Source organism: Rutidosis leptorrhynchoides, chromosome 1, assembly GCF_046630445.1.
Source record: "Rutidosis leptorrhynchoides isolate AG116_Rl617_1_P2 chromosome 1, CSIRO_AGI_Rlap_v1, whole genome shotgun sequence".
Taxonomy (NCBI): Eukaryota; Viridiplantae; Streptophyta; class Magnoliopsida; order Asterales; family Asteraceae; genus Rutidosis; species Rutidosis leptorrhynchoides.
The window spans coordinates 533,549,915-533,622,003 of record NC_092333.1 but is presented as its reverse complement, the minus strand read 5'-3'; the positions used below and the strand labels follow the sequence as shown (position 1 = coordinate 533,622,003).

Here is a 72,089-nt window from a genome sequence, read left to right as displayed (position 1 = left end):
AACCCCGATGAACTTTATATGTATCGTCAACCCCCGAAGTCCTTAAGTTGTAACAATGACCCGGGAACCTCTAAACCGCCAGGTTTTTCTAAACCAATGTGGAAAACGACGGCTCGTATTAGGAGAACATCATATATCCCTAGAAACTTGGCAAAACGAACCAAAACCGAAGAAGAAGAAACAAGAGAGTCGGAATAAGATAGTTGTATTAGTGTGGTGTAATATATGTAATATAGTGTGCTTATGCTTTATGATATATGTAAAAATTGCTTGTATTAATAAGTATTTTTTTTTATGAATCTAACTCTTGTCTATTTTACAGTATAAAAACACAAAATGGATAGACAACCCAATATTTTAAGAGACCTACCCGGAGACATGATTGATGAAATCTTGTCTAGAGTCGGTCAGAATTCTTCGGCACAACTATTTAAGGCGAGATCAGTTTGTAAGACATTCGAAGAACGTTCCAAGAATGCCTTGGTTTATAAAAGGCTTTCGTTCGAAAGATGGGGGATATCACATTGGGAAATCCATAAGTTACGATGTGTTTACTTTGACCCATATATTGCGGGGAACCCAAATGCTATTTTACGCAATGGGTTAAGAAATTATTTTGACTCAATATATCAGAAAATATTGGACTTCGTGATTTAGAAAAAGCGGCTAACATGCAACATAAAGAAGCATGTTATGCTTACGGATTAGTAATGTTCGCTTCTCACCAAAGTGAGAACAAGAACATCGGGCTACAACTATTAAACAAAACGTTCCCACAAGTGACGGAGTCGGTAATTGGGGTAAGAAATGAGGTTTTTAGATTGTTACGGGACTGTTGGACATTACGTAACCCTCGTCCCTTTGACTACGTTACAACACGCTGTCTTATCAATGGCCATAACGGTTATGTTCCACAAGACCAAGGATGGGAAGTAGTCCTAGTAAAACCAGAATGCATGACTTGTTTCTGGACGTATGAATTACGTGTCTTTATTGCCTTTGCTGAACGACTTGTGTACTAGCTAGAATTATCTTCACAACTATCTTGTATCAAAGTTATTGTGTGCTATATTTCATGCTTTATGTAAAATAAACGGTATTGTAAGTTTGTAAACTATTGTATAAAAGTTTGAACGCGAAATATTATTATAATCAGTTTTTCATATAGAATTGTAGTAGTTGAATTGTATATTAGCTACTAAGTATGAACTTAACGGGTAGGTACTACCCGAATTTAAACTTATAAAACGCTAATATGAAGAAAAAGCTTTTATAAATGAGTTCATATTATGCTACGAAATACTATTAACTACTCTTAATATTCTGTATGATTAACTTGTTCCATTTGACTATTTTGAAGGAAATGGCACCGACTACTCGACACACCGTGAATATGAATGAAGAGGAATTCCGTACTTTTCTAGCTTGAAACATAGCCGCAGTGCAGGCTGCGCTACATACCAACAATAACCTTGGATCTAGCAGTACAGGAAATCGTGTAGGATGCACCTACAAAGAATTCACTGCCTGCAAACCTTTGGAATTTGATGGAACCGAAGGACCGATCGGATTGAAACGGTGGACCGAGAAGGTCGAATCGGTGTTTGCCATAAGTAAGTGTACTGAAGAGGACAAAGTGAAGTACGCTACGCATACCTTCACAGGTTCTGCGTTAACATGGTGGAATACCTATCTAGAGCAAGTGGGACAACACGATGCGTACGCACTACCGTGGTCAGCATTCAAGCACTTGATGAACGAGAAGTACCGTCCCAGAACTGAGGTCAATAAGCTCAAGACAGAACTTAGAGGGTTACGAACCCAAGGATTTGATATTACCACGTACGAAAGACGATTCACAGAATTGTGCCTATTGTGTCCGGGAGCATTCGAAGATGAGGAAGAGAAGATCGACGCGTTTGTGAAAGGATTACCGGAAAGAATCCAAGAAGATATAAGTTCACACGAGCCCGCCTCCATACAACAGGCATGTAGAATGGCTCACAAACTAGTGAACCAGATTGAAGAAAGAATTAAAGAACAGACTGCTGAAGAGGCCAATGTGAAGCAAGTCAAAATAAAGTGGGAGGAAAACGGTGATAAGAATCACCAATACAACAACAACAGCAATTACAACAATAATCGCAACAATTATCCCAACAATCGCAACATCAATCGCAACTACAACAAACGGCCCAACAACAACAACAACAACAACAGCAACTACAACAATCATCCCAACAACAATAATAACCGCAACAACAACAACAATCAGAAGCAGCTATGCCAAAGGTGTGAAAAGTATCACTCGGGGTTCTGCACCAAATTTTGTAACAAGTGTAAAAGAAATGGTCATAGCGCGGTGAAGTGTGTGGTCTACGGACCAGGGGTTAATAGAACGAAAGGAACAAATGGTGTCGGAACGAGTAATGGCGGAGCAAGTAGTGTTGGAGCAAGTTATGCCAATGTAGTTTGTTATAAATGTGGAAAACCGGGCCACATTATTAGAAATTGCCCGAACCAGGAGAACACGAATGGACAAGGCCGCGGAAGAGTTTTCAATATTAATATGGCAGAGGCACAGGAAGACCCGGAGCTTGTTACGGGTACGTTTCTTATTGACAATAAATCTGCTTACGTTTTATTTGATTCGGGTGCGGATAGAAGCTATATGAGTAGAGATTTTTGTGCTAAATTAAGTTGTCCATTGACGCCTTTGGATAGTAAATTTTTACTCGAATTAGCAAATGGTAAATTAATTTCAGCAGATAATATATGTCGGAATCGAGAAATTAAACTGGTTAGCGAAACATTTAAGATTGATTTGATACCAGTAGAGTTAGGGAGTTTTGATGTGATAATCGGTATGGACTGGTTGAAAGAAGTGAAAGCAGAGATCGTTTGTTACAAAAATGCAATTCGCATTATACGAGAAAAAGGAAAACCCTTAATGGTGTACGGAGAAAAGGGCAACACGAAGCTACATCTTATTAGTAATTTGAAGGCACAAAAACTAATAAGAAAAGGTTGCTATGCTGTTCTAGCACACGTCGAGAAAGTACAAACTGAAGAAAAGAGCATCAATGATGTTCCCATTGCAAAAGAATTTCCCGATGTATTTTCAAAAGAATTACCGGGATTACCCCCACATCGATCCGTTGAATTTCAAATAGATCTTGCACCAGGAGCTGCACCAATAGCTCGTGCTCCTTACAGACTCGCACCCAGCGAGATGAAAGAACTGCAAAGCCAATTACAAGAACTTTTAGAGCGTGGTTTCATTCGACCAAGCACATCACCGTGGGGAGCTCCTGTTTTGTTTGTCAAGAAGAAAGATGGTACATTCAGGTTGTGTATCGACTACCGAGAGTTGAACAAACTTACCATCAAGAACCGCTACCCACTACTGAGAATCGACGACTTATTTGATCAACTACAAGGCTCGTCTGTTTATTCAAAGATTGACTTACGTTCCGGGTATCATCAAATGCGGGTGAAAGAAGATGATATTCCAAAGACTGCTTTCAGAACACGTTACGGTCATTACGAGTTTATGGTCATGCCGTTTGGTTTAACTAATGCACCAGCTGTGTTCATGGACCTTATGAACCGAGTGTGTGGACCATACCTTGACAAGTTTGTCATTGTTTTCATTGATGACATACTTATTTACTCAAAGAATGACCAAGAACACGGTGAACATTTGAGAAAGGTGTTAGAAGTATTGAGGAAGGAAGAATTGTACGCTAAGTTTTCAAAGTGTGCATTTTGGTTGGAAGAAGTTCAATTCCTCGGTCACATAGTGAACAAAGAAGGTATTAAGGTGGATCCGGCAAAGATAGAAACTGTTGAAAAGTGGGAAACCCCGAAAACTCCGAAACACATACGCCAGTTTTTAGGACTAGCTGGTTACTACAGAAGGTTCATCCAAGACTTTTCCAGAATAGCAAAACCCTTGACTGCATTAACGCATAAAGGGAAAAAATTTGAATGGAATGATGAACAAGAGAAAGCGTTTCAGTTATTGAAGAAAAAGCTAACTACGGCACCTATATTGTCATTGCCTGAAGGGAATGATGATTTTGTGATTTATTGTGACGCATCAAAGCAAGGTCTCGGTTGTGTATTAATGCAACGAACGAAGGTGATTGCTTATGCGTCTAGACAATTGAAGATTCACGAACAAAATTATACGACGCATGATTTGGAATTAGGCGCGGTTGTTTTTGCATTAAAGACTTGGAGGCACTACTTATATGGGGTTAAAAGTATTATATATACCGACCACAAAAGTCTTCAACACATATTTAATCAGAAACAACTGAATATGAGGCAGCGTAGGTGGATTGAATTATTGAATGATTACGACTTTGAGATTCGTTACCACCCTGGGAAGGCAAATGTGGTAGCCGATGCCTTGAGCAGGAAGGACAGAGAACCCATTCGAGTAAAATCTATGAATATAATGATTCATAATAACCTTACTACTCAAATAAAGGAGGCGCAACAAGGAGTTTTAAAAGAGGGAAATTTAAAGGTTGAAATACCCAAAGGATCGGAGAAGCATCTTAATATTCAGGAAGACGGAACCCGGTATAGGGCTGAAAGGATTTGAGTACCAAAATTTGGAGATATGAGAGAAATGGTACTTAGAGAAGCTCATAAAACCAGATACTCAATACATCCTAGAACGGGGAAGATGTACAAGGATCTCAAGAAACATTTTTGGTGGCCGGGTATGAAAGGCGATGTTGCTAAATACGTAGGAGAATGTTTGATGTGTTCTAAGGTCAAAGCTGAGCATCAGAAACCATCAGGTCTACTTCAACAACCTGAAATCCCGGAATGGAAATGGGAAAACATTACCATGGATTTCATCACTAAATTGCCAAGGACTGCAAGTGGTTTTGATACTATTTGGGTAATAGTTGATCGTCTCACCAAATCAACACACTTCCTGCCAATAAGAGAAGATGACAAGATGGAGAAGTTAGCACGACTGTATTTGAAGGAAGTCGTCTCCAGACATGGAATACCAATCTCTATTATCTCTGATAGGGATGGCAGATTTATTTCAAGATTCTGGCAGACATTACAGCAAGCATTATGAACTCGTCTAGACATGAGTACTGCCTATCATCCACAAACTGATGGGCAGAGCGAAAGGATGATACAAACGCTTGAAGATATGCTACGAGCATGTGTTATTGATTTCGGAAACAGTTGGGATCGACATCTACCTTTAGCAGAATTTTCCTACAACAACAGCTACCATTCAAGCATTGAGATGACGCCATTTGAAGCACTTTATGGTAGAAAGTGCAGGTCTCCGATTTGTTGGAGTGAAGTGGGGGATACACAGATTACGGGTCCAGAGATTATACAAGAAACTACCGAGAAGATCATCCAAATTCAACAACGGTTGAAAACTGCCCAAAGTCGACAAAAGAGCTACGCTGACATTAAAAGAAAAGATATAGAATTTGAAATTGGAGAGATGGTCATGCTTAAAGTTGCACCTTGGAAAGGCGTTGTTCGATTTGGTAAACGAGGGAAATTAAATCCAAGGTATATTGGACCATTCAAGATTATTGATCGTGTCGGACCAGTAGCTTACCGACTTGAGTTACCTCAACAACTCGCGGCTGTACATAACACTTTCCACGTCTCGAATTTGAAGAAATGTTTTTCTAAAGAAGATCTCACTATTCCGTTAGATGAAATCCAAATCAACGAAAAACTTCAATTCATCGAAGAACCCGTCGAAATAATGGATCGTGAGGTTAAAAAACTTAAGCAAAACAAGATACCAATTGTTAAGGTTCTATGGAATGCTCGTAGAGGACCCGAGTTCACCTGGGAGCGTGAAGATCAGATGAAGAAGAAATACCCGCATCTATTTCCAGAAGATTTGTCAACACCTTCAACAGCTTAAAATTTCGGGACGAAATTTATTTAACGGGTAGGTACTGTAGTGACCCGAACTTTTCCATGTTTATATATATTAATTGAGATTGATATTTACATGATTAAATGTTTCCAACATGTTAAGCAATCAAACTTGTTAAGACTTGATTAATTGAAATATGTTTCATATAGACAATTGACCACCCAAGTTGACCGGTGATTCACGAACGTTAAAACATGTAAAAACTATATGATGACATATATATGGATATATATATAGTTAACATGATACTATGATAAGTAAACATATCATTAAGTATATTAACAATGAACTACATATGTAAAAACAAGACTACTAACTTAATGATTTTTAAACGAGACATATATGTAACGATTATCGTTGTAAAGAAATTTAATGTATATATATATCATATTAAGAGATATTCATACATGATAATATCATGATAATATAATAATTTAAAATCTCATTTGATATTATAAACATTGGGTTAACAACATTTAACAAGATCGTTAACCTAAAGGTTTCAAAACAACACTTACATGTAACGACTAACGATGACTTAACGACTCAGTTAAAATGTATATACATGTAGTGTTTTAATATGTATTTATACACTTTTGAAAGACTTCAATACACTTATCAAAATACTTCTACTTAACAAAAATGCTTACAATTACATCCTCGTTCAGTTTCATCAACAATTCTACTCGTATGCACCCGTATTCGTACTCGTACAATACACAGCTTTTAGATGTATGTACTATTGGTATATACACTCCAATGATCAGCTCTTAGCAGCCCATGTGAGTCACCTAACACATGTGGGAACCATCATTTGGCAACTAGCATGAAATATCTCATAAAATTACAAAAATATGAGTAATCATTCATGACTTATTTACATGAAAACAAAATTACATATCCTTTATATCTAATCCATACACCAACGACCAAAAACACCTACAAACACTTTCATTCTTCAATTTTATTCATCTAATTGATCTCTCTCAAGTTCTATCTTCAAGTTCTAAGTGTTCTTCATATATTCTACAAGTTCTAGTTACATAAAATCAAGAATACTTTCAAGTTTGCTAGCTCACTTCCAATCTTGTAAGGTGATCATCCAACCTCAAGAAATCTTTGTTTCTTACAGTAGGTTATCATTCTAATACAAGGTAATAATCATATTCAAACTTTTGTTCAATTTCTATAACTATAACAATCTTATTTCAAGTGATGATCTTACTTGAACTTGTTTTCGTGTCATGATTCTGCTTCAAGAACTTCGAGCCATCCAAGGATCCGTTGAAGCTAGATCCATTTTTCTCTTTTCCAGTAGGTTTATCCAAGGAACTTAAGGTAGTAATGATGTTCATAACATCATTCGATTCATACATATAAAGCTATCTTATTCGAAGGTTTAAACTTGTAATCACTAGAACATAGTTTAGTTAATTCAAAACTTGTTCGCAAACAAAAGTTAATCCTTCTAACTTGACTTTTAAAATCAACTAAACACATGTTCTATATCTATATGATATGCTAACTTAATGATTTAAAACATGGAAACACGAAAAACACCGTAAAACCGGATTTACGCCGTCGTAGTAACACTGCGGGCTGTTTTGGGTTAGTTAATTAAAAACTATGATAAAATTTGATTTAAAAGTTGTTATTCTGAGAGCATGATTTTTATTATGAACATGAAACTATATCCAAAAATTATGGTTAAACTCCAAGTGGAAGTATGTTTTCTAAAATGGTCATCTAGACGTCGTTCTTTCGACTGAAATGACTACCTTTACAAAAACGACTTGTAACTTATTTTTCCGACTATAAACCTAAACTTTTTCTATTTATATTCATAAAATAGAGTTCAATATGAAACCATAGCAATTTGATTCACTCAAAACGGATTTAAAATGAAGAAGTTATGGGTAAAACAAGATTGGATAATTTTTCTCATTTTAGCTACGTGAAAATTGGTAACAAATCTATTCCAACCATAACTTAATCAACTTGTATTGTATATTATGTAATCTTGAGATACCATAGACACGTATACAATGTTTCGACCTATCATGTCGACACATCTATATATATTTCGGAACAACCATAGACACTCTATATATGAATGTTGGAGTTAGCTATACAGGGTTGAGGTTGATTTCAAAATATATATAGTTTGAGTTGTGATCAATACTGAGATACGTATACACTGGGTTGTGGATTGATTCAAGATAATATTTATCGATTTATTTCTGTACATCTAACTGTGGACAACTAGTTGTAGGTTACTAACGAGGACAGCTGACTTAATAAACTTAAAACATCAAAATATATTAAAAGTGTTGTAAATATATTTTGAACATACTTTGATATATATGTATATATTGTTATAGGTTCGTGAATCAACCAGTGGCCAAGTCTTACTTCCCGACGAAGTAAAAATCTGTGAAAGTGAGTTATAGTCCCACTTTTAAAATCTAATATTTTTGGGATGAGAATACATGCAGGTTTTATAAATGATTTACAAAATAGACACAAGTACGTGAAACTACATTCAATGGTTGAATTATCGAAATCGAATATGCCCCTTTTTATTAAGTCTGGTAATCTAAGAATTAGGGAACAGACACCCTAATTGACGCGAATCCTAAAGATAGATCTATTGGGCCTAACAAACCCCATCCAAAGTACCGGATGCTTTAGTACTTCGAAATTTATATCATATCCGAAAGGTGTCCCGGAATGATGGGGATATTTTTATATATGCATCTTGTTAATGTCGGTTACCAGGTGTTCACCATATGAATGATTTTTATCTCTATGTATGGGATATGTATTGAAATATGAAATCTTGTGGTCTATTATTATGATTTGATATATATAGGTTAAACCTATAACTCACCAACATTTTTGTTGACGTTTTAAGCATGTTTATTCTCAGGTGATTATTAAGAGCTTCCGCTGTCGCATACTTAAATAAGGATGAGATTTGGAGTCCATGCTTGTATGATATTGTGTAAAAACTGCATTCAAGAAACTTATTTTGTTGTAACATATTTGTATTGTAAACCATTATGTAATGGTCGTGTGTAAACAGGATATTTTAGATTATCATTATTTGATAATCTACGTAAAGCTTTTTAAAACCTTTATCTATGAAATAAAGGTTATGGTTTGTTTTAAAAATGAATGCAGTCTTTGAAAAACGTCTCATATAGAGGTCAAAACCTCGTAACGAAATCAATTAATATTGAACGTTTTTAATCAATAAGAACGGGACATTTCACCTTGGAACTCAGTTTTAAAGAAATCAACGAAATTACATAATCAATGAAACAGAAGATGTAGGAAACCATAATCGAACCTTTGTGTTTTAAAGAAATCAGCGAAATTACATGAATCAATGAATCAATTAATTGGGTTTTAAGTTTCTAATGCTCTGTTCTTAGTGAAATTTTTCAAAAGTTGAAGTTTTTTGAATTAATACATAAAATCGATTGGAACATATTCCTTATGCAGCGATTAGGATATTTTGTGAAGATTACGATCCAAAAGCATCAACAAAATTGGAAATCAAATGATGAATCTGCTAGCGGTTGTTCTTCATGAACCTATGAATCAAAATCGAAATCCGTTGCTTTTTAGATGATTTCTTCTTAATGAAAAACGTTGTAAATCACATCCATATGCTTCTTCGATCTTTAACAGAACCTGAATCGAAACATCTCTTTCGAATTTAAAGGAAGAAGAATCTGTTGACTTTTTAATACGAATTTTGACCTTCAGATTCATGCTCGATTCATCGATTTAGGATGTGAAAATTTGCATAAACAATCAAGATGAGATTTAGAACATAACTGCATTTTTACTTTTTGAAAATTCGTTCCAAATCAAAATCATAGATAAACAAGTTTATTGTTTCTTTATTTAAGTGTTAAACTAAGATAAAAAAGAATATAGGTGAAAAAAAGAAGTACAGGTGGTAAATACATGTGGAATTTTTTTAAATAAAAATTGTCCACATTGACAAAAATTACCTCAATTTTAAAAAATTAGAACACGCAATCCTTTTACTGCGCAAAAATTAAAATTGATTCCTTTTTAGGCTTAGTGAAATTGGGGGTTACCTTGATTGTCAAATTTGACAATATAGGTTACCCTTTCGGGCCATTTGCCCTTTTAAATGACGTGAATCTTATAATCATAGGTTTTTACTTCATCATCTGTACCTATGTAGTACATTATCACAACTCGATTTGTTTGTATGGAGGGTAATGTTAGTTGGAGTTTTCGGTGGTTTTGGTCGTGGTATTGACCCGTTTCCATACTTCCTATCCGGTGGTATTGACCCGTTTCCATACTTCCTATCCGGTGATTGCCCTTACGTGATAATGTATTATATTGGGTTTAGATGATGAGTTAACTTTTGATTGTTGGATTTCATAATTGTCTTTGAACAATGAGTAGACTTTAAACTTTGAGGTATTTTTTGCACATTGAACCTGCTTGTTTTTCTAAGAGTACATGGAGTCGACAGTGTTTTTCGCCGTCGTCCCAATCCGACGTCGGGCACGTCGACACCTCCCACTCCCTTCCGACGTTAAATCGCCGCCGCCGTTAACCATTTTCTTCCACCGTTGCCCAGGCGACGTTGAATATGCAACGAATTTTTTTTTTTTCAGGTACGTATTTGGGGGTGGTGATAGGAGGAAGAAGATAGGTTAAAAGTTGGGCCACATAGTTGGGCCAAAAAGTTTGGCCATTTTTTAAAAAAAAAATATGTGCCATTTTTTTACATGTTGGATCAAATATATTTTATATAACTTTTTTATTAAATAAATTAAATAATAATAGATAAAATGATTTGTATGGAATGAAATAATAATAATTAAATTTTTTATTAAAAGTATTAAAAATAATTAAATAATAAGTTGAATATTGAACGATTTTTTCTGTTTTGACTTCAGTGTTAAATCTCACTATTATCTGAATTGAACACCGAGTTCGGTGTTAAAAATTTATTTCTCATGCTCTAATAATATATGATCGCCTATTTTCTTCCGGTGTTTAATAAATTGGTGAGTCAATTAAGTTATTGAGTGGTGGGCCTTAAACTCGATGCCCACAGAAATAAAGATTCACTCCTCCTAAATTTCCACGAAGTGTGCATTTCTTATTTGGTTATAACGAGTGGAAAAATAGCCCGCGCATCGCTACGGAAATTAATTTTGCTCTATATCTTTGTAATTACAATTCGTAAATCGGCGGTTGATACTAACAAATAAAAAAAAATAAAAGAAATAATACATATAAACTTCTTTAAAGCTTATAAAAATAAAGTTGAAACAAAATGTATATAAAAACGAAAACGTTTTAAAGAGACTACGATAAATAGTTTCCGTCTATATCATGTCGACGATTAGTACAACTAATAATAATAATAATAATAATAATAATAATAATAATAATAATAATAATAATAATAATAATAATAATAATAATAATGTTATTATTATTATTATTATTATTTATATTTATATTTATATTTATTATTATTACTATTACTATTTATACTATATATTATTATTATATTATTAGATTGATCTTGATAGAGCAGCATGACATAGTTTTGACCATATATTTTGTGTAGAAATATTTGACTATGACATGTTAGTTTGTGAACGGTTAACTCGGGCGATTTAACTCATGGAAAAAATGATATATAGGGTAACTGAACGTTAAGCATACGCCTGCACTCTCTTTATATATAAGGAACATCGCACCTCCAAAAATAATCAAATAAAAATATCATCTCTTCATGGCTTTCAACTCAATGCCTATTATGAGTTCATTTGTATACTTGTTATTATTAGTCCTCCTGATCACACCCACTGCATCATCTTCATCGTTGATAAGCCATGATGGAGAGTGTTTAGCTTTGTTTCAATTTAAGCAAACCATTCTTCATCAAAATTACACTGCTTCTTTTAACGGTGGCCTTCAAAAGTTAGATTCTTGGCGAAGACCCACAATTAGCAATAACGGTTCTTCTGATTGTTGTTTGTGGGATGGTGTGGTGTGTAGCAATAATATTGGTCGCCGTGTGATCGAGCTTGACTTGAGCCAAAGCTCAATTCGTGGACCCATCAGGTCAAATAGTACTCTGTTTAACCTTGTTCATCTTCGAAAGCTCAACCTCTCGATGAACAATTTCGCTGAATCTCAAATCCCATCTGAAATTGCTCGTCTAAAGCAGTTAAGAAGCCTTGATCTTTCTCATTCGGGATTCAGTGGCGAAATCCCTAATGAAATCTCACATTTAATCCAATTGTCTGTTTTGGATTTGTCATTTAATTCACTAAAGCTTCAAAGTACTAGCATGTTGCAAGACTTGACTAGACTTGACAAACTCCATCTCAGGCATGTGAGCATCGGTTCTTCCGTACCAGAATTTTTGGCCAATTTTTCTTCCTTGACGTCAATCAATTTCAGAGATTGTCAGCTTCAAGGTAAATTTCCAGCAGAAATACTTCACTTGCCGAAGCTGAAATATGTTAGATTGGCAGAGAATCCCGACCTATCCGGTTCCTTGTCTGAGTTTCGTAACGACACCTTACTCGAGCTTCTGGATCTGACGAATACAGGTTTTTATGGGATAATACCAGAATCCATAAGTAACCTAAATCACTTGGTGTTGCTGTTACTTGGTGATTCCTTTTTCTCGGGGAGCATTCCAGGTTCACTCTCTAACTTGACACAACTCACTTTGTTGAGTCTTCGACGAAACAAATTCACAGGTCAAGTTCCTTCATTGGCAAGTCTGTCGAAACTCACGACTTTAGAGCTTACTGGCAACAATTTCGAGAAGGGATGTGATTACCATTGGATTGGCAAACTGACCAGCCTTGAAAAGCTCTATCTAGTGTCTATGAATATACACCAAGAGCTCCTACCGTCTCTTGCAAACTTAACCAAACTTAGTCTTGTCACAATGGCACAAAATTTTATTTTTGGCGGTATCCCATCTTCGTTTACGAACCTCACCCAACTAACCACTTTAGATCTTCATGATAATCAGCTCAACGGTACAATACCCAGAGCGCTTTCCAAGTTGAAAAACCTACAATTAGTTGACCTAAGTGATAACAATTTTATCGGCAGTGTAGACCTAGACATGTTCGTTGGACTAGGAACACTAGAAAGTTTGAATTTAAATGGAATATCATTTGTCATCACCGATAACTACACCGACGACCCCTTACCAGCACTTACAGACTTACAACTGGAATCTTGCAACTTAAAAGAATTCCCCGCCTTCCTCCGCTTCCACAAGAACTTGGTAGGGTTAAATCTTTGCAACAACATCATTGATGGTCTCATACCTGAGTGGATTTCAGATAACAGTCCAGAAACAATGTCTTATGTTGATCTTTCATACAACTTCATCACTGGATTTCATCAACATCCTCATTTTCTCCCTTGGGTTCGTTTAGAAGAATTTCGAATTAATAATAATTACATTAGTGGGCCACTCCCAATTCCTCCAGAGACAACACTCTTTTATGATGTCTCATACAATAACATGATAGGAGAGATACCTCCATTGATTTGTCAAGCGGAATCCCTTATATTGCTAGAGTTGTCTTCTAACAGCTTGACTGGAACCCTTCCTACATGTTTAGGGAGCAACTTTAGCAAGTCACTGATTTATTTGGGTCTGCAACAGAATAAATTTCATGGTAGTATGACGAGTATATTTACACATGAAAGCCAGTTGAAGATGATTGATTTGAGTGAAAATCAATTTACTGGTCCATTACCAAAATCATTAGCTAATTGTACTAACTTGCAGGTTCTCAACATTGGAGATAACTCTTTTGATGGTGTATTCCCGTTTTGGTTAGGAACTCTTACTGAGCTTCAAGTGCTTATCTTAAGATCCAACAAATTTTTCGGAGTAATCCAAAATCCATCTATTTTGAGGTCGGAGTTCCCCAAGTTACGGATCTTGGACCTTTCGAATAATGGCTTCAGTGGTCGACTGCCTGACAACTATTTCAAGATTTGGAAGGCAATGAAATCTGTTTATGCTGGAAAATCATCTAATATGGGATTCGAGATCTCTATATTAGCATTTATGCCAGATGAATTTCCATACTCGATGACGTTAATCTACAAAGGTGTAAAAAGAGAGTACCCAAGGATCTTAACAATATTTACAGCAGTTGACCTCTCTTGTAACAGTTTTGAAGGAGAGATCCCACAATCAATCACAGATCTTCAAGGCCTTCAGTCGCTTAATCTTTCCAACAACCATCTTACGGGTTACGTTTTACCGTCATTGGGGAACCTAAAAAATCTTGAATCTTTAGATCTCTCCCATAATGAGCTATCTGGAGTAATTCCTCGAGAATTATTGCAACTTGGCTTCCTTGCCATGTTCAACGTGTCATTCAACCATCTCGAAGGGCGCGTACCAGACGGAGAACAATTCAATACATTTGAAAACTACTCTTACGTGGGTAACCCTCTACTGTGTGGAAAACCATTATCCAATGATTGTCAAGGTTCAACGTCATCAACACTTCCACAAACAAGCGACGAGTACGAGTCTCTCCTCCCAAGTGACATAATCGATGGGTTGTCGTATTCACAGGCTGTGGAAGTGGGTTGGTAATAGGAACTCTTTTGGGGAACTTTGTATATGGAAGGTATCACGATTGGTTCGTTGAGCGATTTGGGATGAGGAAGGACAGATGGGTAAGGCCACTCGGTTACCGAAGGAGAAACTAAGTCATTCTATGGTAAATGTATCCAAGATGAATAAAAGCATTGTATTTACTTCTCTGTAAGTTTCATTTTGTAATCATGTAGTTATTATTCCTATAAGTTTCCAGATACGTGACGCCTATCAGTGATCAAGCATAGAAATGATCCTTAGCGTCAGCTTTGTAAGCGCGCTTGTTTCCAGTGTGCTACAATGGTTTGTCATAGGTAACGCACTCACGTTTTAACTTAGCAATCTGTTGATTATGCAATGTTAGTCGCGTGTTGGCCAAGTGTGACGCATGTATATGAAACATGCGAGTATGCGCATCATTAAGTCCTCCAATTCGATATTATGCATAAGTATGGCGCGTGATGTCGAACTCAACTGTAGTAGAACTTGTCCCTTCTTAAATATGAAGTGACATTTATTTCTGACATTTCAATAATTACAGCAAATAGCTGTCACTTCGACTGTCATTTTCTTGCCTTTCCTTTTTATTGCTTTTAGGCTACTTACACGTGTACATCCCGCAATGATTCAACCTATTTCTCTTTCTTCCTTCCCTTGTCTTATAAATACTTCTTTTTTCTTTGGGTACTTTTAAATAAACCAGGAGAGAGAAACGGTATGTATAAAAAAAATAAGGGTAAGTTAATTTTTTTGGAATTTTTACTTTGAAATTGGTATCAATTCTTACACATTTCCCAACAACCACTCATTTTACTCTAATTATACTTTACTGTAATGTAAATGTAGTACTCCCTCCGTCTCATTCCAATAGTCCACAGACAAAAAATACGCAGTTTTAGGAAATTCTACTAACTTTATTTCTCCACCAATGAAATATCTTCTCTCTCCAGATCCACCAATGAAATATCTTTTTTCCTTTCTATTTATAGAAGTGGACTATCAGAATGGGACAGCCCAAAATGGAATACTACCCTATTGGAATGAGACGGAGGTAGTAACAAAATACTCCGTAATGTGTACTGTAGTAATGTAGTAACAAAATACTTCGTAATGCATACTGTAGTAATCATTACATTAACATTTATATTTTGCTTAAATAAATAATTAAATTAAAAATCAATTTTATGAGTTGGAGGCAAAAGTTTGTTCCTTAGACCATTTGTAGTTGTAGTTGGTATTGTGAGTTCGTGTTGTGCACTTTTTGGACTTTTTTGATGACTAAAACGCGTTATGTTGTTGAGTGGAGTAGTGGTGGTGTTGTGAGTTTTAGTGAAATGCTGATGTGACATTTAATTTTGTATTTTTTTATTTTATTTATTTGTTTTATTTTATTTTTATTATTAAATAGTTTTATTTTATTTTATTTTTTTTTCAAACGGCTATATTTTTCCCAATATAAACACTCACCCATCACAAACTATAACACACACTTCATTTCTCCTTAAAATCTATATAATTTCTCTCAAATTTCAAAATGGGTCCGTTGAATGTTTGCGTAAAAGTTCATTACGGAGGTGAATTTGATCAAGGATTGATGAATTATACACCGGACTCAACACGTGATTATTATATTAATGTACGTGAGTATCGTTATTTTTTTAGTTTGCTTGCAGTTCTCCATCAAGACATACCATACCCAGTCAGACAAGTATGGTATTTCAAAAGACCCGGAGTTCCCGCCACGCTACTTGAAGATGACCATGATTATTATGCTTTGATTGGAAAAGCTTTGGTACGTAGGAAAGCAATTACGATTTATACCGAATTTAGGGATGAAATCTACGCTCTTTCTGATTAGCCAAGAGAAGTTGCTTCATCTTCGAGTAGCGATGACGGATTTCAGCAATATGATATCCGCGATTACTTATCTGATTGATTAAATAGAGTATGTATATATATAGATAAATATAAAAATATTTTACATTTTTTTTACCAACGGCTGTTAGACCCAACGGCTAGATTTTTTTGACCAACTGCAAAACGCCACGTGGCCTCAACGGCCGTTGGACCTCATGTTGGATCGACGAAAACGCCTCGAAAATTTGGGCCGACAACGCCGCGATACGGCTAGGCTCCGGTGTTTTGGGGGTGACAAATCGGATTCAACGGGGTTGTTTAACCCCCGATACAAATGGTCTTATCAGTATTCAGTATTTTATAATTCAAAAGAACTTTTATAATTCGTCAACACCACGAGCTCTTAAACTCAAAAGGATTTTTTTAAAATTTATCAATACCACCAGCTTTTAAACTTAAAAGAATAATTGTTTGAAAAAATCAATTAATTTTCCTCGATTATTTTACCCATCGTTCAACGCATAATTTTTAAAATTTGTCAACAACACGGGCTCTTAAATAATTCTTATACTTTTCATATTTTTTTAGTATCTATATATACATACCAATATGAACTGCAATTTATATTTTTTGCACGAATTTTTACACACCCGTGCAACGCATGGGCTCAAAAACCTAGTATATATATATATATATATATATATATATATATATATATATATATATATATATATATATATATATATATATATATATATATATATATATATATATATATATATATATATATAGTGGACCAATCCATGGATAAGCACTAAATGGGGCAAAAACTGGATAAGTAAAATTTCAAAATTTTTTTTTTTTTAAAAAAACGATCCTTTAATATGCAAATAGAAGAAAACGAAAAAATTTTAAAAAGTTTTTTAACAAGATCGTTCGAAAATCGATGATGAATGGTAAACATCGATGATGAATGGTAAACATCGATGATGAATGGTAAAATTAACCATTCATCTGGTTAATTATCATTCATTTTTGTTCGCGATGAATGATAAAATTAATCAATGCCAAAAAAGCAGATGAATGGTTAATTTAACCATTCATCTGTTTATGATGAATGATAAAAAAACAGATGAATGGTTAATTTAACCATTCATCTGGTTTTTTTAGCATTGATTAATTTTATCATTCATCGTAAACAAGATGAATGATAAATTAACCCGATGGATGGTTAATTTTACCATTCATCATCGATTTTTGAAAGATTTTGAACTTTTTTTTTATGAAAAAATTGATTAGAGGTGCATTTTAATGCAGATTTATGAATGTAAAAAAAATTCAAATTTTTTTTTTTTTATTTTGCTTATCCCGTTTGTACTCCTTTTAAGCTTATCCATGGATCGTGCCCCTATATATATATATATATATATATATATATATATATATATATATATATATATATATATATATATATCAAAAAGCTTTTTGCTTATGTGTACGGATATGTTTTTCGTTTAGGTTTTAAGGTTACGTTTCTAGTTTACTTTTTCAGGTTTATATCTTAGGTTTGCCGTTTTCTTTTTAAAATTGCATTTTTTTTCTTTTTACTTTTTACGATTTAAAATATATGTTTTTCAATTACGTTTTACGTTGGTTTGGCTTCAGCTATGACTGAGTTTTAAGTTGAGGTTATTTTATTTATTTATTTATTTAAAATGGAACGTAAAAAGTGATGTAGGGAATGGGACATGGGAGAATTATTTTCATATATTTATGTTTAAAATTTTTAAATATGGATTGGATATGATTAGAGAGTAATATGAAAGAGATATTGAGTATTTGTTGAAGATTTAATATAGAGTATTGTAATACTCAGTTTTATTATGTAGAAAAAATGATTTAAAAATGAAAGATATAATCATTATCGTAATTATCATGTAATCATTATATTTGACCTGGTTTTTTAATCTAACTATCATGGTTTATTTATCTAAACCCTTTTTCTTTTCTCATTCTTCTCTCTTTTTTCTTCTAGTTCTATCTGTCTATTCGTTTTTCTATATATTTTAAATCAAGATATTTTATCTTCAAAGTATGTTTTCTCAAGCCACAAGTACTAACCAGCGTAACGTTAAGTCTGTTCCGTCAGACATTACTCCTAAATTTATACATGATTACATGGTATCCCCCTATCAAGGCGCTGACACCAGTGGTGTCATCACTCGAGACCACGCCAACTATCCTCCCGTGAGCAAAGTTGCCATATACGACCAAGTGATGGAGCGGCGAAATATGCGCCTTCCTCCGGCCAACTTTTACATGGTTGTTCTTGCACATTTCAATATTGGGATTGGGCAGCTGGAGCTGGATATCGCTTGTCATCTATCCTTGTTTTATATATGGTGCAATGCACATGGTTTTTTTTTTTTTTTTTTTTTTTTTTTTTTTTTTTTTTTTTTGAAAGGCAATGCACATGGTTTTACGCCTACGTTAAACCTTTTCAGGAATATTTTCAGTTATGAGTTAGTATGACGAAGGTTGGTTTTGTTTTAAGAATAACCAAGGTTTTACCCAAGTGCCAACGGTAAATTTTAAACTACCTTGGAAGAGTAGCTTCTTCTTCATTGATAGGACTTTATCCCTTGAAGTTGTGCTAACATTAGCATACAACATTATAGTCTGGACGAGCGATTAAACCGAATTCTAGCACTGAGCTCTGACTTTCTTTGACTTTTTGGTGGGTTTTGATTCCGAAGTGTTTTAATAAAATCTGAAAAGGTAGAAAGATCCATCATCATCTTGTGATCATTTCCTCAAATTTCAGGATCTAATTCTCATTTTAAATCGAGATCTCGGAAATTTTCTGTCCGGAAATATCATACAAAAAAATTGATTTTTTCTTCGATTTTGGGTTTAATTTTGGAAAATATAAAAATGGAGATGTGTTTGAATGTTTTAAGTGCAACTATCTGTAGATTTTCATAAATTTTCGTTGAGTTTTGAGCTCGTTTCCATAACCGTCTCCATGAGCCACCATCGACCAGCACCTCTGGCTGCCGGATTCTACAAAATTGAAGAACACATCGACCACCACCACATTCCACCTCCACCGTCATTTTATTACTGACCGGATCCGACCTCGCTTCTTGCCCCAACTCCGCTTTAGTAATTTATTTGACATTTGTTTATGTCCAGTCTCGTAAATATCAGTTGAAAAGGTGTATCAAAACTGGAGTTTGCGAAAGTATTGTGATTAACTTTTTACTAAAGCAATGTCGCTATTAATTGCGTGTTTTGGATTATGAATCAAATTAAATCAGTTCATAAAAATATTTAATACTAAGTAATTTAACAAAAAAACGTAAGTTAAAGAAGTTGAGGTTTTTAAAAATTGTTTTTTAATTATTTTGACATTGATTATTTTATTGGTTGCTTCAAGTTTGAAAAGTGTGATAGTGGTGGTGGTGGGAATGAAGATGATTAAGAGGATGATGGGTACAATTTTTAAGAAACTTTAGGGATCGATCGTGTATTTTTGACTAACGATCGTCAATTAATTTGACGAAGATTACTCCAATTTAACACTTTTTTAAATCGTAATCTTTTTCTTGAATAAAAATAAAATTGAAATCGTTTTCGAGCTTAGGCAAATTGGTAGTTACCTTGATTGTCAAATTGGGTAACTTAGGTTATCATTGCGGGTCATTTGCCCTTTTTTTTATTTCAACGGGTCAAAAGTTTGAGTCAAGCTTCTCAAAAATGCTAAATTAGACTCTAGCTATTAATTACTAATGTTATGTAATATCTTGAAGGTCATGCCATATTTTGTTTTGTACATATTTGGAACACCATCATGCATTGTAACCATGCTTAATACACTAATCAGAGACAAATGTTCTAAACAAGATTGAGGGGTGCGCGCTACGCTGCTGACAATTGTATGCGATTATAATGGTTATTTACTACACATCGAATGATAATTCTATGCGATTACGATAGTTATTTACCGCACATCGTATTTACATGACAAAGCAGTGCAGGGATAGAGGGGCTCGCGTTGCTGCTCAAAATTTCCTGCGACTTTAACGCTGGCTATTCATTACACACCTGATTTACATGGCATAACATGACATAGTACTTATTACACCCAAAAGTTAGCTGAGAATTGCCAACGATTAAGCATAGTTATGTACTACGGAGTAAATGTATTAAATAATTCCTTGACCCAACATGGTTGTCATGACATTTATACCCATATTTTAACACCCATATTCCAACTTTACATTATATCGTGTTATACACCACCTCTTCCGTTTTAACCTACTTTGAAACCCATTTGCTCACAATTCTTTTTGAACCTCCACATAAAAATCATTCAAATTAAGAAAGAAACAAAGAGCATGTGATTAATATTAATACCTGCATAATTTAAGACAAATAATACCACTTATAATTATTTAAGGCGAAATAATCTTACACATAAAGATTACTTAGCACCTTATGAAGCAAATCTATTTCCATTTGACTAAGCGTTATATTCTTCACCACTATCTAAAATACATCGTCCCTGTTTCTACCTCTCGCTTAAAAAGTGTAGGTCACCAAAGAGTGGTCAAATGCTTAAACCTTCTCAATCAGTTTTTCAAAAGGAATTATATTATCTTTTGATAGTATCAAATTTTGTAAGCATAACTAATACTAAAATTATTCATAGGATTCGAAAACAAAGATACTAAAAGTGTTAGCGGATCCGTATGAGCCGACTCATTCTATCATGTACAATACAGTTACCTGTTTTGAACTATTATTCAATATGGACATGTAGTCATCTCTAAAAGCTCCTATCCTTTCAATAACACTTGATTGAAATAAGTATTCACGTAGTTGTTGAGATAAGGTGGTAGAAGGTGGAGTACGGTGGTAGAAGGTGGAGTACGATGGTGAGGCGAAGAGGTAAAAAAGATGATAACTCCACTTTTTAAGCGAGAGGTAGAAACAGGGATGTGTTTTTGTGGTTTTTTTACCAATTCGCCGAATTCGCTAATAAATTAGGTGAGGCGAAAACATAATTGTATACGTGGCGGGATTTGATTGGTGTAGACTTTACGCCATATTCGCCTAAACTTTTTTCGCCTGAATCGCCTAAAAGTGGTAGGTTAGGCGAAATTTTTTTAAATTTTGAAAAAAAAAGTAGGCGGAAGTATTTTGATGACTTGGAGGGTTTTTATTGGATGTTAATGTTTTCGCCTAATGTTTAGGCGAAATGCATGCTTATATTTGTGAAAAAGTTGTCTGACACTGGTTATTTATGAGAGAAGGTGAAAAGTGCTTATTTTAGTAAATTTCTCTTTATATAAATATACAACACTAATACTAGACATTATGTTATACTCCGTATTAAACATAAGCCGACCTGAGTTCACATGTACTTAAATTGCAAAATTTAAAACCGAAAATTACAAGCAAGCTATAATAATATTTTTCATCTCATAAACGTAAATAAACCTTAATTATACAAAGGCTAATTAGTTTCTCCTCCTGTTACGTAGTGGCCTTACCCATGTGTCCTTACTCGTCCCAAATCGATCAATGAACCAATCACAATACCTTCCATATACAAAGTTTCCTAAAAGAACTCCAATTACCAACCCACTACCAAAGCCTGTGAATATGACAACTCAATCGATTATGTCACTTGGGAGGAGAGACTCATACTCATTGCTTGTTTGTGCAAGTGTTGATGTCGTTGAACCTTGACAGTCATTGGATAATGGTCTTCCACACAATAGAGGATTACCCACGAACGAATAGTTCTCAAATGTATTGAATTGTTGTCCAGCTGGTATGCGCCCTTCAAGATGGTTGAACGATACGTTGAACATGGCAAGGAAGCCAAGGTGCAACAATTCTTGAGGAATTTTTCCTGATAGCTCGTTACGGGAGAGATCCAAAGATTCAAGATTTTTTAGCTTCCCAAATGATGGTAACACATAACCCGTAAGATGGTTGTTGGAAAGATTAAGTGATTCGAGGCCTCTAAGATCTGTGAGTGATTTTGGGATCTTTCCTTCAAAACTGTTACAAGAAAGGTCAATTGCAGTAAAGACGTTTAAAATATTTTGGTACTCAGTTTTGACGCCTTTGTTTATTATTGACATAGAGTAAGGAATCTCAACATAAAATGTTCCAAACAGAAACCCGTCTCCTGTTAGATTATGGAGACATTTATACAAAACGAGAGAAAAAAAAAAAAACTGTTCCAACACTTGCACGGATTTTGCAGATTTCGGGAAGCGTGAAGCAGTCAAATGCGGCGCATCTTGACATGGATGCGGCGCATTCATAGAGCAAAATAGTCCGAGAGTTATTGATGCGGAGCATTGAGCTGATATGGCGCATCAGGGGTCAGATGCGGCGCATCACCATCTCGATGCGGCGCATCGAGTGCTGGTACATGAATCTGGAACGTGGAATTGAAGGGATGCGGCGCATCACCTCTCAGATGCGGCGCATCGCCTCTCTGTCAGCAATTTGGCAAGTTGCAACCTTTACATCCGAGCATGCTTTGGCCTCCTTTCACTTTAGGTGCAAAGTTAATCACTTTACACCTAAAATTAGGGCTGTGATCATGCCATTACAAGGTGGAAAGCATGGCTAGCTGGTAAACAAGATGATTACTTGTCATGATGAAGATTCCTAGCTAGTTGTCATGGTGTTCTTGTTTTCTCCTATATATAGAACTCATTGTATGCAATTGTAACATACCAAATACAGATTCTCAGTAATAAACACTCTCTAGTTGGTCCGTGGACTAAAGCAATCACACCGATTGCATATAACCACGTTATATCTTGTGTCGTTCTTACATTTACGCATTTATTATCTTTCGTTCATTAAGTGGGTTTGAGTGATCTTGATAGAATCACTACTCGGCTAGTAGTCTTGTAGAATTACTAGCGTTGTTTGGGTCCTAATATCCTAACATCTCCCATACTAGAATAATTGCCAGCATAAACAGATTCCATTGCCTTCCAAATCCTGAAGTACTTTTCGGGAAGTTGACCACTGAAGCCATTATTAGAAAGGTCCAAAATTCGTAACTTGGGGAACTCTGTGCTGAAAACAGACGGATCTTGAATTGCACCGACAAATGTGTTGGACCTCAAGATAAGCACCTGAAGCTCAGTAAGAGATCCCAACCAAAACGGGAATGTACCATCAAACGAGTTATCTCCAGTGATGAGAACCTCCAAGTTAGTACAATTAGCTAATGATCTTGGTAACGGACCCGTAAATCGATTTTCAATCAAATCAATCATCTTTAAGCGGCTTTCACGTGTAAAGGTATTCGGGATTGTGCCATGAAACTTATTTCCTTTAAGATTTAAGGACACCAGTGAGTTGCTTAAATTGCCTAAACATGTAGGAAGGGTTCCAGTCAAGCTGTTAGAATACAAATACAGAACTCGAAGGGATTCTGCTTGACATAGAGATGGTGGTATCTCTCCTATCATCTTATTGTGTGAAAGATCAAGATCCAACATTGTTGGTAAAAATCCACGCAGGTATGAGACCGCCAATTTTGTTGTTGTTTAGATTTAAAGCCATCATTTTCTTTCGGAAGCGGAGGAAGGAAGGGAATTCTTTCAAGTCGCATGATGAAAGTTGCAATTTTTTGAGTTGCGGTAGGGTGCCATCGGTGTAGTTTTCAGTGGTGACAACTGATACTCCACCTAGATGCAGAAATTCTAATTTGTTGAGTCCTACGAATACATCTAGGTCTACACTGCCGATGAAGTTGTTACTAGTTAGGTCAAGAGTGTTTAACATTTTGAAGTTGGAAAACGCACTGGGAATTGGACCCTTCAAATGATTATCGTAAAGTTCTACTACTGTTAGTTGAGTGAGGTTCATAAAGGAAGATGGGATACGACCAAAAATATAATTTCCAAACATTGAGACAACACTAAGTGTGGTTAAGTTTGCAAGAGAGGGTAGGATTTCTTGGTGTATATCCATACGATCAAGATAGAGTTGTTCAAGGTTTGTCAGTTTTCCAATCCAACGGTAATCATGTCCCTTGTCGAAATTGTTGTCACTAAGTTCCACAATCTTGAGTTTCGACAGGCTTGCCAATAATGGAACCGGGCCTGTGAAATTGTTTGCTCGAAGACCTAAGAATCCGAGTTGTGTCAAATTAGAGAGTGACCTTGGAACGCTCCCTGAGAAGAAGGAATCAGCAAGCACGAAGAATACCAGGCGATTTAGGTTGCTTATGGATTCTGGTATTTTCGCATAAAAACCTGTTGTATACAGATTCAGATAATCGAGTAAGGTGTTGTTACGAAACTCAGGCAAGCAACCGGTGAGGTCAGGATTGACTGCTAAGCTAAAATATTTTAGCTTCGGCAAGTGAAGTATTGATGCTGGAAATTCACCTTGAAGATGACAATTTCGGAAACTGATTGATGTCAAGGAAGAAAAATTGGCCAAAAAATGCGGTATGGAAGAACTGATGTTCACCTTTTCAAAATGGAGTATTTCGAGTCTAGTCAAGTTTTGCAACAAACTTAGAGTTTGAAGGTTTAGTGAATTGAATGACAAATTCAACAAAGACAGTTGGGTCAAATAAGAGATTTCATTTGGGACTTGGCCACTGAATCCTGAATCAGAAAGATCTAGGCTTTTTAAATGCATTAGACGACCAATTTCAGATGGGATTTGAGATTCAACGAAATTGTTCATCGAGAGGTTGAGCTTCTGAAGATAAACAAGGTTGAACAGAGTGCTGTTAGACGTGAGAAGTCCATGGATTGAGCTTTCACTCAAGTCAACCTCGGTCACATGACCCTCACTGCTGCTACACACCACACCATCCCACAAACAACAATCAGAAGAACCGTTATTTAACGTATTCGTAATTGTGGGTCTTCTCCAAGAACCTAACTTTTGAAACCCATTAAAAGATGTAGTAGTGTAATCTTGATGTAAAAAACTTTGCTTAAATTGAAATAAAGCTAAACACTCTTGATCATGGGTTATTAAAGATGAAGTTGGTGATGATGATGTAGTGGATGTGATGAAGACTAATAAGTATACAAAGGAAGTCTTAGGCATTAATTTGTAAGCCATGAAGAGATGATGAGTATTTCAGGATGTGCAATGTTCCATGTAAATATATAGAGTGTGCTCAAGCGTATGCTTAACGTTCGATTATTATAACCACTTAATTAGTCAACACGGCTGTGGGTGTTGAAACTAATGAAAACAATGATTAAGGTTTCTACACTGCTACAGTATATATGTGTATATATATATATATATATATATATATATATATATATATATATATATATATATATATATATATATATATATATATATATATATATATATATATATAGTGGTAGGATCAAGGGGAGTAACCAATCGGGGGAAGCGGGGGGAAGCAAAACTTTTTTTTTCGTTATTTGAAAAACTTTGTTCACGAACATTATAGATTGGATGAAAATATGAACATTTAATAAAGACACTTTGTGATAAATGTTTTTATTTTGACGGGAAAACGCTCGAAGAAGTAATATATAACAACTATCGTGTTTTTCGAGCGTATGTTTAGGTTTTAGATATTAGGGTTTAGATATTAGGATTTATAGGGTTTAGATATTAGGGTTTAGAAATTTAGGGTTTAGGGTTTAGATTTAGGGTTTAGATTTAGGATTTAGATTGAGTTTTTAACACGAACGGTTTAGAGTTTAGGGTTTAGGGTTTGGGGTTTTGGGTTTAGGGACTAAACTCAAAACACCAAACCCTAAACCCTAAACCCTAAACTCTAAATCGGGCTAAATTTTGCTTCACAAAACATGAAGAAAAAAAACGTTAACATTCTTCACGATCAATATTATCTTGAATGTTATTTTTGTCGATCGTTTTTCCGCCTAAATAATAACATTCATCACAAAGTGTCTTTTCTAAATGTTCATATTTTCGTATGATCTTGATGCCTGAAAAAAAAATTTCAAAAAAAGCAAAAAAAAAAATTGTTTTCCCCCGCTTCCCCCCGATTGGTTACTTCTCCATTGATCCTGCCCCTATATATATATATATATATATATATATATATATATATATATATATATATATATATATATATATATATATGAAGAGGATCCGGTGAGAACTCAAAATGGGAGAGAACCCGGAGAACTTCAAAAACACTGAAATTCGAGCAACAAAAGTGGCGGGCGAGCAAAAGCAAGGAAATTCGAACAAAAAACTTGGCTGGCGAACAAAAACAAGGGAATTCGAAAAAAAAAACACGCGGGCGAACAAAAAAACGTGAGTCGAACAAAAATTTAGATGCATGTTCTACATTTCTGTTTGGTTCTACAAAAATTATAGAACGAAAATTCATTCGAATTGGGGCATCTTCGTTCGAAGTCGAGCAAAAACATGAAAAGAACACGCGGGCGAACAAAAAAACGGTATTCGAATTTCGTTTTTTTTTGTTCGCCCTTAGTTCTCAGGGTTCCCAATCCAAAAAAGTTCTCGTTAGATCCTTCTATTATATATATATATATATATATATATATATATATATATATATATATATATATATAGTAGAGGGATCAAATGAGAACTTTTTTGTGTGAGAACCCTGAGAACTAAAAAATACACTGAAATTCGAGCAAAATGGGAAATTCGAGCAAAAAACTCCATATTCGAGCAAAAAATAGGACACGGACGAGCAAAAAACATGATAGTCGAGCAAAAATGGAGAAAGTCGGAAAAAAAAACAAGGACGAACAAAAATTTGATATTCGAACAAAAATTGTGATATTCGAACAAAAATATGTTCTACATTTTTGAAATTCGAACGCAAAAATGTAGAACACATAGGTAGTCGAACAAAAATTTTGATATTCGAATAAAAATGTGTTCTAAATAAAAAATTTTTTTTGCTCAATTATGAAATTTTTGTTCGTCAGTGTTTTGTATTTTTGCTCGAATTCCCCTTTTTTTACTCGTCCGCCACTTTTTTTGCTCGAATTTCAGTGTATTTTTGAGTTCTTAGAGTTCTCACACTAAAAAAGTTCTCACTGGATCCTCTCCCTATATATATATATATATATATATATATATATATATATATATATATATATATATATATATATATATATATATATATAGTAGTTAAAGACCCACGATTTCGCGGGTTTTATGAAATGATAGAATTTGATAGAGTATTTGTTAGGTTGATTGGAAAGTAAACAATATTAGATAAACCACAAAGGGTTGTGATATATTCAATAAGATAAATAGATCTGATAATATGTTGTACATATCTAACCATCAATGAGAGCTGCAATAAGAAATGCTTATGAGTAAAAGTACATACGAAGCTAAAATTAAACGATTTTTTTTATCATGGATGGAAATACTAAATAGATACATATATAACTATTTCATTAGCATGCGCGTCACAAGAATTGACCCATTATATAGACTCACGAATTCTCGAAGATAGTTATATATGAAAATAAAATTGAAAGTCTACCCTTATCTCCACCCTTGAAACACTACACCGTCTTCTAATTATATTCGTAGCCGCTCAAACTCTTGAAGTGCAGTCCAATATTGCCCATTGATCAGTTCCCTAGCTAAAGCTATTTCCATATATAATCTGTAACTGAGATCTCCAAACTAAAATTACTGGCTATTTCACAAAATAATAAATATTAGAAGAATGCCAACAGAGATGATAAAATGGGCGGGTCAAGTAAATATGTTATATTATGATGATTTAAAACACTCTATCTTTAACATGTTTATAACTAATTCATATGACAAATAAGAGTAATTTTTTTTTTATCATTCCAATGGTAATTTACGAATTTCATGATAAGGCATTACAAAAAACACTTTGTGCAACTTGTGATAAGATGACATGTTTTCCCGCTCTCTTATACGAATATATACATGTCCAAGGGGTAATTAGCTTGATTGCTTTCTTTGATTTAATTTTTAGACTTTTTTCACTTTAAACTGTAATGGAGACTTGCTGGCTTCTTGAGTTGATGTCCCTGATCCTGCAGATACACATACACAATGCTCATCATTCATCAACGAATCACACCAAAGAATGTAACCAAGTCAAACCAACTCAACTCATAAATAATTATAGTAAATATACATCATAATATACATATTACAGAATTAATTAGTAAAACCAATATACAGATTACAAATCACATACGATAATATTTGGTAATCCTAACCTAAACACTAAACACTATAATCTAAACCATAAAATCTAAACCTTACACCCTAACATCTAAACCCTACACCTTAAACCCTAAACTCTTCTAAATTCTTTGATTTAAAAACTAAATCTAAACACTAACTCTAAACCCTAATCCCTAAAATTTAAACCCTAGAATCTAAACCTAAACCTTAACCTAAACCCTAAATCTAAACCCAAAACCTAAACTCTAAACCCTAAGCTAAACCCTAAACCCTAAATCTCAACCTAAAACCTTAAACATAAACTCTAAACCCTACACTCTAAATGTAAACCCTAAACCCTAAAAACACTAAACCCTAAACCCTAAAAACACTAAACCCTAACCCTAAACCTTAAACCCTAAAATATAAACCCTAAACCCATGAATCTAAACCCTAAACCTAAACCCTAAATCCTAATTCTAAACCCAAAACACCACACCCTAGAATCTAAACCCTAAATCCTAACCTAAACACTAAATCTAAATCCAAATCTCTAAACCTAAACTCTAAACCCTAAAATCTAAACCCTAAATCTAAACCCAAAATCCTACACCATAGAATCTAAACCCTAAATCTAAATTCAAAACCCTAAACCTAAACTCTAAACCCTAAATCTAAACCCTAAACGCTAAATCTAAACCCTAAACCTAAACTCTAAACCCTACACCCCAAATCTAAACCCTAAACCCTTAACCCTAACCTAAACCCTAAGCCCTAAAATATAAATCATAAACCCTAAATCTAAACCCAAAACCCTACATATTGTAATAAATTACTTTCATTGATAACACAAATAAATAATATAACATTTCAAATGGTTAGAAATATAAATAATAAAAACCACCCATATTGACACATATAAAAAGAATCTTAACGTAATATATTACCCACTTGACTAATTATAAAAGCCGACCATATTGACACCTATAATGAGAATTTTAACGTAATCCTTGAATGCATGTAAAATCTCCGGAACCAAATTTATACCTACATGTAAAAGCATGTCTATTTATATTTTACAGCATGATGTTATCAAAGTAAAGGTTACACAGCTAGTTCACGAAAGCATTATATATTATCCAACAACGTATCTTTCAACCTAGAAGAACATTTGTCCCTTGCCCATTGTCCATGGTCTTTTTTTCTTGGAATCCTTGTTAGGATTAACAATAACAAAGCTATAGTATCCGACCGATCCCAACGTTTCTAACTTAGAAGAACAAATGGGCCTGGTTGACTCGGTTAACCTTCAAATACAGCAAGGCCCCTATCACATTGTTGTAGTCACAGCGATCAACTTGAACTTGTACCTGCATGAGACGAATAAATGTTGAGAAATACCACATTGCAAATAGAAAGTCATGTTGTTTCATTAATATTTATTTATCTGCGAGTTCTTGGGAGATTTAAAGTTAGCTTGTATATACCATAATGAAGCATTGCATTTGTATAGTTGGCATAGGCGATGTTAAAAGCGAAGCATTGCATTTGTATAGTTAAAAGTGGTAACTCATATATACCGTATAAATAATTAAAAAGTGGCAACATAAGTTGGCATAGGCGGCATTCGAGTGACTCAAGGGTGCCAAACAATTTTTTCTTCTACAAAGTGCAAGGTTTGTAATACCATATCCTACTTGTATCAATTGGGAAAATGGTGTAACTCACCTGTCATTATAGATGTTGCTATAGACCAAAGTTATATTAAACCACAAACAAAACTCCATTTGCAACCTGGAAAAACAAATATAATATCAACTATAACCATCTCAACAAAGCATTCACACAGTTTTCAAGCCATATATGTTTAAACTGTACATGGCTACTTTCAACAATAAAAACACAACGCATTACCTAATTGAACACTTAAAAAACAACTGCAAATATCAAATTCTAACAGAACACCTCAAACTACCTGCACGTCAAAATTTGTCGCATTTTCGTTTCACAAAGTTAGCTCGACAACATTATCGCTGCATAACAGCAGAAGAGGTCGAGAGGGTAACAACCCTCAGTAATTTAAATTTCAAAATCATGAAGCAATTTAAAGTATCGAGCCCCAGAGTATGACATCAGTTAGAGATGGAAATAAATCCATAGATACTGCTCTAAATCTAGGAAAAAAAACCCCAACTTTAATAATTTAAAAATATTAGGTAAAAAGTGGTAACTCATATACCCCAACTTTCACAAGCAAAAGATCTCTTCCCGTTGTTTAGGGTTTTCCTTTTTTCACGTATAAAAGGAAAACAGAGACCTGTAAAATTAGACCCGCCACCAGTACAAACAACGATAACATCGGAAGTCTCCCAATCGATGTCTCTATTGGTTCGAACATTTTGATTTTCTACCATAAAATCAACAACTCTCTCGGGCCTTTTAATCATGGTAGTGAAACGTCTACAAAACAAACATATAATAAACTTATTAGAATCACAAGTATCAGTAAATAATATGTACTATAACAATTTCAACATTGAATAGTTAAATAGTGGAGTCTTTAGTCTTACCCATGTTCATACTCAATCCACCTTGAGTTGCATGAAACTCGAATGAAACCCTCCTTGAGTTGCATGAAACTCGAATGAAACCCTCTACAACCAACACCACCACCTCCAATGCTTATAGAAAGTTTGGGACCGTTATGAAAAAAAAAAAATTGTCGAACCAGGAGACAGCCTCTTCAAATATACACAAGAAAACGTAAAATTATGTTAATGAGCATAAAACCAAACAGGGTTTAGATTTAGGGTTTAGGGTTTAGATTCTAGTGTGTAGGGTTTTGGTCAAATATAATTTAGTCATGTAAATGGGTCATAAGTTCTTGTTTCAACTGTAATGTTTTTTAAACTCATTTTCAATACACCAAAGTTTTTAGAATTACTTTTATCAATATCAATATATAGGGCAGGTTTTCATTGACTGTCATTTATTTTAACACTTATACCCTCAAATGGGTCAGGTGTCTAAACATTCAGAATCATGGATATAGTTTTATCTAATTTGTATAAAGACTTCTGCTCAAGAAACAGCTATAAACACAAAGAACAACTCCGATTCATAATCATTAAACTATCTAAACGAAATCACTAATTACTGTTTCGCATCGACAGTTAACATCAAAATTATTGACATCAGTAAACGAGGACCTTAAAATTTGAAGACACTTACAATTTTGGTGGCTACAATAGAGACGATAACGATTCGACTTGAATTGCCTGAAACCCAAATGAATAGACCGAAACCCAAAATCAAAGCGACTACTGAAACCATAATTTCTGACAACGACGTTAGTTGATTCGAGCAAGAGTGTTTGAATCTCTGTCTATTTGCGCAGAAGTGTTTCACGAATCTGGTTTAGCTGATGATAGAAAGGAAGAAAGATTATCCTCATGAATCTTGTGTAGGCAAGATGATGACCTTCAGAACCAGCATCCAGTAATGTTGATGATGACCAATTATTCGCGGCGTTGGTGATGTGTTTAATGGTTGGTGCGATTGACGATTTGGCAGTAACCTACGACAAATCACAATTTAAACAAACAATCGATATGTGCTCAGAAGAAGATGGTGTAGACAGAAGAAAGAATGAAGATGAACAGATGGTTAAATCAATCGATATTTTGGACGAATCACGATATTGACGCGATTTAGGGTTACTGCTAATTTTTGAATGAGGCGATGATCTGAGCCTTTTTTTTATCTCGCGTGTTTCTTTGTTTTAGGGGTAATTTTGGGAGATTAGTATTAAGAATTGATTTATTACGTAATATTTGACCGTTGGACTAAGGGATATTGTAACGTAATTTTTCAATCTAACGGTGATTAAAGGGGTTTTAAAAGAACTTTAATAGCAAATAAATCACAAACCAAACTGAAAGGAAACAAAATGATATACGACATTATTGAAGAGTAAAAAAAAAGTAAATCGTCAAAAAACAAACACCGAAAACTATCACTTCATAACTTCTCCATTTTTGGTATCTTAAGTCCACTAATAGCTGTTGTTGTTCCTCCAGTCGGTGTCATCATCATTGGCGTCCGATGGAGAAGCTTTTCCATTTCAGACCAATATTTTTAGGGATTTATGTGCTAAAGCTGAAAGCCTCTTCGGTGATGTACTCGAATTTTGAGACCTGGTCATTTTATAATATAGTTATCTTCAATATATAAAAAAATGTTGGATAAGGCTGCCATGTAAGTGTGTTTGTAAATGATTAAAATCAGAATAGTTCATTGTAGAGATAACAAATGCAAAACTATAAGCAAGCAAACTTCGTCCAAGTCATGTAGGCTACTTCAAATTGCAACACGAAAAGTGATGACAATCACATATATTTGATCGTTCAAATGTAGACTACAATTAAAAATAGGGAAAATGTAAATAAACTGGAATTGTTTTCGCAGTGTATTAATATACATTGGTGTCAAGAATAATAAGCATTTCAATAGACAAGTACGTTTAATATACATTGGTGTCAAGAATAATAAGCATTTCAATAGACAAGTACGTTAGAATCATTATCTTCTACCATTAAATTAATGACGCAATTGAACTTATATACTTTATTAGTAAATGTGCAGGGCCTGAAGACCATTCAATTACATCGCCTCCCCTTTTTTGCCAATAAATTGCCACATTAGCCCGTTTTAATAATCAAATTAACCTCAAAATCATATTTGAAAAATGACACAGATGATCGAGATTGAGTTTCGAGTATTAATTAGACCGTTTTAATAATCAAATTAACCTCAAAATCATATTTGAAAAATGACACAGATGATCGAGATTGAGTTTCGAGTCTTAATTAGAAAGTTGATGATATTACCAACACTAATTGTAATCACCGACTCTTCATTTATCAAGTGAAAAGAAGAAAAATCTAATGCGACAAAAAGAGCTTAGCATATATGGACTCTGACAAGGAAAAAAAAAAAAAGTAAAGACCAAAAAAATACTTAGAAGACGTGCCTACCTCATTCTTAAGCCACTGAAAGGAAACCCGCATCAATCGAAACCTAGGATCCTCGGCAATGGCAAATAAACTTGAAGATTGGTTAGCAGTTTATATTCTCCAGATTCCATATTTTTGCTTCAAGCTTGGTCCCGTTACCAATGGCATATTTCTATCCAATAAGTAAGCTTGGTTTTAGGGTCTGTTCCCCAGTTTTTTTTAAAGGAAATGAAGGGAAATGAAGAGGAATGAAGGGGAGGGATTTCAAATCCTTCCAATTTGGAAGGAAGATATCAAGAGTAAAATACCCTTTCAAATCAATCCCTTTCTTTCCTGTAAAAACTTGAGAACACATTTGTGATTTTGATTTCATTCCAAATCAATTCCTTTCTTCTCATTTTACAGCTCTGGAACAGAGCTTTACTGTATGTATCCCATGAGAACTCTAAAGTAACCTTACTACCCTTGCCATTCTTCACATTACTACACTTTTAAAAGGCAGAGACAGCAGATAGAACATACATAACAAATATAAATAGGTGGCTAAGAAAGAGTAATTTTGTTAAATTTGTTAATTTGGTGATATACTCCTTTATAAAGAATATAAGGATAAAAATCACACAAAGCGATTTACTAAAATTACTCAAGTGAATTTTTATAATTACATTCCACATTAAAAACGATATTTATATATAAAAAAAGACATCCAACTTAATCTTTACTTGATTAATGTCTATTTGGTTCAACCAAGTATAATGATATTGTTCCAGTAAAAAAAAAAAGCTTAAGCTGAATCATATTCTTAAAATAATATTAAGTTGCATTCAGTGTGTACAGCTTGAGATAATTTTTAAATATTAAGTCTATCGAAACACCTCCAAAGAGGTGTTCTCGGATACGAATTGTGAGCCTCACTTATCATAGGAGCCAACATAACTATTAGCAAAATTCACAAAAAATAGCATTATAATTGGGTAATAATATGCACCTCATATTCGATTCTAGGTTATGGTATACCTTAGGAGTAGGAAACATCGATGCATATTTAGTTACATCGACAATGACCACTTCATGAACTGAATTACTCGGTGTTAATTCATGCTCTCTTTGGCCTCTAAGCCCGACATACTGAACCTGAACCAAATCTGGCGCTATGTACCTATCTTCACCAAAACAAATCAAATCATCATATTCATATGATGTGCATTCCGTTTCTGTACATAATAATATAATTCATACTGTAAAGCTCTTTGGACGGGATGGAAGTGATTAAGCTACCTGAATGTACACCGGAAGAGAAGCTTAAGATAGCTATGTTATCATTAACCAATTACCCAAGCCTCATCAAAATGTATCCATTTGACCCATTAGGCCATTACTAAAAGTAAATTTCCCACACATCATGTCTCATGGGAAGCCTGAGTTTTAGGATTTATTAATGTGGAAGAATTAAAAACTTTTCAAAGCATACAATTATAATTTAAGCTATAAAGTTTTAGGATTTTAGAATCCAAATTCGCGGGATTTTAGGATTTTGGGATTTTAGGATTAATTTAAGCTCGTTGTAGGATTTTTTTTTTAATCCTAAATTACTTAAATCATATAAACAAAATAAACAATAAAGGGACGGGCAAATATAATATATTATTTGTGAGCCATTTAAATCGACATAAGTTATGTATAAGAAACAAATCATGTCAAAGCACGTTAAGCAAAATTGTAGATATAAGTTAATTATTTCAAAAAAGATGAATATGACTAAAATTCAAACGATTAATAATAAATGATAATTGATAACTCCACATCGCATATTTAGTTGTACTCTAAGTTTTTGATAATAAACCATTACGAAGTATTATTTAGCTAAATATTTCTATGACAATTATTCCATAGATTACTCAATGCAACAAATCATTTGAAGTAGTTATTTAGTGTCAACATTGAAGCAGCAAATTACAACAACAACAACAAAACTCAATACCACATAAGTGGTGTATGGGGGAGGTGAGATGTAGACAATCTTTCCCCTATCCGAAAATAAAGACAAGTCATTTCTCCACTTAGAGTGAAGACACTCTCGAAAGTAGAGAAAGTCATCTATATCTCTGTATTCGACAGATAGAGAGATTCCTTCCGAATGGACCTCCGACCAATAAGTAGGAAAAAATTTAAAAATAAAATTGAGACGCCATGAAAATGGTAAAATCAAATTTCCATGGGTTTTAAATCATGCCTGAAATTTAATTTAGACTCTAAGAGTCAGTAAATCGCCATCTCATTTAAGCTCTTTTCACGAAGTTTATCACCCTACATAAGAAACATAACAAAATTTTGCATTTGACTTTTTCAATGCAACCGGTGATATTATCGATATAAAGTGTATTTTTTGGTTTACATATTTCATAAAATCTATAAGAAACATAACAAAATTTTGCATTTGACTTTTTCAATGCAACCGGTGATATTATCGATATAAAGTGTATTTTTTGGTTTACATATTTCATAAAATCTATAAGAATGATAAATTTTCCTGTTGACATATGGCTTGCGAAGTTTTTCATTGCATAATCATCACATTTATCGATGAAATGTTGTCCGGATAAAGAAGCCGCTATAGTGTCTTGTAATTTTTCTAAATCTGTAGATGTATCACTTTCTTCCTTCATACTGTGAAACCAAGGATTTCTTTAAGAAAAACTGTTTAATAAAGTAATATGTTATATTTTGACAAATGTTATTAAACCAACATGTTTTAATCTTATATAAAACCTAATGGGATACTATAAAATCAATATATGTTTTCACGAGACAATACAAAGTTCAATAAATATGAGTGTCAATTACTAAACAAAAAATATAGTAAGATATATCATGATCCAATATTCGGTTTCTGATTCATCATATGGACATTTATCATCCACAAAATCTATAGACCAATATCAACATACATAACGCACAAAAATTAATTGAAAATTAATGGTGACTCCTTCATTGACTCCAAATAGTCAAAGGAAGTCCTCCTGCAATATCTAAATTTGAATCCAAGCACTTCCATTTCATTATAATTTTATCTCGGCCATCACACTACTAAATAGAGAAACCTCTAACTTTCCAAATAACATCAAAACTATATTTGTTGTGAAGAACATTGCATAACTCATTAGCTGCCCACACAATCACATAAACACCTAGTTGTCAAATAAACACCCATATTAATTCTTTGACTTCAGGATTCCATCATTATTCAGCACACCAAATCTCCAAATCTCACTACACTTTAATTTGCACAAAAGCTTTGATCTTCAAATAGCAATTACACAACTTCACTCAAATCATACACCTTATCACATAAAAGACAAATCATATACCTTATCACATAAAAGGCAAATCATATACCTTATCACATAAAAGGCAAGAGAAGATTACTCTTAACATTAAATAACATAGATGAACTAAGAGAAGCCAATAAACTACATATCTAGTTTGACCTCTTATGACCCGTGAAAACACGTGTTTATTCAAAATAAACATCTCTTCTATACATTAAAAGAAAGCCTTACGTATAATATATATATATATATATATATATATATATATATATATATATATATATATATATATATATATATATATATATATATTTGAAAAGAAACACAATATCATTCAATACAGAGGTGATATTCAGCCCATTAACCAATTTGACATGTTCTCTCTACTAAAGTTTCTATTTAAACCCATTAACACCACAGTAAAAAACAACTAAATATTGTGATCGATAACTAAATGGGTTGGAATGACCTTGGCCACCTCTTATTCTTTAAAACGTTGACCAATGTTGAACATAGATGGAACCTCATGAATATTGACCCGAACCTAACTTTAAAAAGACGGGCCTTCATTTGCAAGGATCGAGCATTGTTGATTGAATGAAGTGAGAATAGAAACAATAATACAACAAAATATAGATTTCATTCATTTAAATGTGTGTCTGCATAATTCTTCGCCTAGCTGTAACAAATTTAGTGATACATTTATCTTAAAAAGGTTGACCAACAAAAGGAATATATAATAATAAAACAACCAAGTCTACACTCCGAGATGACAAATCAATTAGATACTGGAAAGAAGGGAGTGTATAAATAGGGGGTGGTGTCAAATTACAAAAATGCCCTTTTAAAATAAAAAAAAATTGGTGAACAGTAGAGCCATATACTCTATTGATATAATTATAATATATAATTATAATAGAAGGAAGAACAATGGATTAAAGAATGTTCTTTATCATCAACTTCTCAAAACACGTAGTAGGTGATTTTTATACTATCACAACTTAACACCAAAAATTAGAAGTGATTAAGCTAGAAGACCTAAATACTACATAAAATAAAGGCTCAGTTCTTCATCGTCAACTGCACGAAACAATAGATTTCTAACATACCGACACGAAGTAGTGACTTCGGCATATCATAAGTAACTCACTTTCATTGTATTACTTGAATACCGTCATTTTTAATTCCTTAATCTGCACTTGGATAAACTATGTTCCTTACTAAAAAAACAACAATCACAATCCAAAAAAAAAAAAAAAAAAAAAAAAAAAACATAAATAACAAAAGATTTTTGAAAACTTTTTCGTTAAGTAGAAAACCTTATGAAATGAATCAATAGACAAATATAATACAATAAAATTGGGCACACTGTTGGTGTAATGCTTCCAACCCAAGTACCCAATCTAATGTTCCAAATTCATCATTCCAACCCTAACCAATGTAAATGTATCCGATGGAGTATCACAAATGAATAATAATACTCTTAAAAGATTAAGCACAAAATCAAAGGTGTGATAAAATGAAAATACCTTCAAATAAGAAGCACAATATCGAAGATGCGATAAAATGAAAATACCATCAAATAAGAATCCAAAATGTAAACTGGTTCATGAAAAGTATTCATCTTAACAGGGGAGCTGAAAATCATTAAAACATAGAAAAGATTCAAAGCAAGTTAAGTCATAAATCCACAACATCCAAACATTAATCACAAAACATTTAACGCAAATGATGTATTACATTAGAAACAAAAGATATGAACAACTCAAAGTGTTAGCTCATTACACTCTAATCAAAATGCATGACTCAACCCCCACCAATAAGGTGAGTAGCATCTCTACATATAAGTCAAGTAGTTAACAATGAGAACTTCGGACACATCGAATTCCTGAATATCGGTTTAGTGGTAACAAATCGATTTAGGGTTTTTGATTTTTAAGTGAAATACGTTTGCCAATTGAATGTAAATGAATTAAAATACCTTAATCGATAACAAATTAAGAACCAAAACAGAAGATATCGAATTGAAACTTACCGTTAATTGAAAACTCACAGTTCCCGGCGGAAAAATAACATCAAAATGATCCACTCCAAAGATTCCAGTGTTTGAAAGAGTAAACGTACCTGCACGACATTATAGATCCCTCATAAGCAACTATCGAAGGGTTAAAAAACGATACATAAAAGTTCGGCAATAATTACTTAATTAGTACTACCTATATTTCCCAAAAAATAATATTATACCTGTTTGTCCTATAATAGTTTAACAGTATGACATTTGATATTCCTAATTTGCTGCGACTTCTTAAAAGCGAAATACAAATGAAGCTGCTTATGTGCCGAGAAAAATAATGTTTGTGCCCCTCTTGTGAACAGCCAATTGACTCATCGATTAGCCCAAACGTCAAGCATAGAACAATGTGATAACAAACGATTTTCCCGACAATATCTCTTCAAATGTATGAACTCGATTTTTGGCACATACAATCCTTAATGTCAAGCTCTTTATGTCTCTACAACTCGAATTCACAACTGGGTGTTTAGCGAATGCAAGTGCAGTGGCCTTCGCTAACAAAGCTGTCATTGTCACTCCCTTGGACTTTATATATATAAATGTACATACGACGATAGTGACGCTAAAGCACATATAATTATATACCCATAAAGAAAACAAATGCTTCACCTAATGCAAATATATAAACATGATTTAGAGATTATCATGACATCACTTTTTTTAACAATCGATGAGAAGACTATGATGTTACAGTAGTAAACAAAACCAGATTTAAAACAGTATTCTGTAAAAATATCCGAAAAATGTTCACGTTTAATCAGATACATAAAAAAAACCTATACATGTAAAATAAGTAATCTGCGTAAAATATATTAATGAATCAAACTAACCCGCGATAAATCTCCAACCCTAGATAAATATCAATATATCAGGGTTTTTTCAATGAACTAATATACAATTATATTGGAACGAAACTTAAAACCCTAGATACATAAAAGACGCTTACCATAGCTAATCGGATGAAATTTGAACGCATTTCACCTTCAGTTGTTTCTTAATCCACCTCAGCTATTCGATCATAATTTCAGTTTGTTTTATTGATACGATTAATGGAATACTAACCAATTGAATCACCAGCAAATAATTGATTCGATGATTTGTAGAGAAAATTCAAAGCTTTTTGATACAATTAATGGAATACTAACTAATTGAATCACCATCAGATAATTGATTCGATGGATGTAGGTGAAAAAAATGAGAAATGGGGAAAAAGTTAAGAAGATAGAAGGGACAGGCGTTTGTGTTTTACTCAGTATTATATTTAATTTAATGTATTTTAGAGGATGTGTGTATTTTAACTTGATTTATTACCTAATAATATAATAAGTTTAGATAATGAATAATGATCATTGGATTAAAGGGTATTCTTAAGTAATTTTTTGATTTAATAGTGATTAAAGGGGTTTTACAAATGAATTATTACCTAATAATGATTCTCTTTTAAGATATAGAGTGATATATATATATATATATACTAGATTTTAAGAGCCCGTGCGTTGCACGGCAGCTCTAAAAAATAGTTTTCGTAATCATTACTATTTGTACGACAATGTTTGTTGTTGATAGTTTTCGTAATCGTTACTATTTTTTGTTGTTTATTACTCCATTGTGATTTAAGAATGTGAAATAAGATACATTTACCTTTTCTTGGCATTTAAAAGGCACCGGGATTTCGTCTATTAGAACTTTGTTTTCCTTTAGATCGCATTTAGAAAAGAAGAATAAATAATAATGTTAGCGGACCAAATAGTATGCAAATGTTGACAGCGTAACATTAGAGTTGCAACCAGATGGACGGCTAAAAATGTATTATTGTAGTGATGACCGAACAAAAAATGAAGAGATAAAGTGGTTTTATATATTTAAAAGTGTTATAATAATAATAATAATATAGATATGGATAGTCAATTTTGGTGTATACATATAGTCAATTTTGGTACACAAAGTATGTATTTTTATATTGAGATTTTAGGCTATAAATACTCATGAATGCAAGCATTAAACTTGCACCATTTCACACACTTACAAAGTGTTTCTTTCTTTCTCCATTATCATCTTTGTTCTTACACTTCATTATTAGTATTCTTAATCAAGAATCAAATCACTAAAGGTAGTTATAAGCCTACTGAATTATAACATCAAGAATCAAACCACTAAAGGTAGTTATAAGCCTACTGAATTATAACACGTTATCAGCACGATAATCTTAATACTAAATATGGTTGGCTCTGCCACCAAAATGATATATGGTCGGTTATACCACCAAAATGATATATGGTCGGTTATACCACCAAAATGATATATGGTCGGTTATACCACCAGAATGATATAGGTCGGTTATACCACCTGAAAAAATATATGGTCGACACTGTCGCCAAATTTTCATTTATGTTTACTAATATTTATATTTTTGTTATATAACATTTATTTATGATTGCTTACACATGGTCGACACTGTCACCTACTTATCATTTATGTTATATTAAATTTATGTTTAATGTTTATATACTTATGAATATAAATTGACTCTAATTTATCATGATGTTTGTTTTAATTTTTGATAATAGAAAATGTCGAATCTGGAAAAGCTTAAATTTACTCCTTTAGAATCAACTGGAAACAACTACATGCCATGGGTTATAAAAGTAAAAATGCATCTTAAATCAATGGGCATTCTTGAAACCATAAATGAAAACAACACTTGTTCTGAAAAAGAACAAGCTACGGCATGTTGCTTTATTCATCAACATATTGATGAATGCTTACAAAATAATTATGTGACTGTAGAAGATCCCCATGTTTTATGGGAAGGTCTCAAAAGCAGATTCAATAATCAAAGAGAAATTTTACTTCCAGCTGCAATGGAACAATGGAGAACATTAAGGTTCCAAGACTTTAAGAAAGTAAATGAATACAGCTCAGCTCTGTATAATACATGTTCACAACTTAAATTCTGTGGACATGAAATTAGTGATGCAGACATGATGGAGAAAACTTTCTCCACAATGAATGCTGCAAACATCACAGTGCAAAGAAATTTGAGAATGCTAAAGTTCAAAACATATCCTGAACTTAATTCATATCTCTTAGTTGCAGAGCAAAATGATGAGCTATTAATGAAAAATCAGCAATCCCGTCCTACTGGTACACTTGCAATCCCTGAAGCAAATACTGCAAATAATTATAAACAGGGACAAGGACGCGGGCAAGGTCGTGGTTATAATAACCATCACCATCATCATGCCAAAAGCCATAACTATGGTAGAAACCATCCTTATGGTAATGGTAATGGGCGTGGACGTGGTCGTGGTCGTGGCCGTGGTGGTCAAAGAAATAGTAATCCACGAAAATATAAATATCAACCACAAAACAAGCCCATTAAACAAGATGTTGAAGAAAATTCTTCTAAAAATTCTGAAGAATCTTGCTACAGATGTGGTAGAATGGGCCACTGGGCTAATACTTGCCGAACATCTAAACATCTTGTTAAGATGTATCAGGATTCGCTGAAAGATAAAGAAAAGGAAGTAAATTTTGTGGATAATATTGATCCAACAGTCACTGAGAAACCATCTGATTTATATGAAGATTTCTTGAATGTTTAAGTTGTGTGTCTTTTGAAAAATAAACGATTTAATATCGTCTGTCTTTGTCATTATGTTTGCTAAATGTTTCAGTACTATCTATTTGCGTTTAAAATATTGTGTAATATTAATGTACTCACTATTTATTTCTTATATATGAAGTTCAATATGAATTTTGCTGGAATACAACATCAATCAAGTGGTGGAGATCTCTGTATAGCAGACAGTGGAACTACACACACTATACTTAAATCCGAGAAATATTTTATTGATCTAAAACCAACGGAAGGAACTATACATACAATATCAGGACCTGCTAACTTGATAAAAGGGATAGGAAAGGCAAATTTCATACTACCAAATGGTACAAAATTTTTAATAAATGATGCCTTATTTTCTCCCAAGTCAAGCAGAAATTTATTGAGTTTCTCCGACATATACCTTAACGGGTATGATTATCAGTCAGTGACAACAGAAAATGAGAAATATTTAAGTATCACTGACAAGAGTCATGTGGTTGAAAAACTGCCAAGACTTAGTTCTGGATTACATTATACACATATAAATGTACCAGAAATACATGTGGTAGTTAACGAAAAATATATTGATCCTGGTGTATTCAGTTTATGGCATAACAGATTAGGCCATCCAGGATCAACAATGATGAAAAGGATTATTGAATGTACTCATGGACATCCACTAAAGGATAGAAAAATCCATCATGATACAATGGTTCCATGTACATCTTGCTCTCTTGGAAAATTGATAACTAGACCCTCACCACTTAAGGTTGAGAAAGAATCACCAATGTTTCTTGAAAGAATTCAAGGTGATATATGTGGACCAATTCATCCACCATGTGGACCATTTAGATATTTCATGGTTCTAATAGACGCATCTAGCAGATGGTCTCATGTTTGTCTGTTATCAAGCCGTAATGTGGCATTTGCAAAATTTCTTGCCCAAATTATTAAATTGAGAGCTCATTTTCCTGATTACACCATTAAAAGGGTGAGACTTGATAATGCTGGTGAATTTACATCTCAAGCATTTAATGACTATTGCATGTCTATAGGAATTGTTGTTGAACATTCTGTTGCTCATGTGCATACACAAAATGGTTTAGCCGAGTCATTGATTAAACAGTTAATCGCTAGACCATTGATAATGAGAACAAAACTCCCTGTATCTATATGGGGTCATGCAATTTTACATGCTGCTGCATTGATTCACATCAGACCAAGTGCAAGTCATAAATATTCCCCCCTACAACTTGCTTTTGGTCAAGAGCCAAATATTTCCCATCTTAGAACATTTGGTTGTGCAGTGTATGTTCCAATTGCGACACCACAACGTACAAAAATGGGTCCTCAAAGGAGGTTGGGAATATATGTTGGATATGAAACATCTTCAATATTAAGGTATATTGAACCTATGACAGGTGACGTTTTTACAGCACGTTTTGCTGATTGTCATTTTAATGAAACATTGTTCCCTAGATTAGGGGGAGAAATGAAAAATAAAGAAAATGATGTTTCATGGTGTGAACCTCAATTAAAGTATCTTGATCCTCGCACAAAAGAATGCGAGACAGAAGTTCAAAAGATAATGCATATACAAGAACTTGCAAATCAATTGCCTGATGCATTTACAGATACAAAAACGGTGACAAAATCATATATACCAGCAGTAAATACTCCAGCTCGAATTGAAATTCCAAAAGCTGGCAATAACGTCACTCATGAATCTTTGCCACGTCAGAAACGTGGAAGACCAATTGGTTCAAAGGATAAAAATCCTCGAAAAAGAAAATCAGCTGATAATGAAGTAAAAGAAAGTGTTCAAGAAGAACCACAAATCAGTACTCCTACTGCAGAGGAGATTGATGATGTCAATACAGAAATTGCAATCAATTATGCATATTCAAAAATATTATGGAACCGAAATGAAATGAAAAATCTTGATGAGAAATTTTCATTTAATGTTGCGTATGACATCATGAATAATGATGATGATCCAGAACCAACATCTATGGTTGAATGTCAAAATAGACATGATTGGGCTCAATGGAAAGAAGCAATACGAGCTGAATTAGAATCACTCAATAAAAGAAAGGTTTTCGGATCCATCATTCTCACTCCTAAAGATGTGAAACCTGTAGGATACAGATGGATTTTTATCCGAAAAAGAAATGAGAAAAATGAAGTTACAAGGTATAAAGCTAGACTTGTAGCTCAAGGTTTTTCTCAAAGACCAGGAATTGATTATGAAGAAACTTATTCCCCTGTTATGGATGCAATTACTTTTAGATACTTAATCAGCCTGGCAGTTTCTAAAAATTTAGAAATGCATCTCATGGATGTTGTGACTGCTTATCTATATGGATCACTTGATAGTGATATATATATGAAGATACCTGAAGGATTTAAGGTACCAGAAGCATCAAATGCAAAACCCAAAGAAATGTATTCGATTAAATTACAAAGATCTTTATATGGGTTAAAACAATCGGGACGTATGTGGTATAACCGATTAAGTGATTACTTGATAAGCAAAGGGTATACAAATAATCTTACTTGCCCTTGTGTTTTCATTAAGAAAACAACATCCGGATATGTGATCATAGCTGTTTATGTTGATGATCTTAACATCATAGGTACAAATAAAGAGATCCATGAAGCCATTCAACTTCTAAAGAAAGAATTTGAAATGAAAGATCTCGGAAAAACCAAGTATTGCCTTGGTTTACAAATTGAGCATATGCCTAATGGTTTACTTGTACATCAAACAACATATACTGAAAAGATTTTGAAACGTTTCAATATGGACAAGGCAAAACCATTAAGTACTCCTATGGTTGTTAGATCACTCAATGTCGAAGCTGATCCATTTCGTCCATGTGAAGATCAAGAAGACATTCTTGGACCAGAAGTACCATATCTTAGTGCAATTGGAGCTCTTATGTATCTTACAAATTGTACAAGACCTGACATTTCTTTTGCAGTTAATTTGTTGGCAAGGTTCAGCTCTGCTCCTACCAAAAGACACTGGAATGGGATCAAACACATATTTCGATACCTTCGAGGAACTACTGATTTAGGATTATTTTATTCTAACGAATCAAAACAAGATTTGGTTGGTTATGCAGATGCAGGTTATTTATCTGATCCACATAAAGCTAAATCTCAAACTGGATATGTATTCCTAAATGGAGGTACTGCAATATCATGGCGTTCTCAAAAACAAACACTTGTTGCTACATCGTCAAATCATGCCGAAGTGATTGCATTACATGAAGCTACTCGGGAATGTTTTTGGTTGAGATCAATGACACAAATCATTACTGATTCTTGTGGACTAGAACGCGATAAAAGTCCAACAATTATCTATGAAGATAATGCAGCTTGCATAGCACAGATGAAAGAAGGGTATATCAAAAGTGACCGAACCAAACACATACCTCCTAGATTCTTCTCATACACTCAAAATCTCATTAAGGACAACGAGATTGAAATGAGATATGTTCAATCCAGCAAAAACTCTGCTGATCTTTTCACGAAAGCACTTCCAACTGCTATTTTCAGAACACACGTTCATAACATTGGCATGAGACATGTTCAAAAGATGTAACAGCTGAAGCGATGTCTACTTGAGGGGGAGTCAACTCCATGCTGCACTCTTTTTCCCTTAGCTAAAGTTTTTTCCCACTGGGTTTTCTTTAGCAAGGTTTTTAACGAGGCAGTAATTTATAGTTGATCTTCAACAAAATAAAATTGCTATCCAAGGGGGAGTGTTATAATAATAATAATAATATAGATATGGATAGTCAATTTTGGTGTATACATATAGTCAATTTTGGTACACAAAGTATGTATTTTTATATTGAGATTTTAGGCTATAAATACTCATGAATGCAAGCATTAAACTTGCACCATTTCACACACTTACAAAGTGTTTCTTTCTTTCTCCATTATCATCTTTGTTCTTACACTTCATTATTAGTATTCTTAATCAAGAATCAAATCACTAAAGGTAGTTATAAGCCTACTGAATTATAACATCAAGAATCAAACCACTAAAGGTAGTTATAAGCCTACTGAATTATAACAAAAAGATGGAGGACTAATTGACCCATGGTGAGTAAACAAATTAAAGAAATGAGTCAAAAGGGTCAATAGAAACCATCAAAAATATGTTTTTCGACACATACAACCCTACCGAATTGTTATATTCCCTGTTTTTCCTACTTTGAATTGCTTAAATTGAAGTATATATAATTTTATATTTAGATTAGTATTTTCAAGCGCAATATTAATAATTGCAAATTCACATGAAAGTATTTTAGGTCAACCGATCATCTTTGACCCAGACTAATGCTCAGTTTTCTTATTTTGACCTTACTATGTAAAAACTCATATATTGCACAGAATGAAAAATAACTTGAACAAACTAAACTCAAAGGTAAGATAACAACCTCCAATATTATGTTGAAATTACACTACATAAAATAAAAGTAATAACATCAAGCTGAACAGATTCATGATTGAATATGATTTAATTTTAAATATTCAAAGTCGACAATATTCAAAGTCGACAAACATAGTATCTGGAATTCTAAAAAACAATTAAACACGATATAGTGAAGACACGAGTTATAGGGAGATCATTACTACCGATACCATGCAACGATGCTAGCAGTTCCTCCTTGGATAGTGATCCACGAACATTGCAGAAGGTCATTCATATGCCCGTGTCCTTTTCCACCACAACTGGGACAAATCATCAAAGCAACACAATCACGGCTCATATGGCCCACTTGCTGGTAGTTACTTTGGACAATGTAACAAAAACCGTCCATACCTCTACAACTACCACGTGGGCCACATTGTCACTACCACATGGGCCGCCTCTATCATCTATCATTGGTGAAGTCAGCAACTATGTGGTATTGCTTGTAGCAATTGTTGCACAGCCTCATGTCACCAGGTAACATTAGAGGAGTTGTACATTCCGATGATATATGATAAAACTATACCTCACTTTATATGGTTAATAAGCACCTCAATTACGAAACAACTAAAGAAAACAAATGACCATCTGTATCACCTAATTATGAATAAGTGAATTTGAGTTATATTTTATCTCAAACGGGTCAAACATAAAGCTTATAAGGACACAGGTAAAAAGTCGAAAACTTCAAGTCTACTTTTTATCAAACCAAATAATTTTATTATAGGAAATGATGAATTAAGCGACCATATCTGGCAAACTAATGTAAAATTCAAAGCTGTTTTAGTTCAGTTTAACCATATTAACTCGGAAAATAGATTACCCCTTTTGACCTTTTTTGGTAAATCCATCTTTTCGTTCAAGTTTTGTGAATATAAATACAAGTGTGGTCAAAATATTTCTGGTCTTTGACATGTGACATGAGTTAAGGAGGAATTACACGATTGAGCCCGTAATTAATCTGATAATTAACATGAATTCAAATATTTTGATCAGTAAATAAGGATCACTAAATATCTTGATCAGTGGTCTTTAGATTCAAATCTCTTAAAGTACCAGCTTATATAGGGCAAACCAATTTGTTTTGACTAACCATACAAGTTAACCGGTTGCAACAATGGGTACAACACAAGCCCATTTTCAACCTACATTACCTCATACAAATGTAGGTTCTTCAACAACCTATTATTATAATGGGTTTTAATATGTGTTCAGTACAAATGTGATGATAAATAAAATTCATTTTCATGAGCATATTGTAAAAATCATTGACTTAGTAGTGTAAACGTCATTGACTCGGTGTTGTAAACATCATTGTATTAAATGCCAAGCATATTAATCATGATCATTAAGATAAGCAAAAAATAATAGCCTTATAAGCCTGCTACAATTATCATTATTTTATTACTGTACACATATCATAAATATCAAATATTAAAATTAAATAGCAATTAAGTTAATTATAACCATGTATCGGGACTATACAACTTATTTTAGAAGAGCAGATCAATTTCATCAAAAAATCAACAAGGTACTCATAAACATAAACAAAGTAACAAAAGCAAAAGGGTGTAAAGACAAACCTCATTATCCATGAGGATAAGTTCAATAATCTTCAAAAAAAATTCATAGCCATAACCATTCTGAACTCAGATTCGAATCAGTTTGACCTAGAGTGCAAACTTACTTTTGATGGGTTCATCTATTGAATCCAAAAAAGATCTGATTCCAAAATCTATGTACATATGGATTTAACAAACGATTGTGTGACGACCCTGATTTTTCCGACTACTTGATTATACTATCTACATGATTTAATAATTCCGACTTGATAAACAATGAATTTTAATAAGTCTTGAACCTCCGGAAAGAGTTTTACACAAGCTTTTGGTCACCCTTTTATTCCTACGATTCACGAACGTCATAACTTGTATTAATTATATATATGTACATATATGTATACATATTTAACTTGAAAATATGATAATTAAATATCTCATTAAGTATATTAACAAAGTATTATATATACATTTTCATACTACTAATTTAAAGAGTTTTTGAACAGTATATATGTTACTTTTTAAACGACGAAATTAACTTATGTTAAAATGTATTTACATACAATGTATTATGTTAAAATGTATTTACATACAATGAGTATAAATACACTTAGTAATATACAAATACAGATAAGGGATAGCTATACTCGTATTTTCGTTCATTTTTCTCAAGAATTCTACTCGTATTTATACGGTATGTATACAGTATTTATACGCATATTATACGCAGCTTCTAGAAGTATTTACTATTGGTATATACCAATAGAAATCTGCATGATTGATATATTATGTCATGCATGACATTATCAATCTTATTATGTCATGCATGACAACATCAATTTAACTTTACTTGATATTAGTCAAAAATGGACAACATAAGTTGCCTATAAATACCCTAAAAACGTTTTTGTGCATACACCCATTTTCCCATTCCATTTTCTCATTCATACTCTCTAAATTCTCTCTCAAAATACTCCCATCTTCATACTAGATCATCCCCAAGCATTTTCTTCATCTTTTAGCTTCAAAAACAATCTATAATCATGATATAAGAAGCAATCAAGAACACTTACTTTGATTCAAGTTTTGCTTCCAAGTTTGGTTATCTTTAAGCACCAATTCAAGGAGTCTTTCAAGTTCTAGAAATCCTCTTCATATTCAGTTACTTATCTTTCTTAAATCAAGGTATTAGCCTTACCAAAACTCTTGTTCAATTCATATGATTATAGCTATATATATATATATATATATATATATATATATATATATATATATATATATATATATATAAGAATTCATAACTAATAACTACTAGAACATAGTTTAGTTAATTTTAAACTTATTTAGAAAACTAATCTAATCTTTCTAACTTAACTCTAATAACACTTATTTATATGTATTATGATGTTATATTAAGATATTATAAGAACTTATAACTTGCACATATGAAGAACACCTTAAAAACTATATTAACCATATCCTTGCTAACTTTTCCTATATCCTATATATATTTGGACATGTTATCATTAGATTCCGAGATTGTATATATATATAATAATCTTGGTACGTTCCATGACAATACGTAAACAATACGTTTTGATAAATCCTAAGTCAATACGTCTCTGGATTGATGCAAGACAATATGTACACAATACGCCGTGGGGTAATTCTAAGATTATATATATATACCGATTATTGGACTGTTGGACTTTTCGGACTATTTTGGACTACTAACAAAGGACTACTAACAATGGACTACTAACATAAAATGTTAAAAATTATTATATAAGTATTCTATGAACTTGCTATATTAATTTTGTTCACATATATTATTATCTGAATCGATATTATTATTATAGGTTCGTGAATCCAAGGACGTCGGCTGTATTTTAATAAGTTGGAAACTTGTTAAAACTATACTTTTACGACAGTGAGTATATAGTCTCATTTTTAAACTCTACAAATATTTTGGGATGAGAATTCATGCAGCTTTTGTTTTTCGAAATAGACACAAGTACTTAAATATATATTCTATGTTGAGTTGTACCTTTGTATATATCCCTAATAGTCTGGTAACTATTTGTTACATGTGGTTAACATGTAAGTGCGAATCCTATTGATAGATCTATTGGGTTTGACAACCCCACTCGGGCTAGTTAGCACTAGTTCATAACGGGTGTTTAGTACTTCGTTTTACTACACTTGGTACGGTGTAGAGATAACTTTGAAAAGGGAATATGCACGGAAAACATCTGTTAAGTATAGTTACTGGGCGCTCAACAAACGTATAGAATATCTTTGTAGAAACGTTTATAACATGAAATCTTGTGGTCTATTATTATATCTTATGCTGACTTTAAAACCTATATCTTACCAACCTTTGTGTTGACAGTTTAAAGCATGTTTATTCTCAGGTCCCTAGAAGTCTTCCGCTGTTTGCTTATACGTTATACAAGCTATGTGCATGGAGTCATACATGCTTTATTCGAGAAAACTTTGCATTCACAAAATCATCATCATGTATCTTATTTTGACTGTATTGTCAATGAATGTATTATTGTAAACTATCATTTACGGGGATTGTCTATACGTAGAAATCATCAGATTTCAAAAACTTTGGATTTTATATATTCATTTATGGTGTGTCTTTCAAAAGAATGCAATGTTTACAAAACGTATCATATAGAGGTCAAATACCTCGCTATGGGACCAATAAATGATGTACTGCGTCTAAAGGGATTTGGACGGGTCATCACAGATTGAAACATAACTCAAAGATGAAGAAATGCAAGAACTACCTAAAAAATTTAGAGTATATCATGTTACCAAATCGGTCTCGATTGTATAGCCTTGAATATAACCAAAAGTATTTATAACTGCCAACAGAGAAAATATCGTGATATGTAGTCAAAAAGGAAAACCGAATGCGAGATTTCTGGGATTCGAGTTTATATTCAAAAACGTAATGATCATGGATCAATTTGAATTCTATTACTCCGTACTTGTACTGAAAGTTAGGTGTGCAATTATATCCATCAAATCCCTGTTAATGGAAATCAAAATCAAGAATTTGTATTCATTCAAAGAAGTGGTGCTGATTTTACCTGAATGCTTATCACCATATTTCCCTACAAAACTTTTTTGACTCCTTGAAGCCCTGCTAATCCAAGCTTGTCCCTACAATCAAAACATTAAAAGTAATTCATGTTCTCTTTATAAAATCAGGTTAAATGACCCATATAACTATACCAATCAGAATCTATTACCAAATTAATGTGTCATAAGTTATATATATATATATATATATATATATATATATATATATATATATATATATATATATATATATATATAATGTGTCAAACAATTAATCTTTTTACAATAATATGGAGACCAATTAACGACTGATAATGACTCGGTGGCCAGACCCTTTGTAAAACTGCAGCGGTAGACCCTTTGAGGCTCACATGTATATTTAGTTGTAAATCAAAGAAGATGAATTGTTGTGGATGCAACTCTAAGGTTGCCGTGTCAAGTTACAATTCACTTTCTTTTACTGCAAGTCCTACGTAACATATACTACATTGACATATTCTCATTGTGGCATTTTGGTTCATAAGATCTTACATGTATCAAATGGAGCACCACCAAATCCAAGCAGGAGGATCTAATTCCAATCTAACAACCTCAGCTGTAAGTAGAAGGGTCAATTTGACCCAAAATCTTAAAAATGGGTCACTTATTGTTTAATTCCCGTCCGGTCAAAATGGCATAATAAGACAATCAGCTACAAAGGATATTACATAATACTTAGTTCCAACCATAAGTTAATACTTAGTTCCAACCATAAGTTAATATAACAAATAAATAGACTCTTAGTTCCAACCAAAATGGCATAATATTTAGTTCCAACCATAAGTTAATATAAGTTGTAGCACTTTTGGATATTGTATGCATTTAAAAAGTTTTTTGGATATTCGCTTTTGACCATTCAACTTAAATATTTTTTTTTTAAAGGCATAAGTTAAATCTTTTTACTTGCGCATTGAACCTTTTCAGTTTGAGCTAAAATACTTGATGTGACACATTCAATCACTTGAGATAAATCATTACCCAAATGAACAATAACACAAAATTGGTTAAAATAGGAACCTCAACATTATGCTTTCCTGTCATACTCTCAAACTCACATAGAAATAACAATATAAAATAGCACTATATGATTTCAAATAACACTAATCACCTAAATATATCAAAGGATAAAAGTAACAGCATTCCACAACAAACAGAGTAGTTAACACTTAACAGGTAACGGGTAAGAAATTGCACAACATCTTATAGTCATTCCGTAAGTATTGTATCAATATAAAATTACAATGAGATAACATGTTTCACCTTGTTGACATCAGGAGCTTTAAAACCCTCCTCCTTTGCTTCCTCCAACCAACCTCTCTTTTGGTCTAGAAAAACTATCACACAATCAAATCATTAATAATTAGTATTATTTTTCTAAATCATATATCAGATAATAGTCAAAGGTGATTGCTAAGCGATTGATTTATTTTTGACTATGAACCAAAATGCCACCTTGATTTAAACAGAATGTATGCCGTTTCTTGCAGCTCAAAATACACATCAAAACTTTTGTTCAGTTTCCATATACTCCTGCACAGGAAAGTTAGAAACCAATAGAATTTCACAGAATGCAAGTCTTTAACAATAACTATAAGACAAACTCTGGCAATAGAATTGTAAGAAACTATATAATTTGATTGAGGACATCGAGTCGATAAACACCTATAAACTGGACTCGCAAAAGTAATCTCTGGCGGAAACATGTTTCTGAGTCAATAAACACCTGAAAAATCAAGCAAAAGAGCAGTTATAACAAATTGGGGATTGACGATAAAAATTAGTCGAAACAAACAAAGGATGAAATTATTTAAATTGCAATTAGATGAAAAATATGAACAAATTAAGATCCCTTATGCGATGTACTATACCTATAAAACGAAATAGATGGTTTTCAATTAGAGTAACAGACATCGGTTTCTGAAATTCGATTAAATTATAACATGAAATCGGAATTAATCACCAACGACGCCTTCATATTCGACCCCATTGAATGTTTCGCTCAATTTGTCGATCGAATTGTGGAGCCCTAATTAAAAATACAGGGATGAAAGTGAAGTCAAATAAGGGTTAAAGTTTCAGAGCATATGTATTAAAAATCGAAGAAATTAAAAAAAAAAAAATTATACCATCATGTGCGTAACAGTCTACCGATTAAATCTTTGATAGCGGTTAATAATTTTCAGGCGACCCTCGGCCATAATCGGCGATTGAAATGATGTTGGGGAAGAACATCTGAGAGAAAAAGCTGGAGTGCGGAATTGAGGAACTGAGTACAGGTGTAAATTTTCTAGGAGCAAATAATATTAATACGGATATATTTGTTAAATTACACGTGGATAGAAAAAGCTGGAGTAAATGTCAGACTGACAAGTCAGACTTAAATTTCACGCTTTGTAAAAGGTATATATATATATATATATAAATATATATATATATATATATATATTAGATTTAAGAGCTCGTGCGTTGCACGGCAACTCTCAAAAATAGCATTTGAAGATGTTAGTGATGAGACTGGGTAGCTATAGTATACAACTATAAGTAAAAACTCTTAGGTATTGATAACATTTGTAATGAAAGTAAATGTATTGAAACGATTAGTATTGTAAACGTTAAAAATGAATACAATTACAATGTAGCTTTCCATTGTTCATAGTCAATTATATCATCTTCAACATAACCGCACTAAGTTTACCAGAAGTTGGAATGATCCAATTTAACAACACAACTTCTAAGAAATTGAATTCGTGAATAACGTGTAAAATTATTTGAGTTTATCAATTATTGTTGTGAGCTATACATAGAATAGTCAATGTAGTATGATAATAATATGTATGTTACAAATTCCACATCATATCAAACTCTTTATACAAAACCCCCATATCAAAGTAGTGGTAGAAATGCCCAACTAACATTATATTTACCAACTGATGCAATGTTTATAGTTGATACATGGGTGAATAAGTTTATATACTTTTCGGTTTTTGGACACTTGTTACAACTTAACACATTTATAAATGATTATATATCAAGTATAAATGTGTTATCCATTAAATGATTCATTTTAGTTAACAACATAAAGCACACTAAAGAAACAAAAGGATTCAAATTTTTGGAGGCTCTTAGGAATATCAGTAATGTACCTATATAAGAATGAACACCCTAAAGACGAACGTAAGGTGTAAAACTTGCTCGTTTTGGCCTGCTGTGACGACCCGGAAATTTTCGACCAAATTTAAACTTAATCTTTATATGATCTCGACACGATAAGTAAAGTCTGTTAAGTTGAAATTCAAAAATTTGGAACTGTGTTCATGTAACCTTCGACTTTTCCGGACGATTCACGAACCACTATTTGTAAATAAGATATGTATAGAAATATATGTATATATTTGAGATTGATATTTACATATATATAAATGTTTCCAACATGTTAAGAAATCAAACTTGTTAAGACTAGATTAATTGAAACGGATTTTATTTAAACGTTTGACCTCCCAGTTTGTCCGACGATTCACGAACGTTAAAACTTGTAAAAACGACATGATGATATATATATATATATATGAACATATGTATATATTTAACAAGATACAATGATAAGTAAGTATCTCATTAAGTATATTAACAATGTGTTATATACATAAAATGAGACTACTAAATTAAAGAATTCGAAACAAGATATATATGTAACTGTTATCGACGTAATAACGTCTTAATTAACATAAATACATATGTATTGTATTAAGATATATTAATACATTATGTTTAACATGATAAAATGATAATTAAGTATATCATTAAGTGTATTAACAATGAATTATATACATAAAACGAGACTACTAACTTAAGGGTTTCGAAACAATATATATATGAAACGATTAACGACGAAATAACGACTTAATTAAAATGTATATATATGTAATGTATTAAGAAGTATTAATACACATTTGAAAGACTTAAAGACATATATTAAAATACTTATACTTAACAAAGATAGTTATAATCATATTCCCATTCGTTTTCATCAAGAATTCTACTCGTATTCATACGGTATTTTCACCCGTATAATACCCAGCTTCTAGATGTATATACTATTGGTATATACACTCAAATGATCAGCTCTTAGCAGCCCTCAATTAGTCAACAAACATGTGGAACCAACCATTAGACAACTATCATGACTTATGAGCAAGAAAACAAAACAAGAACTCCTTTAACCCCACTCATCACTCACCATTCACTTCATTTCATTTCTAATTTTCTTTCTAATTCTCTCTCAAAACACACCCCCCCCCCCCTTAAGAACGAAATTTTCAGTAAACTAATCATCATCTTCATCAAAAACTACTTCAAGAATCAAGCTATAATTATCATAGGAAGAACACTTCAAGAACACTTCAAAAATCCTTTCAAGTTTGCAAGATTACTTTCATTCTTTCTAGTCCATTCCAAGTAATCATCTAAAATCAAGAAACTCTTATTATTTACAGTAGGTTGTCATTCTAAATCAAGGTAATATTCATATTCAAGCTTTGATTCGATTTCTATAAATATAACTATCTTTAATCAAGTAGTAATCTTACTTGAACTTGTTTTCATTCCATGATTCTACTTCAAGAACTTCCAAGCCATCAAAGATCCTTTGAAGCTGAAGATTAATTCTTGTCATTTACAGTAGGTTTACCTACTAAACTTGAGGTAGTAAGAATGTTTATAGCCTTGCTCGATTCTTACGTATATAACTATCTTATTCGAAGAAAATAACTTGTAATCACTAGAACATAGTTTAGTTAATTCTAAACTTGTTCGCAAACAAACTTAATCATTCTAACTTGACTTTAAAAACAACTTCACACATGTACTATATCTATATGATATGCTAACATAAGGATTTAAAACTTGAAAACACGAAGAACACCGTAAAACTTGACATACGTCGTCATAGTAAAACCGGGGGCTGTTTCGGGTTGGATAATTAAAAACTATCTTAAACTTTGAATTTAAAGTTGATTTTATGAGAAAATGTTATTTCATATGAACATAATAATATATATAAAAATGGGGGTTAAACTCAAAGTAGAAACATGTTTTTTTTTTCAAAATGGTCATCAAGGTGTCGTTCTTTCGACAGATATGACTACTCTTTATAAATAGACTTGTAACCTGTAACTCCGACTATAAACCACCACTTTTTCAGTTTAGTTCTATAAATTAGAGTTCATTACAAAACCATAGCAATTTAATTCACTCAAAATCGATTTGTAACGAAGAAGTTATGGGCAAAACAATATTGGTTAAAAATGGCTAAAATGACTACGGGATTGTTTTTTATAAAATTTATACTAACCATATCCTAGTTAATTTTTTCTGTATTATACATGTATTTATACATGTCTTGACTATTTTCCTTGTACTATACTAGTCTTGGTTAATCCCGAGACAATATACAATACGTCAGATAAATCGTAAGACACATGTACACAATACGTCGAGATTACTTCAAAGACAATAGTTGTACATGGGTCGTGATTGAGTCTTAGACAATACATATACAATACGTCAGATAAATCGTAAGACACATGTACACAATAGGTCGAGATTACTTCAAAGATAATAGTTGTACAATGGGTCGTGATTGAGTCTTAGACAATACATATACAATACGTCAGATAAATCGTAAGACACATGTACACAATACGTCGAGATTACTTCAAAGACAATAGTTGTACAATGGGTCATGATTGAGTCTTAGACAATACGTCTTGATTATTCCAGGGTGATATTTTAGACTATATATATGGACTACTAACATTGGACTACTAACATTGGACTACTAACGTTCGACTGCTAACTTGACAACTTAAATCATCAACACGTAAATAAAAATATGATGTGAATATATTTCTATCATACTTTGATATATATGTATATAATTATTATAGGTTCATGAATCGATCCGTGGCTAAGTTTGATTTTCGACGAATTGAAAATCTGTGAAAGTGAGTTTCATTACTCTCTTTTTACATATATTTTTGGGCTGAGAATACATGCGCTGTTTTATAAACTGTTTTACGAAATGGAAACAAGTACATACTTAATTTTACACTGAGTTTAAACCGAAAATCCCTTAGGTTTGGTAACTAGTAACTGCCGGTTATAAGAACTGGTGGGCGCGAGTAGTTGTATATGGATCCATAGGGCTTGACATCTCCGTCTGTTCCAGGTATAGAGACCCTGGCCTGAACTATAAAGCGGACGTATGCTATTTGAGTTTAGTACATGTTAGTTTGCGTGTATTGTACATGTTGGTTGCATGTATATTAAACAGGGGTATTTATTATATATACGTTAAGTTTAGTTACCGGGGTACTCAATTTCGTAGAATATTTTGATAAACGATTTGTATGAAACAACTGAAATCTTGTGGTCCACCTTTATATACAGATTATGCGTAATATTAAAACTATAAACTCACCAACCTTTGTGTTGACACTTTTAGCATGTTTATTCTCAGGTCCCTAGTAGTCTTCCGCTGTTTGCTTATACGATATACAAGTTATGTGCATGGAGTCATACAAGCTTTATTCGAGAAAACTTTGCATTCACAAAATCATCACCATGTATCTTATTTTGACTGCATTGTCAACAGATGTATTATTGTAAACTATTATTTACGGTGATTGTCTATATGTAGAAATCATCAGATGTCAAAAACCTTGGATTTAGATATTCATTTATGGTGTGCCTTTTCTAAAGAATGCAATGTTTACAAAACGTATCATGTAGAGGTCAGTACCTCGCAATGGGACCAAATGTTATTGTATTCGTCCATATGGATTTGGACGGGCCATTACAGTTTGTATCAGAGCGTTGGTCTTAGCGAACCAGGTCTTTCATTAGTGTGTCTAACTGATAGTTGTTATGATGCATTAGTAAGTCTGGACTTCGATCGTGTCTGCATGTCAAAAAGTTTTGCTTATCATTTCTTGTCGAAAATAACCTGTTTATCATTCTTAAGTCTAGACACGTCTTACTGCATTTATTGCATAGATAGTGTATAGATAAATTCATATCTTAGCATATCTGATACTGTAACCTTTGTCTGACAGCTTCCGAAAATTCCTCCGTAATTTGCGGGATCCTTTGTACTCTATATAGGTATTCTATGCAAATAGAATATCATCCAATATTCGAAAATCATTTCATATCAAAAATCCTTTATCTAACCGTGTAAGATGAATCCTGCAACTAGTTCAAGTTCCTCATATTCCGACAGCTATTCCAATATGGATTTCTACCTTAGCTCCAAAAGCAGTGTAACCGGAATGGACCAACCAATCAGCCATCACCAATTCTGGATGAATTGGGGATGGGTTCGTAGTCGACTTAATCAGTGGAGACAAGAAGAAGGCGATCCCTTCCATCCACCAAATTTCCCTCTTGGCGAAGAACCTGAAGCACTTACCGGCGAACCTGTCCGAAACACCATCTTCACCCTCATTTCCAGAATAGCTCGCAACGATGACGTCATATCTACTATTCTAAACCTTATTCATCCGCTCATTCCTACCGCCCATCATCCCGGAGTAATAGAAGAAGTCAACGAACTTTGCTATCGAGTAATCAATCTGGAGAATATGGTGCACAACTTACAAGCACCATCAACACCACCGGCATCACCAGTACCCCCATCAACAGCACCTGTATCACCAGCAGTCTCACCATCATCAGCAACACCTGCAGTACCACAAGCTCCACAAGTTCCATAACCACCGCAGATATCAACACATCAATCACCAATAAGAATATTATACTATCGAGTTATGAAATATTAACTCATTCTTTCCAAAGAATTATATATATATATATATATATATATATATATATATATATATATATATATATATATATATATATATATATATATATATATATATTTATATATTTATATATATATTTTATATATGAATTTTGAAACCATATTATGTCTTTTCATACTAATCTGATACATGTGAATTTTGAAGGGTAAATACTACTCGATTAATTCACATTACTAAAATGCCATGATATACATCATTCGTTAACAACCTAAATCTCTGCATCACCTCAAAGAATTCTATCCCCTAATAAACCAAGTGTATTATTCAATTATAAGTTTGATTTTACACTTTCATTTTAGATGTACCTGAAACTTTTTAGAAAATATCATTCGTACCTTACGAAGTTCACAAGAATTCCACGAACACCAACATCTTCCACCGAGAAATATTTAAGTTCACAATTAATATGTTACACTGTACACGCTTCAATTATTCGATATTCATTATCTATACTCACTACTTTCACAACGATATACATTCTTCCATAAAAATCAGAACAACCATTTTCATTCAGATTCAATTACATATTCTGATTTTGATAGATCAGAATCCAAGACATAACAGATGACATCACTCTTAGATTCTTACACCTTTCAAAACCATACTTTGAATTCAAAACTGTACTAGAACATCACTCTTGTTCATAAAACCCAGAAATATATTCAAAATCCTAAATGAATTCATTTTAAACATCACATGTATATCAACGATTACAACCTACGTTCAAACCCTTTATGATTTTTGAAAACACCTCAACTATTGAACAAACGAGAAGATGAACCAACCACACAATATCGATAGAAGGAAAGAGTTATACTTATAGTCATACACCTGGAAAGCTCTCAAAACCTAAGTAAGACTTTAACACGTATCCGTAATAAATCCTTCGGCATTATTATTACTGAAAATAACTTTGCAATTCCTTTTCAAGTATACAGTTTTGTCACGCCTTCAGCAAGTCAACTTCGACTTTTCATTCGGACAAGCCTTAATTAAACCTTGACATATACGATTGTCTTTCTATCGTTGTTACCGGGGAACCTTTTATGATCCACCATATTAGCTGTAAACGTACCAGCAACTCTGTTACTCTGCAACTTAAGCCTCTCTGGAAATCACTATATTTATTCCTTGAAATTTTATCATGTACTCATCAAACGCCTTGTAACGATAGCTGCCATACCAATGCCGGGAAGCATCAATCATTAATTCCGCAACGTTTCTATGTCAACAGTTACATATATACATATGACGTCTATCTCCTGGACTTACGTACTCCAATTCTGGAATTCTGAAAAGCACCCAACCTGCGAATTAGCTCTCCGAGTTTAAAAATGCTGATGAAGCAGCAAAAACTATAAACGACCTTAACAGTCAAAAGTTTGACGATAGAGAATAGAGTGTTGGAAACGCTCAACAGAAAAATTGATACTGGAAAGAGGATTAAGCAAAACTATGAAGGAGACGGTGAACAAATCACAAGGACTAAACTTGTACATAAAGAATCCAAATGATTCTGTATCCGATAAAATCTTTAGCGAATATCTTGCTCCTTACTTATTCTATATTCTTGCGGAAGAATTTTTTTCATCAACCTTCGATCTTAGAAATTCCAAAAATATCATCATAAATATCCTCGATATTTCTGAGGATATTTTCATAATTATTCTTGTCCGAAATTATTTATCTCTTCGTGCTATCCGTATTACATCATATAGGAAACTGTTTTAGTTTCTAAATTTTTGTAAACTTTGATTTTAAATTATGAATGTTTTTGAAGTAGTGTTGGGAATTGAAGCATGAGTTAGTATAATATAATGACGCCTGATCAACGTGGTTATATTACAGTAAGTCATGCTAAGTTCTAATGGAACATAATGATTCACAGATCATACCATCATCATGTGCCATGTTACACGATTCTTTCATTCTATTTAACCTCTAAACATATCAAAAACACATTTTCTTGATAGTTCTATCTTTTCCGTGATACCGGTATTTTACCAAATTAAATCGTGTTATTATAATTCCTTTCTGCTTAGAACATTAGTTATGTTCATTCGAAATTTCATACCTACATATTCGAGACGTCTTGATCGCTTTACGTAAAAGTCGAAAAGAGAAAACAAAAGCATGGAGCTCCGAAATATAAAGCACAATAACAATACAGAAATTACAAACCGTGTATATCAATGCGTATAGCAATATAAAGACACGAGAGAATGATAAATACAACAATCCCGAGAGCATAATAGAAATAAACAGTTTCCTCCGGTGGGAGCTGGAAAAGAAGGATAATGGTGGCGAACGTCAATATTAGGTCAAGAACTAGAACTGGATTGAGCATTTCCATAATCTTTTGAATGTATGAATTGGGGAAGAAGGTTGGTATGGTGAAAATAATGAGATGGAAGATGTCAATTTATAGGGTTAATATCAGACAAAACAATCGAGGTAGGTTACCGGATTTAATTAAAGAGGATCCTAATTTCCTTAAATCCCGAAGAATCAAATCTTATATAAATTTCGAAGATTTTCTTTACATTCCTTGAAATCCGAAAATCAACTATGACTACGTCAAAAGTTAAGACGAAACTTTATTTTCTCAATTCCATCTTTTATGATAGCTTCATTCATACTCTTCGCGTAATCGAATTGTTCTATCCATATTTTCGCAAAGATGAAAAACTCTATATTTATTGAACTCGTGCTATTCATAAACGGAACTCGACTCATTCAAGGTATTCAAAATACTCCATTAATCTATTTCCTTAATAATGATTATAGGAACAATCGAATTCATGATGAGAATTCAAGTTATATCGTATTCCTTGATACGAGAATACTCTGGTTTTCGTTATCAAACTTTCCTTAACCAAATTTCGGGACAAAATTTCTTTAACGGGTAGGTACTGTGACGACCCGGAAATTTCTGACCTAATTTAAACTTAAACTTTATATGATCTCGACACGATAACCAAAGTCTGTTAAGTTGAAATTCAAAAATGTGGAACTGTATTCATGTAACCTTCGACTTTTCCGGACGATTCACGAACCACTATTTGTAAATAAGATATGTATAGAAATATATGTATATATTTGAGATTGATATTTACATATATATAAATGTTTCCAACATGTTAATAAATCAAACTTGTTAAGACTTTATTAATTGAAACGAATTTTATTTAAACGTTTGACCTCCCAGTTTGTCCGACGATTCACGAACGTTAAAACATATAAAAACGACATGATGATATATATATATATATATATATATATATATATATATATATATATATATATATATATATATATATATATATATATATATATATATATATATATATATGAACATATGTATATATTTAACATGATACAATGATAAGTAAGTATCTCATTAAGTATATTAACAATGGGTTATATACATAAAATGAGACTATTAAATTAAGGAATTCGAAACAAGATATATATGTAACTGTTATCGACGTAATAACGTCTTAATTAACATAAATACATATGTATTGTATTAAGATATATTAATACATTATGTTTAACATGATAAAATGATAATTAAGTATATCATTAAGTGTATTAACAACGAACTATATACATAAAACGAGACTACTAACTTAAGGGTTTCGAAACAATATATATATGTAACAATTAACGACGAAATAACGACTTAATTAAAATGTATATATATGTAATGTATTAAGAAGTATTAATACACATTTGAAATACTTAAAGACATATATTAAAATACTTATACTTAATAAAGATAGTTATAATCGTATTCCCATTCGTTTTCATCAAGAATTCTACTCGTATTCATACGGTATTTTCACCCGTATAATACCCAACTTCTAGATGTATATACTATTGGTATATACACTCAAATGATCAGCTCTTAGCAGCCCTCAATTAGTCAACAAACATGTGGAACCAACCATTAGACAATTATCATGACTTATGAGCAAGAAAACAAAACAAGAACTCCTTTAACCCCACTCACCACTCACCATTCACTTCATTTCATTTCTAATTTTCTTTCTAATTCTCTCTCAAAACACACACACACCCTTAAGAATGAAATTTCCAGTAAACTAATCATCATCTTCATCAAAAACTACTTCAAGAATCAAGCTATAATTATCATAGGAAGAACACTTCAAGAACACTTCGAAAATCCTTTCAAGTTTGCAAGATTACTTTCAATCTTTCTAGTCCATTCCAAGTAATCATCTAAAATCAAGAAACTCTTATTATTTACAGTAGGTTATCATTCTAAATCAAGATAATATTCATATTCAATCTTTGATTCGATTTCTATAAATATAACTATCTTTAATCAAGTAGTAATCTTACTTGAACTTGTTTTCATTCCATGATTCTACTTCAAGAACTTCCAAGCCATCAAAAGATCTTTTGAAGCTCAAGATTAATTCTTGTCATTTACAGTAGGTTTACCTACTAAACTTGAGGTAGTAAGAATGTTTATAGCCTTGCTCGATTCTTACATATATAACTATCTTATTCGAAGAAAATAACTTGTAATCACTAGAACATAGTTTAGTTAATTCTAAACTTGTTCGCAAACAAACTTAATCATTCTAACTTGACTTTAAAAACAACTTCACACATGTACTATATCTATATGATATGCTAACATAAGGATTTAAAACTTGAAAACACGAAGAACACGGTAAAACTGGACATACGTCGTCATAGTAAAACCGGGGGCTGTTTCGGGTTGGATAATTAAAAACTATCTTAAACTTTGAATTTAAAGTTGGTTTTACGAGAAAATGTTATTTCATATGAACATAATAATATATATAAAAATGGTGGTTAAACTCAAAGTAGAAACATGTTTTTTTTTCAAAATGGTCATCAAGGTGTCGTTCTTTCGACAAATATGACTACTCTTTATAAATAGACTTGTAACCTGTAACTCCGACTATAAACCACCACTTTTTCAGTTTAGTTCTATAAATTAGAGTTCATTACCACTCAAAATCGATTTGTAACGAAGAAGTTATGGGCAAAACAATATTGGTTAAAAATGGCTAAAATGACTACATGATTGTTTTTTATAAAATCTATACTAACCATATCCTAGTTAATTTTTTCTGTATTATACATGTATTTATACATGTCTTGACTATTTTCCTTGTACTATACTAGTATTGGTTAATCCCGAGACAATATACAAAACGTCAGATAAATCGTAAGACACATGTACACAATACCTCGAGATTACTTTAAAGACAATAGTTGTACAATGGGTCGTGATTGAGTCTTAGACAATACATATACAATACGTCAGGTAAATCGTAAGACACATGTACACAATACGTCGAGATTACTTCAAAGACAATAGTTGTACAATGGGTCGTGATTGAGTCTTAGACAATACATATACAATACGTTAGATAAATCGTAAGACACATGTACACAATACGTCGAGATTACTTCAAAGACAATAGTTGTACAATGGGTCGTGATTGAGTCTTAGACAATACGTCTTGATTATTCCAGGGTGATATTTTAGACTATATATATGGACTACTAACATTGGACTACTAACATTGGACTGCTAACTTGATAACTTAAATCATCAACACGTAAATAAAAATATGATGTGAATATATTTCTATCATACTTTGATATATATGTATATAATTATTATAGGTTCATGAATCGATCCGTGGCTAAGTCTGATTTTCGACGAATTGAAAATCTGTGAAAGTGAGTTTCATTACTCTCTTTTTACATATATTTTTGGGCTGAGAATACATGCGCTGTTTTATAAACTGTTTTACGAAATGGACACAAGTACATACTTAATTCTACACTGAGTTTAAACCGAAAATCCCTTAGCTTTGGTAACTAGTAACTGCCGGTTATAAGAACTGGTGGGCGCGAGTAGTTGTATATGGATCCATAGGGCTTGACATCCTCGTCCGTTCCAGGTATAGAGACCCTAGCCTGAACTATAAAGCGGATATATGCTATTTGAGTCTAGTACATGTTGGTTTGCGTGTATTGTACATGTTAGTTGCATGTATATTAAACAGGGGTACTTATTATATATACGTTAAGTTTAGTTACTAGGGTACTCAATTTCGTAGAATATTTTGATAAACGATTTGTATGAAACAACTGAAATCTTGTGATCCACCTTTATATACAGATTATGCGCAATATTAAAACTATGAACTCACCAACCTTTGTGTTGACACTTTTAGCATGTTTATTCGCAGGTCCCTAAAAGTCTTCCGTTGTTTGCTTATACGATATACAAGTTATGTGCATGGAGTCATACATGCTTTATTCGAGAAAACTTTGCATTCACAAAATCATCACCATGTATCTTATTTTGACTGCATTGTCAACGGATGTATTATTGTAAACTATTATTTACGGTGATTGTCTATATGTAGAAATCATCAGATGTCAAAAACCTTGGATTTAGATATTCATTTATGGTGTGCCTTTTCTAAAGAATGCAATGTTTACAAAAAACATATCATGTAGAAGTCAGTACCTCGCAATGAGACCAAATGTTATTGTATTCGTCCATATGGATTTGGACGGGCCATTACACCTGCAGACATACAAATCGATATCAGTAATTAATATGATTTTTAACATCATGCAACAGAGAGTTGGCCCAGAAATTTCTCAATGTATAAGTATCTAGTATGAGTGCAGGAATAAATGCAACCCAAAACTTGAATTGTCTTAACTATAAGGGGTGAGCAGATCAACCAATGAAAGTTAGTACACCAAATCTTTAGTCAAAAAACCCTTCGGAACGGGCAAGTCTATTATCAAAAATAATACATGTTGACCATTACCTACCTCACATGACCCACCCATTATGCCATTTGTAATTTGGTTGTGTTCAAGAAGAATGTGCCAAGGGAATCCTAAAGGTAGAACACAAACACACCCCCTGTTGCACAAAGAAAATGCATAAAAGAGTCGTGTAGGGATCAAAAGGCCACTACGCTTTTATTTAAGAAATCTATACTATCTAAAATTAAGAACTCAAATGTTAAAAGCACTTTAATTTAAGAGACAAGTTCTAACTATGCATCAATAAATAGCTGCAGTAGCCTCGAGATTTATGGTTCATTAGCCCCTTGGATTAGTCACCAACAATGTGATAATAACTCCACAAAGCGAGTAATTCCAACTTACAAAATGGGTCAAGTTTTCAGTATGGTTTAAGGGATAAAAAACATATTTTTAAAACCTCCTATAGTGATAACATTTATGATCATCAATATTCAAACTATGCATATTGAAGCCTAGTTAATAGGTAATAATAGAGTACCGTTTATAATATAATCAAGTTGAATATTGAAGTGTTTGAACATTATTTTTTTGAGATCAAAAGAGGAAGAATTTGAATGTACATACTCTGAAGGCAATAACCCCTAGTGCCATGTCAATCGAGCACTCTTTAACTCAAAAAGCACCTCAACCATAGTAATACACTCGAGGGTCATAACTCAATAGCGAAAGTTGAGCGTCATCACTTTCATAATCCAATCTGTCTTCAACTGGTCCATAAGACCAAAGTTAACATTGTGAAGACCACTCACATCATAGAACATACCTAATACATACAACAAAGAATATTATTTTCTTCCTATTTGAGTACGTGTAGAAAGACGTGTTTGCAAGTAAACCAATTCCAATCTATACAAAATAAGGATTGTTATCGTCACTACGATAATACGAAGACAAGAAGAATAAAACATACATGTATATAGGTACATACATGTATGCAGGTACATACCAAAAAACAGCACATAATATACATTTAAACAAAACCTAATATTATTACCAAAATAAAATAAGATTAATTGTATTCAAGCTTTGAAAAAAGTATTTTAGCTCAATCTAGTCTGACAAGTACCAACAAATTGCAAATTTTGGCCCACACCTAAACCCGCTCAAGTTCACACCTTTAAATGTCAGCAAAAACATGTGAGTTGCTGATAATACAAACATAAAATGTACCCGAATCTCCCTAAGTTTGCCTCTAACAATTTCATAAATTATCTCAGTGATAATGATCATTTAGGTAAGCTTACTTCTTCAATCTTCCCTGTCAAGCATACCAAATGATTTTCAGATAATTACCACAAGATCCAAAACCCTCATACTATAGTTTGATATACAATACAAGTAAACTATAAAGTAGATACGGTACTGCCAAGTGTGAGTTAATCATATCACTTCGGTGTCATATGCGTAACTACATAGTACTTGTTTGATATATTTATATAAATGTAAAAAATCGAATAGCACAGTATACAAATTAGAGGATGGATTAACTTACACATATTACCAAAATAATTATAACTAAAAAATAGCATACCTTTGACCTTAAACTTATAGATTAATGTATAATAGATGAAAAATCTTTTCATCTTAAATGCAGTTTTATTAAGTTTTAAATTGAATCAGACAAACTTAATAAAAGGGTATGATACACTTGTTACGCATAAAGTTTAAAAATAATTGTTCATGAACTTAATAAAAGGGTATGATACACTTGGTACCCATAATTATCGTCCCAATTTTGTGCTAAATTGCTGCATAAGGTTTAAATACAGTTAGATATCAAAATCTGCCTAATACGTTCAGACAAAGCAACGTAATTGTATCATACCCTTCTATTAAGTTTGTGTAAATCCTCTTTGTATCAAATATTTGAAGTTGTATACTGCTTTCTCTAATTCCTCTTCTAGTCATGCCCTCTTTCTGAGACTGTAAATGAATTTTACAGATATCAAAACAAAAGGTTATTCTAACTGATCAATAATGTAGTAACAAATCCTCAATCTAAAATATAAATATACAACTGAATAAAAAAATGTCAAGCCTATATTGTTATATCGGTGACACGTAGAAGACCCGCAACTTAATTATAATCCATCATGTTTAGCTGAATTATCATAACAGATATTCAGTTTCAGTTTTAGCACAAAATCTGAGTTCGAATAACGTTTTGTGCTTTGAAAAAGAAGAGAACTAATCATATGTCGAAAAGTAATATACAATGAATTAAATACAAAATATGGTCAATGTATAATTAGGACTCTTTTACAATTCCTCAATCCAAATTGTTTTTCATTAACCATTGTCTAGAGCCAACAAACTAACAATTACATAAATGAAAATACAAATAAAGAGTTGAAACAGTATATATAATATGTAAAAAGTATAACAATCAATTCAACGACAACTACAGAGGTAATAAGTTGAAGTTGTTCTAAGACAATTGACAGTAGGGAAACCTAAACAATAAATCAAGGGTTTGACGTCCAAGATTGAAAATTTCAATTATGATGCTTACATGGAATTTCTGCTCTCTTATTTTGTGTTCAAACAGGTTGAAAATATTCTTATTCTGGATCGGTTCCTTAAACGAACAAAAAAACTAAACCCTAACGTACCAATATTAGATAATTGTTGACCTAATCGATGATAAAAAATTCAAAACAAAGATTGGAAACTGATAAAAAATCGAAGACGAACATACCTGTTGATGAATTTGAATTTTGAATGATGCAGAGTTCATCCACAATTTTGAATATAGCAGATGGATTGGAGAAGGGGGCGTAGGAAATGAGAGTCGTGAAATTTTTTTCTGCGTGAATTTTTCTTCAGCAAATGAGATGGCCAACGTGGATTTGGAGGTGATTAATTAGAGATAACTAGTGTTTCGAACTCTCGCTTCGCGCCGGGGTTCGGTTTTCAATGTATTGTATTGCGTTTAGTTTGTAAAATTATTTCGTGGCTAACGATGATATCGTTGAAGCGTAACTCGAGTCGAACTAAAAGGTATAATCCGTGAAAGATTTAAATGTTATTTTAAATTAACAATATATGTACATCTCCGCGTTTCACTATGGAATTGTCGACTTTTAAAAATTTAACGCAAAATTGACGTGTATGAGAAGTACCTCAAATATTTAGCGTTTTTTAAAAAGCGTCCGATTTGCGTATAGTTAGTGACAGTGTGCTCCTAAAATTGTTTCGAGTTTAACGATGGTGTCAGAAAAATTTAACTCGGTGCGAGCGAGAAGATATGGCCCGTTGAATATTTGGGTGTAGTTTTTTTAAATTTTTTTATGAAAATGTGTATTTGACACTTTACCCCCTGTTTGGGGGTCGATTTTAATATTTGAACAAACTATAGGGGCTTTTTAAAAAAAAAGGTGGAAAAGGGGGAAAAAGTGAAAGAACGAAAGCACCCCTGGTGACTGTTAATCGTTTTTGTCTATTAGGTAGTATATAAAGTATGTAGTCGATTTATAATGAATGAGAAGTTTAATGGTTAAAGTATAAAATCTTAAAAGTTTGGGATAAGGTTGTAAAAAACCATAAAGTTAACTATTATATGTTTTTTGGGTCTAAAATGTAAGTAGGTAAAAGAGTGGGGGTAGTTTGTAAAAATTCTGGGGTTGCTATTCATTTGGACGATGCCTTTTAGATATAAGGTATAATATGTAATAACGAATTACGGAGTATATAAAGTATGTAGTCGATTTATAATGAATGAGAAGTTTAATGGTTAAAGTATAAAATCTTAAAAGTTTGGGATAAGGTTGTAAAAAACCATAAAGTTAACTATTATATGTTTTTTGGGTCTAAAATGTAAGTAAGTAAAAGAGTGGGGGTAGTTTGTAAAAATTCTGGGGTTGCTATTCATTTGGACGATGCCTTTTAGATATAAGGTATAATTGTGATTAATTAGTTAATTACACATCAGCAATTGTGATTAGAATGTAATTAGAGAGTGACATGTCAGACTAATTTTCACGATTTATAGTATGTAATTAGTCCGGACCGGCCCGCGCGTTGCGGCGGGGGAATTTGGCCTGCGTATTCATATTTAACGTAGCATTGTGTATTTACAGAGTGGAACACAATCCATGTGTTAGGCGCCGTTTTAGATGTCGTTGTGTTAGGCGTTTTTTAAAAAGTATATGTTTCGAACGTAGTTAGTTTTGTTTTGTTCAATAAATTTTTTTGAGTGTAACGGTGTTGTCGGAAAAATTTAACTCGTGGCGAACAGAAAGAAATGTATTGGAGATAGCTCGAGATATTTAGCGTATTCTGAGAAGTGTCCGTTTTGCATATAGTTAGTCCCGTTGGGTTCGTTAGATTTTTTCGAGTTGAACGGTGGGCTCGAAAAAATTTAACTCGTACCGAGCGAGAAGATAAGGCCCGTTATAATTTCGGGTGGAATTACTTTCTTTTATTTAAAAAAATTAGATATTTACACTTTTTACTCTTCAGAAAGTGTAAAATTCAGGGCGCGTTTTGCAAATTTAGAAAAAGTTGAGGGACCGTTTGTAATGTGAACGCAAACTCAATACTACATTCGGTTATACTGAAACGACCTAAAATCCCACCATAATTAGTATATATAGGGTTAATTAGTATATATAGGGTTAATATATATATATATATATATATATATATATATATATATATATATATATATATATATATAGTATATTAGTGATTAAAAATTAGAAATTGAATATAAGAACCTTTAAATACTAAACCAACAAAGCTTTTATTTAAAGGTTTAACGGGCTTGATATATATCATTTGAAAACTTCGATTTGATGTAACGGATTGAGAGAGTGTTTGGTTTGAAAATAGATTATGCATTTTATATAGGGTTTAAGGCTTTAGGTTACCAAATGGTCATATACTTTTTTTTTTCCTCAATGTAGGCTATATACTCAAAAAAGTACTAATGTAGGTCATATACTTTTTCTTTTATCAATGTAGGCTATATACTTAAAAAATATTAATGTAAGTCACATACTTTCAAAAAGTGTATCGATATAAACAAAAGGTAACCTGTTACCAGCTAAACATATTACATTTTGTTTACATCGATAAACTTTTTGAAAGTATGTAACCTACATTAGTATTTTTTGGATATATAGCTTACATTTGAACAAAAAAAAAAGTATACTTTTTTTTGAAGCTCAATCTACAAAATCGATCAAGGATGATTCTCTTAACAAATTAACTTCAGATTAGTGAATCATAACATCAAATGCAGTTTCGCACATCATCAGAACTGATAATCAACAACAAATTCATAGAGTTTGATTTCGAGTTCATCCTTCGAAATCATCCTTCACCGAAAACCGTGCCCGATTTGAGCACTGGATCAATCTGAGAGGTTATAGCGAAATGTAAAAATACAGATGTGATCGAAATCTCTTCGTGAAACTATTTGTAAATTTAC

The 72,089-nt window shown here is 32.9% G+C and overlaps 4 long non-coding RNA genes and 2 pseudogenes across 5 annotated transcripts; 1 reads left to right on the top strand and 5 right to left on the bottom strand.

The window, feature by feature from the left end:
* Positions 1–11,716: 11,716 nt before the first annotated feature.
* LOC139877611 (receptor-like protein 49) lies at positions 11,717–15,229 on the top strand (annotated as a pseudogene).
* Positions 15,230–22,000: 6,771 nt separating this feature from the next.
* LOC139842380 (receptor-like protein 6) lies at positions 22,001–25,607 on the bottom strand (annotated as a pseudogene).
* Positions 25,608–32,649: 7,042 nt separating this feature from the next.
* On the bottom strand, positions 32,650–34,302 carry LOC139877603 (uncharacterized). The gene is made up of 3 exons (XR_011768691.1): positions 34,024–34,302; positions 33,737–33,887; positions 32,650–32,896 (listed from the first exon to the last, which is right to left on the bottom strand). It is a non-coding gene; the product is annotated as an uncharacterized lncRNA (long non-coding RNA).
* A 2,197-nt stretch (positions 34,303–36,499) lies between these two features.
* LOC139877592 (uncharacterized) lies at positions 36,500–40,359 on the bottom strand. 2 transcript variants are annotated; one of them, XR_011768683.1, is made up of 5 exons: positions 40,065–40,359; positions 39,289–39,727; positions 39,080–39,168; positions 38,574–38,681; positions 36,500–37,055 (listed from the first exon to the last, which is right to left on the bottom strand). It is a non-coding gene; the product is annotated as an uncharacterized lncRNA (long non-coding RNA). The 2 variants fall into 2 exon arrangements; XR_011768690.1 differs by having other exon boundaries at positions 36,501–37,055; positions 39,289–39,621.
* Positions 40,360–51,775: 11,416 nt separating this feature from the next.
* LOC139877585 (uncharacterized) lies at positions 51,776–54,153 on the bottom strand. Its single transcript, XR_011768681.1, has 6 exons — positions 54,032–54,153; positions 53,774–53,931; positions 53,568–53,628; positions 53,358–53,435; positions 53,166–53,239; positions 51,776–51,947 (listed from the first exon to the last, which is right to left on the bottom strand). It is a non-coding gene; the product is annotated as an uncharacterized lncRNA (long non-coding RNA).
* Positions 54,154–67,223: 13,070 nt separating this feature from the next.
* Positions 67,224–69,476, bottom strand: LOC139877580 (uncharacterized). The gene is made up of 3 exons (XR_011768680.1): positions 69,354–69,476; positions 68,481–68,578; positions 67,224–67,418 (listed from the first exon to the last, which is right to left on the bottom strand). It is a non-coding gene; the product is annotated as an uncharacterized lncRNA (long non-coding RNA).
* Positions 69,477–72,089: the final 2,613 nt, after the last annotated feature.